Source organism: Octodon degus, unplaced genomic scaffold (assembly GCF_000260255.1).
Source record: "Octodon degus isolate 3935 unplaced genomic scaffold, OctDeg1.0 scaffold00056, whole genome shotgun sequence".
Lineage (NCBI taxonomy): Eukaryota > Metazoa > Chordata > Mammalia > Rodentia > Octodontidae > Octodon > Octodon degus.
In genome coordinates, this window is record NW_004524632.1 from 9,498,761 (window position 1) to 9,566,652 (window position 67,892).

General features: G+C 57.8%; 2 protein-coding genes across 6 annotated transcripts; one reads left to right on the forward strand and one right to left on the reverse strand.

The window, feature by feature from the left end:
* Positions 1–5,393: 5,393 nt before the first annotated feature.
* Tns4 (tensin 4) lies at positions 5,394–38,227 on the reverse strand. 5 transcript variants are annotated; one of them, XR_002821589.1, is made up of 14 exons: positions 38,213–38,227; positions 34,944–35,432; positions 30,862–31,237; positions 29,805–30,217; positions 28,142–28,228; positions 27,772–27,897; positions 26,414–26,506; positions 26,232–26,309; positions 25,238–25,306; positions 24,611–24,779; positions 24,400–24,468; positions 24,193–24,219; positions 22,821–23,526; positions 5,394–5,403 (listed from the first exon to the last, which is right to left on the reverse strand). XR_002821589.1 is itself a non-coding variant. In XM_023718190.1 (14 exons), exons 2-14 carry the CDS (start codon positions 35,341–35,343, stop codon positions 23,385–23,387), a joined length of 1,962 nt encoding a protein of 653 aa, XP_023573958.1. In that variant the 5' UTR covers positions 35,344–35,432; positions 38,213–38,227; the 3' UTR covers positions 22,396–23,384. The 5 variants fall into 5 exon arrangements, 4 of the variants coding, with proteins under 4 accessions (XP_023573957.1, XP_023573958.1, XP_004633787.1 ...); XM_023718190.1 differs by lacking the exon at positions 5,394–5,403 and having other exon boundaries at positions 22,396–23,526; positions 30,862–31,113; positions 31,201–31,237; XM_004633730.2 differs by lacking the exon at positions 5,394–5,403 and having other exon boundaries at positions 22,396–23,526.
* Positions 7,625–15,265, forward strand: Igfbp4 (insulin like growth factor binding protein 4). Its single transcript, XM_004633729.2, has 4 exons — positions 7,625–8,001; positions 13,103–13,260; positions 13,586–13,720; positions 14,771–15,265. Exons 1-4 carry the CDS (start codon positions 7,653–7,655, stop codon positions 14,903–14,905), a joined length of 777 nt encoding a protein of 258 aa, XP_004633786.1. The 5' UTR covers positions 7,625–7,652; the 3' UTR covers positions 14,906–15,265.
* Positions 38,228–67,892: the final 29,665 nt, after the last annotated feature.

Genomic DNA, 67,892 nt, shown 5'->3' on the forward strand with positions numbered 1-67,892 from the left:
CTCTGGGGGCATGTGGCCTTGAGTATCTTTATGTCAAAGCCTGGTTCTCCCTGTCACCTCCTATTCCTTGGGCCGCAGGCAGTACACCTTGTGCACTCCGCACACTTGGTGTGAATGCAGGTGTCGCGGGTGAGTATGGGGAGACACTGCCCTTGCGCCGAGGTTGAGGTGGGGTGGGAGGTGCAGTGAGGAGCCCCAGCCCGCCTCCTTAGCTGTGGGACTGGCTCGTCCTCTCCACGAGGGCAGCCGATTCCCATCTGTAAAGGACGGTGAGGTAGCTCAGCCAAGGGACAAGTTGCCCCAGGCTTGCCATAGCTTAGGAAAGTTATTTTTACGCCTTGTTTCTAAGGTAACATTGGAGACCAAAGTCTGCTGTGTAGGTTTTTTTTTTTAAGTGAGACAGGGTTACCCTCAAACTCGCAGTCCTCCTGCCTCAGCCCCCCAAGTGCTGGGATTACAGGCGTGTGTCCATGCTAGCTTTAGGTGTTTTGTTATATCCTTGGACATGCGGTTGCTAAGGGCCTGCTAGTCCTAACATATTCCAAATAGGACTTCAGGGGCCTTGAATTGGTTGAAATGGGCTTAGCTTCTGTCTCCTCCCCTTTCCGTGGTGTTGCAGAAGAGCATAGCCCAGCAGGCCTCCAGTGTGCTTTGCGTGTGGTTGCCGGGTGTCCCCAGAACTCACATGCCAGAAGCCAGGGGCCCAGTGCATTCTGTGAGAGTGTGGCTGTCCCGGGAGACCGCTCCACATGCTTAGCCTCTGTGGCTGGGTCCTGTCTCCATTTTACCCCGTAGCGTTGCAGCCCCGGGATCCTCAACTGACTCTGAGAGCCTCTGATGTTGCTGGCTGCTATGTACTGCCCCCACCCACCCAGGCCAAGGGGTGTGACTGATCTGGTCTTAGGTTTCTGCCTGGTTCCTGAGGTGCCCCAAACCCCCTTTCTGGCACCAGTGGCCATGAAGGTCTGCTGCTGGAGCTGGCACTTGGCCATGGCCCTGCCCCTGAAGGCTTGGTCAGCAAGAGCTCAGCAAGCACAAGGAGGGGGCCTCAGCTCCCCACATCCTTCCTCCACCCAGAGTGGAAGTGATAGGGGTGGGGCGGGGCAGGGTCATGGCCCTCCCATGTGGCAGTAGCCAGCACAGGGCTGCAGAAAAGGGGGCAGGAGTGGCTCTTGGTGGCCTCAGTACCTGAGCCCACACCCAAGGTGTTCTATGTGGGGTCCCATGGAAGGCGGCCATTTATCCCAATCCTCCACTTCAGGGACGCTGAAGAATCTACCTCAGAGGCATCCGTCTGATGCCTGCTGATGCCACCATGGCTCTAGGGCTAGCTTAGGGCTTCAGTGTCCCTGTACAGGGAGCTGAGGTCCCTGGAGGTTGGAGGTTGGAGCCTGGCTACTCCCCTGTGGGACACTAAAGCCTTCTCCCGCATCCATCTGGCTCATGTGGGCAGGAGCCAGGAGCCCAGCTGTGTCAAAAGAGCATGGAACCCTATTCACAGAGCAAGGGGCCAGCATTCCGGGCAGTTGCCGCCCTCAGACATTGGACTCTGGACTCAGGTCTGTCTGGGGATGAGGAAGGAAGCCCCTTCTGCAGTCTCCTGCCTGGCTGGGCCCATAGAGGACACTTGGGGCTGCCGGGAGCAGGCCTGCCTGCCAGGTGGGGCTCAGAGCTTTGAGCTTGATGGCTACTTCCTCGATCCTTCCTGTGAAGGATGGGTGGTGGGTAGTAGCCAGCACAGGGATGGATGGATGGATGGGTGAAGGGTGAGTTGAAGGGGTATGTGGAAAGGTGGGTGGAAGGGTGGGTGGGGGGATGGGTGGGGCGATGAGCGGGGACATGGACCAGTGGGTGGGTGGCACCAGGGAGGCTGTCCTGGCAATGCCATGAGTGTATGGCCTGCTTTCTGGGCCGCACGGCCCTTCACTTACGTATGTCACCTCATCTCATCCCCTCCGCCACCCTGTGTAGAGAGGCAGGCATCAGCACCCCCTATTGTACAGAAGGCCCTGGGGTGCATGCATAGGACTATGATCCTGGCTCTGATTGTCACATCTGGGCACATCAAGACCTTCCTCATGCCGCAAGTCGGGGAGCCTGCCACAGGAAGACGAGCATCTGATGGGGGGTCTGGAGCCACCAGGTTTGCGAGAGCTGGACTTCAGGGAAAACCGGGGAGCCCCGGGATGCAGCTGGTGTGGCTCTGCTCACACTCCAAGGCCTGCCACCCGAGGTGTGCATGGGCATCCCTGGACTGTGGGACGCTGGTGTGAGTGAGACACGTGCCCTGTTGCCTTCCAGATGCGTCCAAGCCACAGTTGCTGGGGCCCTATCCTTGGCCAATCTTTTGCCACCTGGAGCCCCACATATAAAATGATGCCATGGCTGGGCATGTAGGCACACGCCAGCCATCCTAGCACTTGGGAGGCTAGGGCCGGAGAAGCACTGAGAGTGTGAGACCAGGGGCTGGGGAGATGGCTCAGTGGTCTAAAGCACCTGCTTAGAACAAGCTCAGCAAAGCACAGGGACCGCGGTTCAATCCCCAGCACCACATGCCAGCCAGCCCCGCCCCCTGGTGGACTGAGCTGCCCCCCCACACACACACAAATAAATAAAATTTTTAAAAAAAGGTTAGAAAAAAGAGAGTGTGAGACCAACCTGGGCTACAGGTGAGCTCAAGGCCAGCCTGAGCTGCATAGTGAGACCCTGTCTCAATAAACAAACAAACAAACAAACAAATAAATGAAATGATACCCTGGTGACCCATGATCCTAAAGGTTGATGTGCACTGGGATTTTCCCAGGTCACCTTGGTGTTCAAGGCCTTGTTCGTACACTTTATCCTGGTCACAACAGAGGGCATCCTCAGGAGGGAGGATGGCACCTTGGCAGAGTGGCAGAGCTTTTTAGTTGCAAATCCAGGTGAAGGCACCAGCGCTTTGGCCCTGGCCTCCTCGTCTTGCTTCCTTGGCTGCCCACGGCTAGCACGTCCCCTCCTGGGCAGTACCAGGTGGCGGGCATCCTCTGAAGCGTTTTACACAGATTCACTGCTCAATCCCCGTGCCACTCCGCAGGCTATTCACGTGCGAGACAGGGCGCTGCGAGGCAAGGCTAACATCTGGAACCCATTAGCGGGAATCCAGCCCAGGTAGGCTGCCTTCAAAGTCAGCACTGTTAAAAAAAAAAAGCAAAAAAAAAAGCTAGGAGTTTTTTCTTCAAAAAATTGAAATATAACACTCATGACATGCAGAAATGAGAAAATCTTAGCTCCAGGAATACTAACAGAGCGAGTGCCACTGAGGTCGTACATAGGCGCTACTGGGACTCCACCGTGTCTCTCACCCTTCTCCCCAAGGTGGCCTTTATCTTGATTTCCTTTTCAGTACTGAGGACTGAACTTAGGGCCTCCGAACTGCATCCTCAACCCCTCCCCGCTTTTTAAAAATTTGAGACAGTGTCTCTAAACTGCCTAGGATGGCTTCAAACTTTCAATCCTTCTGCCTCTGCTCCTTAGCAGCTGGGCTTACAGGCCTGCACCTACACCAGCGTCTCTATCCTGATTTTTAAATTGTTGGGCTAATTTTGCATAGTTTTGAATTTTATATAGAGTTGTTCAGTAGTAGTCCTTTGATCAACATATGATTTATCATCTGGGTGTGGTGGTGTACACCTGTAATCCCAGCATTCCGGAGGCTGAGACAGGAGGATCATTGTGAGTTTGAGACCAGCCTGCGCTACAAAGCTCAAGGCCAGCCTGAGCTGCATAGCGAGACCCTGTCTCAAAGAGACATGAAATGTAATTTATATTATGTGAACTATTTTATTATAGATTCTATCACTGGTTTTTCTGAAGAGTGCTTTTTTTTCTTTTCAAAGTTTTATTGATAAACATATAGCAATGAGACAGTTTCAAATCAAATCGAAAGTACAGTTTCAACAAATAATACACTGCATATATTCTTCTGAAGAGTGCTTTTAGGAACCTTCTTAAACATCTATTTTGGAATGTGTCTTACTGCTTGTATATTCAGCGGTGGAACTGTTTGCTCCCAAGTGGTCATACAAACTTGTTTTCCTCCTAGCACTGTATGAAAGCCCTCTTACTTCACACCCTGGTGTTGTTAGGCTTTAAAATTTTACCTGTCTAGTGGATAAGTAGAGGTACCATTCCAGCTTTTCTATGTGTCTTTATTAAAGCATAACTGAAAGCAAAGTTTTTTTGTTTTTGTAGTCCAGACTGGTCTTGGACTCTCTATGTAGCTCAGGCTGGCCTTGAACTGGAGATCCTCCTGTCTCAGCCCCTGAGTGCTGGGATTACAGATGTGTGAGCAAAAACAAGCACTCAACACCCCTGTCCCGCTTCTCGTGGCAGTCCTGTGAGCTCGGAGCTCTGCAGGTCAGTGAGTGCAGGTAGATGGTGGCTTTCTCTGCTCTTCTGCAACGATTGTCACCTTCTCTGTCCCTCCCTACTTTCCCAGTGGTATTAGGGTGCCTGGACACCACCAGGCTTGGGTGTCCCCTCTGGCCAGGGAGGAGAGAGGTGAAGCCGGATGGGGCAGGAGTGGGAAGGTGAAGTGTAGAGGCTGGGGTGGGGGCTCTGCTCAGGAGTGATGGCCACAGAGGGGGAATGAGGTGAGCAGGGGCTGGTGGAGGGAGGGCCCCGTGTGCATGGGTGACAGGGGCCTCTCTGGAGCCCAGGCCCTCTCCCCGGTGACCCCTCTGCGGGGTCTCTGTGAGCCTCAAGGCCTCTGGAGGCTCTCTGGGTTCAGCAGTCTGTTGGCAGTGTCTCCCAGGGGTCCTTTGGGGGTGAACGGTGCCTTATTCCCAGAGCTGACAGAGCAGGAAGCAGAGCCTCAGAGAGTGCAGGGAAGGGATAGGGGTCTCCTCATCTGCTAGGCCAAGGCCACCGGGAGCAGCCAGCCTGTGCCCCATGACAGATGGCAGCTCTCCTGTCCCAGGCTCTCTGCCATCTTTTCTCCTGCAGGTGCCCTGGGTCCCCAGGATGTACCTTCCCTGCCGGGGCCCCAGCCCACAGCTCCTTGGCAATGGTCCTGGCCGCAGAGGCCGGGTGGTGCCATGGGCAGTTCGTATACTTAGTACATGTCTCGCGGCATCTGTTTCTGGCTGTGTGCTCTCTGGGTAGTGACAGAGTGTCCCAGGCTGCGGCCCCATTCACTCTCCTAGTGTCCCACACAGGTGGCAGCCAATGAGAAAGAGAGGCCATGGGTGACATCTGGAACCACACAAAAGAAAGCCAGAGCTCTCAGGCTATGACACTGCTAGGGCTGGAGGGTGTCCTAGCTCTCTGACTTCTTCCCACTGTGCAGGTGGCAAAACTGAGGCTGAGGTCATGAGCCAGCTGGTGGGCATAGGAACCTGGCCTGCACGGCCCCATGGCAAAGCACTGTCCCCACCACACCAGCTCCTCCTATCCTGGGCAAGGACCAGGCCTCCCGGTGCATGTGGGGTTGCTATGGCTTCGCAGATGGCGTCTCTGCCCCTGTGGGGGCCCAGAGGGCAGCTGTGCTGATCAGCCCTGTGGACCTGTGCCCCCTACTTGGTGTGGACACAGCAGACCATCGAGGACAGTCAGGAGGGGACTGCACCTGACCCATACCAATGTCCCCATGGTAAGGAAGGCCCTGACAGCTACTCCGGAAGGCATTGTGGTGTGGGGTTAGACAAGCAGGCCTTGCAGCCAGACTGAGGCAGCCCAGCAGGTCCAGGCATCCCGAGGGCAGCGCTCTGTCTCTCAGGGCTTGGCTCTCGTGGGTTCTATCTCTGCCGGGCAGAGGTTTGAAGTGTCCCAATGTGTGCCAGCGAGACCTGAGCCGCTCTGTGTGTTGGAACCTGGCCTCTCCCGCTGCAGGCAGAGGCTGACCCAACACCTAGCCCTGGGGGAGGGCATGGAGAGACCAAGCCTTGCCGCGGACCTCCAGCCGGCGGGAAGCTGTTTTCCAGCATGGGAGGAAGAAGCAGGAGAAAACCCTGGGTGTCTGCTACAAGTGACCTCTGCCCAGCCCTTTGTCTCTCTGCAGACCAGGTCCTGCTTTGCAGACCAGGTAGGAAGCCAGAGATCTTAAGTAACGCGTTTCGGGGTCCCTAGTGAGTCCAATGGCAGAGCTGGAGTGTGAATCCAGCCCAGCTGGACAAAGGTGACCCCTGTACTCTCGCTCTACCGTGGAAGCTGTGGCCCAAGGGTCACCCCAGTGAAGGAGTGTCTCGTGCCCTGTGTCTCTGGGACCCACAGGGTCCCGTTGTAAACTCCTCCTAGGGCACCTGCGCACTACCAGGATGGGTTTTATTTATACCCTCTTTCCTCTGTGAACCCGGAGCCGTGGCTCTCATTTCCCGCCCTTCCGCAGTCTTCACAGTGGCCAGTAGGTGGCGTATGCTCGCAACTTTTTGGTCTGTCCTGGGTCCGACGGGCCCCTTTCTTCCTCCCTCACCCCTGCAGGATGCACTTGCACCAAGTGGGAGGCCACCATCCCCTGCGGGGCATGGGGACGCAGGAAGCGGGTTTGTGAGCTGCGCGCGCTCGGTCTGACTGCTCGGAAGCCTTCTGGAGCCCTCTGTGGCGGTCACCCTGACGCCGCCCGCAGACTAGCAGAACCCTTGGGAGTGGGGGGCGAGAATCATGGTTCCCGCGACGGAAGCTAGGAGTTGGGGCTCTGCTCCAGATGTCCTCCAGGCCCCCTCCCGGGGCACTCAGGTCTGCAGCAAGGGCGGCGGACGGCCACAGTCAGGCTCTCACCGGGCAGCTCGCTCCCGGCGAGAGGTCCTGGGACAGTGGGAAAAGCCACCTTTTCCTCCAAGGCCTCGACTGCCATCTTAGGGGAAGTGGCCGCGAGGATACGCGAACGTGCTTTAGCTGCCAGCGGTGGGGCCCCTGGAGTTGCTCCCCGGGCAGCGCGCACGGGTGTATGGCCATGCTCCGGGCTCGGCGCCTCTGGGAGCGGCCCGGGCAGCGGATGCAAAGACCCAGGGAGGAGGATGGGGCTGGGCGCCCTACTTCCCCGAAGCCCAGTTCACTAAATCTTGGGGGGAGGGCAGGGTGACCCAGGGCACAGAGGACTCCGGAGAGGTTAAGGGGCGGAGGCTGGGGGTAATGGGGCTCCCGCCTCATGGCCTCTTGAGGGGGGACTTCTCGATGGGTGCCTGCAGCCCTCGCCCACCTCGCCGGGGAGAGGCAGAAGGGAAGGACCGGCCGGGGAGACCGAATCCGCAGGTCGGGCTCCACGGAGGGCGCCGGGCTCTGGTGGGGGCTTATGGGTCACCTGCGGGGTCGGGGGGGCCCTCGCTCCTTTGCCCAGCTCCCGGTCTGGGGCGCCTCGGGACAGCACCCCCTCCCCCTGACGGCGTCTCGCCCGCCCCGCGCGCCCGCCCGCCTGCCCGCCAGCTCCTGCTCCTGCTCCCCCACCTCGGGCCGGCGCTGGGGGTGTGGCCAGGCCGGCTATAAAGTCCGGGGCGCGGGCTGGGAGCCGCGCAGCCCCCTGCCCCGCCGCCTGCTGGGCCGCGCGAGGATGCGGCGCTGCACCCTGGCCGCCAGGCTTGCTGGACTCAGGCGCGCTCGCTGACCGCGCCGCGTTCCCGCTGGGCGACCCCCGCTCGAATCCTCCGCTCCCGCCTAGTCCGCACCCGCCTCGCCCGGCCATGCTGTCCCTCGGCCTCGTGGCCGCCTTGCTGCTGGCCGCAGGGCCCGCGCCGAGCCTGGGCGACGAGGCCATCCACTGCCCGCCCTGCACTGAGGAGAAGCTGGCGCGCTGCCGCCCCCCCGTGGGCTGCGAGGAGCTAGTGCGCGAGCCGGGCTGCGGCTGTTGCGCCACTTGTGCCCTGGGCTTGGGGATGCCCTGCGGGGTGTACACCCCGCGCTGCGGCTCGGGCCTGCGCTGCTACCCGCCGCGCGGGGTGGAGAGGCCCCTGCGCACGCTGATGCACGGGCAGGGCGTGTGCATGGAGCCCGCGGAGATTGAGGCCATTCAGGACAGCCTGCAGCCCTCCGGTAAGGTGCCCGGCCCTCCCCGGGGGCGACCCCCGCCCTTTCGCCCGGCTGGCGGGGCCCTGAAACTCCCTGTGAGCTGGGGAAGAGCAGGGACGTGGCGATGTCCGCCTGGCGTGGACGGCTCAGCCGTGGAATCCGCGGCTGCTAGTTGCCACCGGCAGGGGAACTTCGTCCCGGCCATCTCCGACCTCCCTTGCAGGCACCGCTTGGAAAGTGCGATGGGCTGGGTGGTCGGGCTGCTGGTGCTAAGGCCGAGCCTCGAACAGCTGAGTCCGCATCCGGGGCCGGAAATCTGGAGGGCGGGGGGTTGGGTGCTTTCTGTTCCTGCCCCCCATTCTGGCTGGAGGTGAAACGCAGGAGTCTGAGGAGCCAGGCTCTGGATTCACCCGTCCTCCATGGATAGGGCTGGGACTCACAGATTGGAGGTGCGCTGGGTGAGGGGTCAGGTTGCCCCTCTGTGCGCATGGCCGCTTCCTCCTCCTTTCAGGTGCAGGACAGATGTCCCATCACCCACCCCGTGCTGCAGAAACCACAGGGGTGTGGAGAGGCGACAGGGACAGGAGAAGGCCTGCACCTTCCCTCCGTGCACTTCACTCTCCCGCAGCACATGTCTCTGTCCCCTTTGTCCTGCGGTTTCCTGCGAGCTGCTCAGCTTTGGATCCCACCCTGACTCTCCCACACCTTCTCCTTTGCTTACTGTCTCTACCTGAGCCCCTCCCACTTCTTCACCCTCAGTTTCTGTCTTTCCCGGCTTTGCCTTTCTGTGTCTCTGGCTCCGTTCTCCTTCTTGTTCCCTGCCTGCTGTGCTCTCTGGGTCTCTCTCCTTCCCTGCTGCCCGAAGCTTCCATTGTTGCTGTCCCAGTGCCCGACTCAGCGGAGCTTCCTGTCCCGGCTGGGACAGAAGGCTGCACTTCCTCAATCTTCTGCAGCCTGTTAGCTGGGGAGAGCAGGATGCTGGAAAACAGGAAGGAGTGGACCCCAGGGGTCTGGGCCCCCGGCCTCTGCCCTTCCTGCCCCTGGGCAGCAGGGATGGCTCAGCAGAAAGCTTTCTAGGAGAGATGCCAGCCTGGCACCGGAAGAGGGCCTAAGGGGAGCGAGACACAGATCCTGGGGCACAGACGCCAGTGGCAGGGAGATGAGCCTTGAGAAGCGAGCCCCTGAGCTCCAGGGGGACAGTGGGGCCACCTCCCCCAAGCAAGGGTTAGGCAGCAGACAGGGTGGCTGCTAGTCTTTTTTGCCACCAACCTCAACAGAAGCAGAAAAACTCTGCCATGTCTTCTCTGCTCAGGCAGGAGCCCAGTATCCCCCAGGAGCTCTGAGACCCTGCCCTGTGGATACAGTACAGACTGGCTACAAAAGGGATCTTGGAATGGTGGGCATTTGATGCCCCACGGGTGACAGAGCCCCTCCGTGTCCCCTCCCCTATCCTCTTTCACCTGGGCCGTGGTGCAGGCATCTGGAAAGGGGAAGCCAGGAGGACTTCCCATGAAGCTCTGCCCATGCCTTCTTCCTTGATAGGCGCTAGAGGCTTCCTCATGCATGGGCCGGCTACACTGCATCATGGGAAAGGCGCCCCTAGAATTGTGCAGTGGCCCTGCAGCATGTCTGGTGGGATAACAGAAGTAGGGCTCAGGTCCCATCCTTACTGACCCTTGTCTGCTTGTCTATCTCTGTAGCACTGCAGATTGGACCCAGGGCTTTCACACTGAACTACATCTCCAGCCCTTTTTCTTTCTTAATTTTTTATTTTGAGGTAGGGTTTTACTAAGCCTCTACATTCAGGCTGGGCTTGAACTTGTGATCCTCCTGCTTCAGTCTTGAAGAGTGGTGGGATTACTGGGCCCACCCTGTGCGCCTCTCACTGTCCTCTTCAACCTTCCACTTTCGGCAGGCCTCCTTTCCTCCCTGTCCCTGGGCTCGATCCGCTGTCCTGGTATAGCTTGGTAGAGTTCAAGCTATTCTTCTGCCTGTCCCTCCAGGGCTGACCCTGAGTGGGTGGCCAGGGCGGAGTGGTCACCTGGCACGTGCCCTCTTTGACCGTTTGCCCTGGGGTGGGCACCCCCTCTCATCTCCACTGTTGGCTGCTCCAGCTGGGGGTGGACCCGTGCGTCAGAGGCGCATGATTGGCAGCGTGGCACTGACCCTCAACTCGGTGGGAACACAGGCTGGGGACAGGGAGTTCCCAAACTGGGTTCGGGGTCTCTCTGGGACAGCATGAGGGAACAGGCAGGCTGGGTTAATTTTTAGTCAATGCAGCAAATATTATCCTCCCGACTTCAGTGCTGGGAATCCAGTCGGGTCCTGGGAACAGGCCCTTCCCAGAAAGCCTGTGCCTTGGGGGAGGGGAGGAGGGGCGTGCACTCAGCATTGTTTCTTCAGTGTGGGCAGAGCCTGGGCTGTCCAAGTCCTTCCGTTTACAGACAAAGGAGCTGGGGGTGCAGTGCAGGGCTGGAGTCGTGGTCAGCGTGCACGAGGCCCTGGGCCGGGCAGTGCAGAGGGTTGCCTGGTCCTGGTACCTTGCTGCTGCCCTCAAGGGATGGATGGGGCCACCTGCCTTAGCAGCAATAGGAGGGGACACCCCTGGAGCAGACTCCTGAGACAGGGCCTTGTACCCCGTGGGAGAGGACCTGGAAGGAGGCAAGGAAAGGCCTTCCTGGCAGGGGGAGTGGGTGACCCTCTGGGGAATGGCAGGCCACCCCGCTCCCAGTCTGTGTGACCATGGGAATCTAAGCTAGAAGGAAGGAGAAGTCTGAGGGGGGAGGCAGGCAGCAGGAACGCTGTACGCTGTGGCCTGATGCCTGCGCCACGCAGCCTCTCCCACTCTGGGTTCCTTGCTGCCTTTATGCCTGGTCGAGCACAGAGCCTGGTCCCCTGGGCAGATGACAGTTGGCCTGGCTCCCAGCTGGGCCACCCTGGAAGCCCTGCCTCCCACTGCAGCTTCCTGGGCTCAGACCTCCCCAGGTGTCTCACTCGAGGTCCTGCTCAGAGGGGATGAGGCACTGGGATGTTGGCAGGGGGCATGGCCCGGGGAACCACCTGGGAGTGTCATGTTTTCAAGAGACCGAGGACTCCAACCTTTACCCTGAACCCACTGCCCCGGGTGGGTCCTGCCAATGAGCCAGGTTGTTGAGGGGAAGTCACAGATTACATGGAAAGTCAGCATAAGTGTCGAGAGCCTGGTGGGCCAGTATGCTGCGCCTTGGGTCAGGGTCGAGTCCGAGTGGGCCATCAGGGGTCAGAGGGTGGGGTGTGCATGTGCCAGTGGCCAGACATCTGCACACCTGTTTATAATTCCTGAGTCCCAGCTGTCTATGGAGGTGGGCAGGCAAGGACTTGGTTCCCTGTGCCTTCAGGTGAGGACAAGGAGCCGCTTTCCAATCTGCTAAATTCAGACATCAGCTAGGGATGGGTGGGCTGCAGGCTCTAGGGCTAGGGAGGCCAGGCAAGCTGTCCGCGTGTGCTGGGCAGCTCTCGGCCTCAGGGACCCCTCGCGCTCAGCAGGCTCCCTCCATTATGGCGAATGTCTCAATATCCTCGAATGACCCTGAGGGTTCATCTTTGTGAGCTTCCCCTTATAGTGAGGTGGGGCTCCCCCTGGACAGCGGGGCTGGGGTTGAGCCTCTGCCCCATCTCTTGCTCACTTCTGTTTTCTTTGGAGATGCGGTCCCACTGTGTGGTCAGGGCTGGCCTTGAGCTTACTGTGGAGCCCAGGCTGGCCTCGAGCTTTGGGCATTGTCCCGTCTCAGCCTCCCGGGTGCCTGTCTACAGCATGTGCTGAGACCCTGCCCTTCCAGGGTGAAAGGCTTCTGACCTCACCTCTTTCCTTAGAGAACTCCGTGATTCTGAGCTCCAGCCTGAACTCCTCTGTGTATCAACAGGAAGTGACAGCGCAGTGGTGGTTTCCTTCATGGTGGTGAACTGAAAGCAGACTCAGGCAGGGGGAAGGCTTTCTAGGTGGGACGGGGCCTTTGGGCTCGTACTCATGTCCTGGTGCCCTCCAGCCTCGTCCAGGTGCAGTAGGGTGGGAAGTATCTGTTCCTCTATGTTCTAACCCAGCACTGCACTGTGACAAAACCTCCCCTCCCCAGGGAATTGCTCATTCCCACTGTTCGCTGTGGGCTGAGTCTGGGAAGATCTAGACCCTGCTCACCTGGCTGCCCTTTATTTCTGTGCCTCATCCACCCCTCCTGAAAGAGAAGAGCCAAGAGGGAACCAACCCCCAGCTTTGGCTTAGCAGAAAAATGCCGTTTGACCCAGAGGCAGCTCTGGGAGCCCTGCCATGTGTGGAGGGACCTGCTAACTCCCCAGGAAAAAAAAAGTCCTGACGCAAAACAGATGTAACCTCCTGTCCGGCTGCCAACATCTGGAATGCTGCTGGCAGGGGCTCTGCGCTCAGGCCTGCAGCGAGTGCCAAGCTGCGCATTTCAGAGGTGGCTCTGATGTCCCCGGCTTAGCCCTGTGTCCATGCTGGCTGTGGAGGGAGGAACAGGGACTTGTGGAGGTCCCTGGAGAGGATGGGGGCCAGCTGCCACTCTGTCGCCAGATGCCTGTAGGGGCTGAGGTCTGCGAGGGGAGTCAGAGGTCCAGGGCTGGGGGATGTGCGTGGCTCTTTGAGTCCCGGGGCCACGCCGCGTGCCATACTCACACGCATGCGCGTGCATCTGCTTCCCAGTTCCAGCGTGTGCACTAAATCCCACCCGGGCTGCGGGGAGAGCCCGTCCCGAGGCAGGACAGGAAGGTCAAGCAGATGTCAAGAAGGATGGGGAGAGGCAGTGAAAGGGGACAAGATCCAGGGGGGCCCGCCCCACCCATGGGCCTCAGACCTCCCTGCAGGGCCCAGGGGACCCTCCTGCAGCCGGTGACTCATTGGAGGGCTGGGTAGGGCGAGGGACAAGCCGAGGACTGCAAGAGGAATGTTCTCCGGAGGAGCTTGGGGCAGTGGGGCGGAGCCAGGCTGCTTTCCCATCGTCCTCCTGTCCCGGGCTCCCTGCTGTGCCTGGTGCCAAGCCGCAGGACCCCTAAAGTGGGAGGTGTCAAGGGTGGGGCGCAAAACCCCCATCCTTCCCAGCCACTGACCTCTCCCCTTCTCTGCCTGCCGCAGACAAGGACGAGGGTGAGCACCCCAACAACAGCTTCAGCCCCTGTGCCGCCCAGGACCGCAGGTGCCTGCAGAAGCACCTGGCTAAGATGCGGGACCGGGCCATCAGCGGGGGCAAGATGAAGGCCGGCGGGGCGCCCCGAGAGGACGCGAGGCCCGTGGTGAGGATGGGGGCGGCGTACACGCATGCGCGCAGACACACACTGCTATGCCTGCATACATGAGCACACACGCAGCCAGCGGGCTCAGTGCTGCTGTGCCGGTGTCCTGGTGGGGGTATATCCGGGAACTAAGGCCTGGGGCTCATAGGTCAGTCACACAGTCCTGTCTCCCTCCCGCCTGGCAGCCCCTGGCCCAGCCTGCGGTTCCCACTGCCCCTCCCCATGCCCTGACTTCACACCCTTTATATCCCCCAAGCCCAAGCCGGCGTCCTCATCCCTGGGCCTAGCCCCTCTGTCCCCACTGAACAGCTGTTCCCCGCCCCAGCCGCAGGGTTCCTGTCAGAGCGAGCTGCACCGGGCCCTGGAGCGGCTGGCTGCCTCACAGGGCCGCACTCATGAGGACCTCTTTGTCATCCCCATCCCCAACTGTGACCGCAATGGCAACTTCCACCCCAAGCAGGTGAGTCCTGCTCCGCGCTGGTCTCTGCTGGATGGTCGGGGGGAGGAGACTTTAGGAAGAGGGGTGTCTCCAACCCTGATCTGACCCCATCTGGTGGAAATGAGGACACGGAGGTCCAGGAAGACCCCAGCTTGCTGAGGGAATTTGTGGCAGTCCCTGCCTCCTGGCCAGGGCAATCTTACTGAATGCATAGATTTATTATTATTATTATTATTATTTATTATTATTATTATTATTATTATTATTATTATTTATTATTATTATTATTATTGAGACAGGGTCTCGCCATGAAGTTCAGGCTGGCTTTGAGCTCATTTTGTAGCCCAGGCTGGTCTCAAACTTGCAATGATCCTTCTGCCTCAGCCTCCCAAGTGCTGGGATTACAGGACTGCGTCACCACACTTGGACACATTATTGGAAAAAAAATTATTAGCAATTGAACTCAGGGCCTTAAGCACTGTCACTAGGCTACACCCTCAGGCTGGCTGTATTTTCTCTTTCTGGAGACTCTGAATTGCTCCAGCTGGCCCTGATCTTGGGATCGTCCTGCTCGGCCTACTGGGAAGCTGCGATTGCAGGCATGCGCCACAAGGCCCGACTCGGCTCTCCCTGTTACCGGCATTGACATCAGTGCGGTACATGGGATGCAGTTGATGAGCCAATACTGATTATTCACCGAAGTCCAGAATGTACACCAGGGTCACTTGTTCCCGTGTTACCTGATCTACGTGGTTCTTATCCCAGTGAAAGTTGTGGTGTTTGGTCCTTTTTGCCCTGACTGAGGCTGGCTCTTGAGCCAGGTTCATTCCTGCTCAAATCCTGGCTCTGAAGATGCACTTGGGCGCTCATGCCAGCTGTCCTCACCTGGTCTTCTGTCTTCTCCCACTGTGAGCCTTGCCCGAGCCAAGGACTCCTGTGCCCCTGCAACACCTGTGGTGTCTGAGTCCAGCTGCATCCTGCTCGTGGCCCTACTTCCCACCCCATTAGGCAGCACCCCACTCCAGCTGGGCTCCCCCCAACCCTTCTGACCCCATGCCCTTGTCCTGGCAGTGTCACCCAGCTCTGGACGGGCAACGTGGCAAGTGCTGGTGCGTGGACCGCAAGACGGGCGTGAAGCTCCCAGGGGGCCTGGAGGCCAAGGGGGAGCTGGACTGCCACCAGCTGGCCGACAGCTTCCGCAAGTGAGCCCAGCCCGGCAGGGGCTCTGTGCCCACTGCCCCAAGCACTGGGGCTGGAGAGTCAGCCCAGAAGTCTCTCTTGGGTGTGCGTGTGTACGTGCGTGCATGTGTGTGTGGACATGAGCGTGCCCAGCGTCCTTTGGGGCTTAGATAGTCCAAGAGGTTCAGGCATGGCAAGGGGATCCCTGAGGTGTTTCCCGCATTGATCTCGGATTCATTCATGTATTCGTTCCCCCACCCCTTCACCTGGAAGCATGTATTGATCACATTCTAGCGCCGGTTCTTGGCTCTGGAAGCTCTTGCCGGCCCCTCTGCTGGTGGCTTGGGAGGCATCGTTGGAGGGCGCAAGAAGGTCTGGCTGAGTGAGAGGAGGAGTGGTCCTCTGGTCGGGCCGGGAGTCGGGGGAGGTGCAAGTGGACAGGGCCTGGCTTCCCCAGCAGACGCCCACCTTCCGGCTGGACTGCCTGGCACCGGGGAGGGTGAGAGGCCAAGGAAGCCTGCAGCACGGGGAGGGGGGGAGGGGCCAGTGGGGAGTCTAGGTTGGCTCTTGTGTGGGCCCTGGGGGCACTGTTTCACTGGGATCCCCCACCCTACTTGTGGCAATCAGAGGAACCCCAACTTCTTAGGGGGCCCCTGCTGTAGCTCTGCCTCCCTCCCCGCTCCTCCCTCCCTTCCATCCCCTGGGCATTTCAGGCTTGGCTGAATGGCAGGTGACTGGGGACCTGCTGGCTGCCTGTGATGTCTTTCTTTCTTTCTTTCTTTCTTTCTTTCTTTCTTTCTTTCTTTCTTTCTTTTTTTAACAAAACAGAACAAAACCAGAAATGTCCAGATCATGTGTTTGTCTGATTTATTTACAGAGGCGCCACAGGGGTGGAGAGAGGTGGGCACTGCGTGGGGCCCAGCTTGGCTGCAGGCAGAGGCTGCAGGCACTAGGCCCCTCGCCTCGCTGTCCACAGAGTCAGGGTTGCTCAGAACCCCTGTGGGGGGTAGGACCAGGCTCTGCTGGGCATTGTACAGCATGCCGGGCAGCTGGCTCCGCATCTGGATTTGGTTTAGTGGAGCTTGGATGGTGGGGGGAGCAGCTGCCTACCTCACGGCAGGGCTGCCAGGATTCCTGACAGGGGTGGGGAGGGGGGGTGCTGCTGTTCTGTGACCCTGAGGCTTTGGGTTGGAGGTGTCATCTCTTTCATGTGGGCTTCGCCTCTGTGTCCCCCTGGCTCCTCTGCCACCAAGCCACATCCTAGCCCTTGTCATTTTTTATTTTGATAGAGTCTCACTGGGTTGCCCAGACTTCGCAATCTCCCTGCCTCAGGCTCCCGAGTAGTTGGAGTTTCAGGCCACTGTGCCTGGCCAGGCTTTGTGCCCCCAGTGATACTCCCCGTGCCACTCCTCCACAGCCTCCAGAGGGGCTGGCAGGCTTTGGTTTCACCGCCCCCAGCACCCCCAGTGCTTGAGCCACCTGTACATTGGGGGTCTGGTCCTGGGGATGCCTTTGGCTCGGTTGGGGCTTTGGGTGGTGGTAACGCAGGGGCCAACTAGGCCCCAGGCCCCAGGGCAGTGCTGGAAGTGTCCCGAAGCCCCTCATGCTGTGCCCGTAGGCCCTCGAGGGAAGCTGTTTCCTCCCACGTGAGCTTGGTGTGTGCCAGGCCCAGAGTTCAGCCCCACCACACGCTTGTACACATATATGCACACACACATCTGCCTGGACCTAGACATGAGTGCCCTACGTGTGCCTCTGTGACCCACGGTGTGCCTGTGTGGTGTGTGCGTGCACACCAGTGTGTGTGTGTGTGTGTGAATGTGCCACAGCGATGCCAGAAGTGCAAGCAGAGGTCGGGGCAACCAGGGGCGCCCACCACCACGTGCGAGCGCAGTCTGGGCACCTGCCCTGGTGCTGTGCACCCCCAGCACGGGAGCCCGCCCGAGTGCGTGTCTGGGAGTGTGTGATGGGAGCCGAGAGCGGTCAAAAGGAGGACATGTGGGTCCAGGCGTGGTGGCGCGGGACTGCAATCCTGGCACTTAGGTGCCTGAGGCAGGAGGATCAGCATGAGTTTGAGGCCAGCCTGGGCTACATAAAGAGTTCAGTGCCAGCCTGAACTGCATAGTGAGACCCCGTGTAAACAAAAAAACAAAAAACGAAACAAAACAAAAAGGGAAAAACTGCACCTAGTCTTCCCTCAGCCGCGAGATGCCGGTGAATGGCTCCTCCAGTTGCTGTTGGGAAGTGGGCACCACCAGCAGCGTGGGAGGAGGTGGCTGGGCCGGACTCCCCTGCCCTGCTGGGTGAGCTCCAAAGAGGGCTGGGGCGGGGGGCTCGCCCTCTGCCGGCTGTGGGTCTGCGTACATTTGGTTTCCATTTGTCTTGCGTTGCTGCCGCTGGGGGCCTGGGCTTCCACGACAGGGTGTGGGTGGGGGAGGCATGGGGGCTCAGGGACGTGGACACACTGCTGGATTAGGTGTCCCCTCACTGAGTTGTTGCTGCTCAGCTGCAGCCAACCTGTGAGAAGCCCGTGTCCCAAGCCCTCTGCCCAGGGGACAGATTCTGCCACCAACTGCTCTGCAAATGTGGGGGAAGAAGGGGCTGCTCACCACCATTCTGGGGGACACACAGCTATGCGGTGGTCTGTGAGATGGCTGGTCCAAAACATCCCCAGCAAGAGGCTCTGGCTTTCTGGACCTGTGATCTGGGTGGGTGGGGCAGTGGTTGGACAGAAGCCGGGAGAAGATGGGGGTCTTCAGGGAGGAGAGCAAGGGATGGGGCCACAGCCGTGGCCAGCAGAGCTTGCTCTGGCTGACCAGGGTCTGAGGAGGTCCTCGCTATCAGAGTAACCTGTCCCCTCTTTGTCCCCTCTAAGCTGGAGGGTCCCCAGAGCTGGGGCAGCTTAAGGTCAGAGAGCAGGAGGGGGGCTGCACCACTGATAATCAGAGCCACAGTGTGCTCTGGGAGCAGGCACCCCGGACCCCAGCGCTCCCTGGGTCAGCCCAGGCTGGGCCGGACCAGACTGGACAAGGATCTGGACAACTTCAGCTGGCCAGGGGAGGGGCGGAGGCCAGGCGTGTGACAGGAGTGGCTTCCTAGGCTGTACACAGCTCTAAAGTGCAAACAACATATTTTCACCATGCAGTGGTATTTAATTACACATAAAAACAGAGCCATTAAACTGAAATTAAACCCTTGTTGGAATCACTTAATTCAAGGCATGACAAATTGCTTTCAGTAGAGGCGGCCTCTGTCCCCAGGGGTGGGGTGTGGAGAAGACAGAGATTAGTGGCTTCCATGGCTGGCTGGCCGGGTCTCCTCTTTCAGCCTTCTTTGTGAACCCTAAGTTCTCTAATGGAGGCCAGAACCCTCTTCCTGGGGACCACCAGGGCCAGAGACACCACCAGGCAGCAGAAGCATGGAATTGGTATTACCCAGGCCATTTTCTTGATGGGGACGTTGAGGCCCGGATGCCAGGGTGGTCCCTGACAGGATGAGGGTGGAGGGAAGCAGCCTGCTCTTCCGCCTTCCTTTTCCTCTTGTCCTGGCCAGGCCTGGGTCAGAGCCCCTGTCACCCCAGGGGCTGGCAGCTCCTAGAGCAGATGGTTCCCCGGCCAGCCTAGCAGCTGCTCAAACACCACACAGCTGAGTCGCTATCTGTACCCCAAGAGCCCTGAGACACCCCCAGAGGCCAGATGGGCAGCCCCAGGCCACGGCAGCTGCCCGTGCACCATGGTCGCCAAGGGAGGGGGGTGACTTGGAACATGATGCTCTGGAAACAGGTGTCACCATTCCTGGGAGACAGGGCTGCCAGAGGGAGGCCAGCCGGGGCCAGCTGGGGAGCAGCGCTGACCCAGGGCTCAGGGTCTCCACCTCCCTTCCGGCTCTTGATGGGGGGCGGAATGAGAGCCAACCGCTCAGGAAATCGGCACAATTTCCAGCTTCATCGAAGGTCAGTTGGACAATAGAGCCACCCCCAAGCAAAACCAACAAGAAGGAGTTCCACTGCCTGTGGCCAAGCTGTTTCCCAACTTTGTCTCTCAGCTGTGGTTCAAGGCTGCTCGTTCAAAGTGACATGTGACTGTGCAGTGACTCAGGCCTGGACATGGTGGCATGAGGGGACAGGCCAGGCCAGCATGCAGCCTGTGCATCTACTGCTCAATGCCCCCGGGGTCGTTTCTGGGGACCACCGAGGCCTGAGGAACACCTCTGGGCAGTCCCAGTCACCAGTGTCAAAGCCAGTGTGAGATTAGATTCCAGTTCCTAAACCCCAAGCAGCAGGTCCCCCGGGCTGTGCTTGCCTGGCAAGTGCAAGGCCCTGAGTTCAATCCCCGGTTCCACCAAAAAAAAAAAAAAAAAAAAAAAAAAAGGGAACCTTTTGAAAATGTAACCAGGTGTGGTGGTACATGCCTATAATCTCAGCACTCAGGAAGTTGAGGCAGGAGGATCACTGCGAGTTCAAGACCAGCCTGGGGGGTATAGAAGTGAGCACAAGGCCATCCCAAACTGCATGGGGAGACACTGTCTAGAAAGAAAGAAAGAAAGAAAGAAAGAAAGAAAGAAAGAAAGAAAGAAAGAAAGAGAGACAGAGAGAGAGAAAGAAAATCTGCCTTCTTTTTTTAGTGGGAAAATTTTTGTGTGTGTGTCACCTCTGAGTGGGGACAGTCCTGGGGCTGTGAGAAGGGAGAAGGCCCCACAGGCTGGAGAAGTGCCTGTCTGTGCAGGTGGTGGCCTGGAAGGGGACCTGGGCATCTCCTCTGCCTGAGCCCCCAGTGAGGACCCAGCCTTAGGCGGCCTGGGATTTGTCCGTCTTGAGGGCAGAGCCGAGCTGGGCATGGGGCCAGGTCAGAGGCTGGGGCAGCATTGTCACCCAACATCTCTCAGGAGGCTGGGCTGGGGGGTCGTGGACTCTCACAGAAGGGTCACTTGGCAGCGGAGAGATGGGGTTTGTTAGGGCCTGGAAGAAGGATGAGCCATGGCCCTTGGGGAGGGCCACTGAGGGACCACTGAGGCTTGGGGGACCCCTCTGGGCAGTCCCAGCCACCAGTGTCAAAGCCAGTGTGAGATTAGAGATTGCAATTCTTTTTTTTTTTTTTTAATTTTTTTTCCATTTATTTATTTATTGTGTGTGTGTGTGTGCGTGTGTGCGTGTGTGTGGCCAGCTCAGCCCACCAGGGGGCGGGGCTGGCTGGCATGTGGTGCTGGGGGATCGAACCGTGGTTCCTGTGCTTTGCCAAGCTTGTTCCAAGTAGGTGCTTTAGACCACTGAGCCATCTCGCCAGCCCCGAGATTGCAATTCTTAAACCCCAGGCAGCAGGGTATACCAGGGGCCACAAACCCAGGTGCTGAGCAAGATTTGTATGCCAGCTCCAGGGGCACAGAAAGGCAGTGGAAAGGGTCTTGCCGTGAGCCTGCATTTCCTGTAAATTTCCTTCAGCTCTTTGATTATGACTCATGCCAACCCCAGGGCCTTTGCACATGCAGGTCCCCCGAATCACTCTTGCCCCTACCCCGATGTCAGCTCCTTCGAGGGCTCCCCGCTGGCCCTCCCAGGTAGAATGTCTCCCTCCATGTTGCTCCCTTCCACACTTGTTTCTTGCATCATGTGATTAGGCTTACCTATTATTTTCTCTGTTTTCATTTAATGCGCGTGCACCTCCTAAGCTGGCACATGCATGGGTGAATGAATGAGGACAGTGGCCTCTCCCCACAGGCCCGTGTCCTTTCCCTGCTCCTGGCCGTAGCCACTCACCTCCTCTCTTCCTGTCCTGCCCCTGCTTTCCTAAGGACAGCTCTGGTGGCAGGAAGAGCCTCTGGAGACAGGAAGTCTTAGGGAGACAAGAGGTCGGTGGTTGGCCACTCTGGGGGACAGGAGACTGCAGGGCGCATGTGCTCACTTCCAGGTAGAAAGGGGGATGAGGGAGTGACTTTTCCAGGGTCCTGGGCAGCCCAGGATTAGGGACTGAGTGGGGGAGGGGACTTAGTCCCTACTGGGGCAAGAGGCAGGGGAAGTAGACAACCCCACTCCTATTCCCAATTCCCCGGATGCTGGGACTGGTCCTGTGGCCTCAGCCCTCCTCCTGATTGGGCGCATGCCATGTGGGTGCAAATCCTACTGTGACATTCATGATGTCGCTTGCAGAAAGCTCACTAAGGTTTGACTCCACGGTCCACTGAAGTCCCAGGGACTTGAGGAGCACAGCCCAGGTGTGGAAAGCAACATGGTGAAGCTTCTAGCAGAGACGACTGGGCGCTGTGTGTAGAGGGGACCATAGAAGCCTAGCCATTGTGGGTACAGCATGTGACAGGTCCCGCCGGCTGGCTGGGTGCCAGGCGGGGAGCCATGCCTGCTGTCACCCCATTCTTCTGCCTACTGGGTGGCAGGGTTGGGCAGAAGATGAGGCTCTGTTCCCTGAGGCCCCAGGACAGGGTAGCAAGGTGGGGATCTCCCTGGTGCAGGCCCTATGCAGAGGGGGCTATGGATCTAGGAACTATGTCTCCAAACTTCACTGAGCCCCCATGTGACTGTGTTTACGAGACAAGGAGTTTTACAGGTAACTGAGGTTAAGTTAGGCCCTAAAGGTGGAGTCCTAACACAATTGGATTGCTGGCTTTAAAGGAGAGGAGAGTGGCTTCAGGGATGCTGAGGCAGGAGGGTCTTGAGTGCAAGGCTGGCCGGGGACTTATGAGTTCAAACCAGGCACACATACACACTGAGGCTCCCATGTAAGAAGGGATGTGGGTCCAGAGCACGCAGGCTCCTCACAGCCCGCAAGAAGCCAGCATCCCCCTCCTGTGCCTCGACTTCCTGTTCACACACCGTGTCCTTTCCAACTCCCCATCCCACCCCTCTCCCCCAGCCCAGGCCTCAGATCCCTGCTCCCTCCCGCTGAGAAGTGCTGCTCTTGGCCTCTGGTTTCTCTTCCTGCTCAGCCTGACTGCATGAACAGGGGCATCAGGTGCTGATTGGAACCTGGAGCCTCCGCCCCCTGCCCTGGCACTGAGCCCGAAGCTGGGTGGGTGGCACAGGGTGAAGGCCCAGAGGAGGACACAGGTGCAGAACTAGATGTGGGTGGGTGGGGCTGATGCCATGGGACAGAGTCCAGTCAGAGGGCACGGAGTGAGAGGTCACTGTCCCCCCGCTGGACGAGGCAGGGTGAGGGGTGCGGCAGCAGGTTCCCCAGGACCAGTGGGAGGGAATCGGGTGGCGACGTGGATTCTGCAGCCCAGCACCACTCGGTGACCTTCTTGTGCATGTCCCGCAGCCGCAGGGCCCAGAAGGGGCATGGCCTGGGACAGGTGAGGGGCGGGAGCACAGCCAGCTGGCAGGAGCGGGAGAACCAGAGGCCCAGGGTACCTTCTCTGTAGCAGGCCGGGGCCAGTGGCTCGGGTTACCAGGGTTCAGGGAATCTTCATACGCCGCCGCCGAGCAGCTCTGGCAACCCCGGCCTGTCCTGACCCCTCAGGGAGACACGACGGAGGCACTGCTCCTGCTGCTGGGTGACACACACTCCCCCTGGGCTGGAAGCTCAGCCCTTTCCTTGGCAGAGGCAGGGCTTGGGGACGGCATAGTATAAGTGGCTTGACACAGGATCCAGGTACTGCCTTCTTGGAGACAGGTCACCCCTAAAGTAGGTCCTCTCTTGGGTCTGGGGACATAGTCCTGTGGGCCTTGGGGTGAGCCACTGTGCCATGACAGACACTTTATTCTGGTGAAGGGAGTGACAGGCACATACGGGACAGCAGATGGTGCCAGCCCCACCTCTGGGCCAGTGCCGGGAGGCCCCGATAGCCCGGGCTCGAACTGTTCTGCAGACTCCAGCCCCGCATTCTCGTCTCACGTGTGGGCTGAAATCACAGCTACCAGGCCCGACGGCGGCCAAAGAGGCTCACAGGCGCACACCTCCCCGCCGACCCCTGTGCCGCTTTCTCAGGAGCCCACGTCTGCGGCCTCTCAGGCTTCCTTCTCCCGCCGGGAAGGGGCAGAAAAACCGAACCTCTTCCAAGTCCCAGGCAAGCGGCCTCTTTGCATTCTTGACTCTCTGCTGCCTCCTGGTGGCTGTGAGGCCGGCGCGGGCCGCCGGGCTAGAGGGGGTGGTGGGAAGAGTCCACCCCTGGGTGTGTGGGTGTTGGGGAGGGGACACAGCCGGGCCAAATTGCATTTCAACTGTAGCCAGACCCCTCAGAGCTGTCCTAGATCCCCAGGGTCTCCGCCGCCCCTCCTCCTTGGGGACAGTGACAACAGCTGCATAGGTGGATCCAGAAGGCCACTGTTCACATCAGGAAGGCAGGATGGGGACAGACACAGAGGCAAACGCAGTCTGCACCCGGGCCTCGCTCACGCCTCACCAGCCTCAGGGCGGGAGCCCAGGCCGCACACTACTGCCCCTGCCCGACTGTGGCACAGGTGCTGGGTGCTGCCGCCCGCAGGAGCTTCGAGGCTTCGGCCTGCTGGGGTCCAGGCACCTGGGACAGGGCAGGGCACAGCCCGGCCTGCCCAACACATCTACATCCGCTCGGCCTCCCGCAGCAGTGCGGTCACCAGGCCTATGACCTGCGAGGCCGGCTGCACCGCATCATACTCCGCGAAGAGGTGACACACATTCTCTGGCGGCTCTGTCTGGTTCTTGGCAACAAAACCAAAGATCCTGGAGAGGGAAAGGGCAGGTGTGGGTGGGGCAGGGGACTTGGGGTGCCAGGCCCGCCCCTGCCACGGGCACTGACAGACACCTTCCTATGACCGAGCTTCCCATGCACAGGCACGAAGGAGCCACCTCCCCACCAGACCCGTGAGCCCCAAGTCCAAGCTCTGGGTCTCCTCTGTTTCGCATGGGAATCAATCCTGACGACAGAGGTGGACCCTGAAAAGGAGGCTGCCGACTCTCGAGGCCAAGATTCCCCAGTAGAGCCCGTGTCTCGCAGGAGCCTGAGGGTTTCCCCTCAGACAGGGCGCTCCCTGAGGACAGAGCCTGTGTTTCCATCGGCGCCTTGGCCTCAGATACTGCAGTCCTGGGGATTAAAATCAGGGCCTTCTCCCTGAATTATCTCGCCACTCCTCTTTTTATTGCTTATTTTGGTTCAAGGTCTCACTATATTGCCCAGGCAGGGCTCCAACTTGGAATCCCCCTGCCTCAGCCTCCCAGAGTGCTGGGAGGACAGGTGTGCACTGGACACCCTGACTCAACCTCCCCAGTGTGTCACACTCTTGGGGCAGGGCGGTGCCGCCTTCTGTAGGGTCTGGTGCCTCACCCCAAGGACTACTCCTAGCGTGGTAGACAGGGGTGTAGACAGGGGTGTGGGGGGACGGGCCTTACCGGGAAGGCTTACAGTATTTCTGCCACCTGTGGAAGGAACGTGCATATCCTGAATAACAGAACTCCTCTCCACCCTGCAGAACCCTGCCTGAGGTGCCCCACCAGCCCTCCTCTTTCCCTGGGTCTGCCTGCCATCTAGGTCCCAGAACCCAGGGCGCTGTGGAGAGTACTGAAGCTGCCGGGGTCTCCCTCCTTGCTTGCACTTACTTCCGCTGCTCCGGATCTGGGCCGCAGAAACGCAGGGTGCTGAGTGGGTAGTGGCGCCGGAAGAAGACCCTGGTGGAGGCAGGGAGAGCAGGGCATGGTGAGCTCTTTCTGCAGCCAGTGTCTCCAGGTCCCTAAAGCCCAAATGGCCTGTCCTCTGTGGGACCCTCGTGGCCTCTGGGCCACTATCTGCCTCCCCATGTGCGGCCCTTACTTCCTCTGGACATCGGTCAGCGTGATGCCCTGCTCGGTGACTCCGAAGTGGACCACAGTGGGTGTGGGGAGGACGTCCTGCTCCAAGGTGGCCGAGAGGGCCTTCTGCACAGCCAGAGCCCCGCTCAGGGTCTCCACGCTCACGGAGCTCAGGTACAGGGTGCGGCAGCCTGTGGGCCCAGGTGTTATGCTGGGGCACTGGAGGGGCTGACCGACCCCGCCCTGCCAGGGACCGCCGGACACCTTCTTCAGGGTCTGAGGGGGGTGGAGAGGGGTGCGGGCGACGCCCCCTTGGCACCCTCCTGGCCTCCAGGGTAGGACAGCCCGGGGGTGACAGTGCTTTGAGTGGATGGACGTCTTCAGTAGGGGCTGTGGCTGTCCCCACTCTCACCTCCACCCTTGGTGATACGGGACAAAAGACAGGATGGAGGCGTGCTGACCTCTGCCTGGCTTTTGAGCTCTAGCCCTCTAAGGAGCCTTCCTGCAAGCAGGCAGGTAGGAGGGGCGGGGATCCCCAAGCCTGGGGTAGGGTGGGGCGAGAGGCACACACACTGTCAAGCCACGAGGAAACTGCGGGGCCTGTGTGTGCATGTGCCGGCGCAGCGCTGGGCACCCCCTTAATACTCACCTGCAGATTTCTTCAGGCAGCCTGGGCTGTCTGTGGGGAGCTCTGTGGTCCCGTCTGCTGCTCCCAGCTCTGAACCAAGGGGAAGGAACAGGCCCCCAAGGGGTGGGCAGGGTGAGGGGAGCCCTCAGGGCCCCTGAACCATCTCCCAATACCTGCCCCCAGAAAGTGAGAAGACAGGTGTGGGGAGTGGGGGGGGAGGTGGGGGAAAGGGACTGTGATTATGTAAATGAGGGACACTCAGGGGGTCCCCAAGGGTCAGGCCTGCAGGCCTTGGGTCCCATGCTCCTCCCTGCCCTCCAGGTCCCACTTGGAATGTGGCCTTGACCTTGACCTCTCAGACTCTTGACCCTCCCACTTCCTTCTGACTCCATCCCAACTCCTGTTTCCTCTTTTGTTTTTTATTTTTAGTACCGGGGATCAAACTCAGGACCTTGCGCTTGCCAGGTAGGCTCTTACACTGCTGAGCCATCTCCCCAAGAGGCTCCTCTTTGCAGGAGGTGGGGACCCTCTCACTATGTCTTACCTGGGGCTCTCTGGCCCTGAGTCCTCTTCCAGCAACCCCTCTTTTCTAGTTGTCTTATGCCATCCTAAAATGACCCTTCCCTCTGGGCTGTGCACGGGGTGAGCTTGCTAACCCCAGCCCAGTCTCACTCTTTGCGCCCCTGGGGTGGGGGTGAGGCGTGAATACAGGGAGTGCACAAGAAGTGTGGGACCTGGCTAGCTGGGCACAGCTGTGTAATCCTTGCACTTGGGAGGCTGAGGCAGGAGGACTGCTGGGAGTTGCGGCAGTGAGTTTGAGACCAGGTGCTTTCTTAAAAATTTATTTTTATTTTATTGAGACAGGGTCTCCCTATGTAGTCCAGGCTGGCCTCAACCTCACATCCACCCTCCTGCCTCAGCCTCCTGAGTGCTGAGGTTACAGTCGTGCACTCCAAGGGGCGCGTCTAACTGAAATCCTAAAATAATCCACAGACTGACCAGGCAGAAGACCTACCTCGCTGCGGGATGGTGAGGGCGCAGGGCAGTGCCAGGGCCATGACGGAGTGCTGACACACGAAAGCAGAGAGGCTTCCTGCGAGGGAACACGCACTTGTGTGAGGAGGGCCTTCCCAGCAGCCCGCACCCCAGAAGGTGCAGGGCCCCATCTCAAGGACCTGGAGGCTGGGGGATGCTCACCAAAGTAGGGCTCCTCATCTGCTCCTTTGAGGTGCACCCCTTTGGCAGAAGACTCGATAAGGAAGTGGCGTATGAGGTCACTGCTGTCCTCGCCTGCAGAAGACAAAATGCACATGCTGTTGGGGAGAAATAGTGCATGCGTGCAAGGGGGACCAAGCTTACACTCAGAGAAAGCGCAGTACCGAGGAGACTGCGCATGCGTGCAGAGGACATCTCGCAAGCAAGCGCGCAGAAGGGAACGAATGCAGGGGTGCCGAGGAGACGGCGCGCGTGCAGGGAGGGGAAGGGTCGCGTGCGCTCTGGCTGGCTCCTCCCTGCTCTCCATCCTCTGCCGAGTGCTTCACAGGGCTTGAGCCACCTGTGCACATCCTGCGGCCACTCGAGGCACCAGCGAATTTGCCCAAGGGCTTCTGGGTCCCTTTACCCCCTTAGGAAAACTTTCTTCTGGTGTGAGTTATCAGGGATTGTTTGTAATTACCCTGCAGACCAAATACCAGCTCTTCCAATGGCACCTATCTCCTCCCACCTCTTCCTTGGCGCTGGTGTTTTCCACCAGCTCGGAAACAAGCTGGCCCTGCCCCCTCCCCTGCCGTCCGTCCACATCCTCTTCCTTGGACTCCCTCATGGCCCACCCCAGGCCGCTCCCTCATCTCTGCCTCTGGGGGCAGAGCACAGGCTGGGGATGCACCCACGCTTGCTCCCTTATGCAGACACTCTGAGGGCCAGTGCCACCGTCGGTTATAGGAGAAGCGCAGTCCTAGGACGTCTGGGGGGCACCAGGTGCTTGTGCTGAGTATCGCTTTCCATCTACCTCCCCAGAGGGGTGCTGCCCGGGTGCAGCCCTGATTCCTTAGTTTCTTACCCAGAGCTCAGGACAGGGAGAGACCCGTAGACATGTGTGGAGTGTGTGTAAAATATCACACACGTGTGCTAAGCGATTAAGCACATGCTACAATGCACAGGACATGCTATGGCATACACCTGATAAGCTGTCAGTGCAATGGGCGGGCTCTCTTGCACGCTAAAAGCCATCGTGTAATGGCTGAGTTATCACAGCTACTTACTAGATAAACTGCCCCATAGGTGATAAGGAGTGCGCACCCTCATTACTACATCGGGCGGCCCCGAGATGAGCGATGAGCATAGTGTGCACAGAGGGGGGGGTACAAGGAGAGAGCGGCCTGAACAGGGGTCAGGACCTGCAGGGAAAGGTGCCTTCCACGGTGTCTCAGAGCTGCTGGGGGCTGCCCAGGAGGGGACCGTCCTCCCAGGAGTGGCCACAGGACTGGCGTGGGGACGTCCTCTGCGCCAACACCTGCAGTCTGCAGGAGCCCAGGAGGGACAAGACTGGTGTGTACCTGATCGGTGCTGGGCGGATGCAGGGGCTTCCTGGACCTTCAGGGCCAGGCCGAAGGAGCCTCGGTAGGAGGAACTGTCCCTGATGACAAAGGCCCCCGGCTCCTCCTTCCTCAGCAGCTCGATTGCTGGAATGATCCTTGGGTCAGACGCAGATCCCACTTCACAGGGGCTCTCCCTCCCTGGCCCTACATGGGGTCTCCATGAAGCAGCATCATAGCACGACCTTTCAAGCCAGGAGGTCTTTCTAGTGTCTTTATCTGCCATTTTTGCTGTGTTTGTTTCCTGGAGAGGCAGGTAGGCCAATCCCTTCCCTGGGCCACTTGCCACCTCCGCCCTCTCTGGCCATGACCTAACATAGGCTCTCTTTACCTTGCTCTCGAGTGATGCTCGGCTTAAACCAGTATTTCGATGTATCCATCACAAACTTCATGGTGGGTTGTGTGTCCCTGCTAGGACCTACAGACAGACAGACAAGGGGAACAGAGTAGGCTGAACTGGAGTTTGCTGGAAGGTGACCACTAGAGAAGGCTGGGGACCCCACCCTGTTCCTCTGCCCAGAGGCCCCGGTCCACCCAGTGTCCCTGATCAGAAGCCAGTGTTAGCTCTAGACTGCCCGAAGAGACAAAGCCAGACAGGACTCCAAGACTTGGCACATCTGGGACCCAGAAGTCTCCTAGTATCCCTGGTAATGAATCGAAAACAGATAACAAACCTACTGTCACCGGGCGGAGGGACTGGAATGGGGATGGAGGATTCCCTGCACCTGTAAGGCCTCACACTCTCCTCCCCCTTAAGCCTAAGAGTTCCGTAGGGGGCATGTCTGCTCGCAAAAGAAAACAAGACAAAAGGTGAAGGGGGGAAGACAGAGGTTGGAAGAGCTGCACTAAGAAACCAGGCGCCTAGATTCCTGATTTCGTCACAGATATTCAGCACCTAAAGCCCAGAGGGCACCAAGCAGGCTCCACAATCCCAAGGGTCTTTAATGCCCCAGATCGTAGGAAATGAAAAGGAAATTTGCAGAATGTGCTAAGCTCCTGGGGCACAATTAGTGATATCCGGAAGCATCCACAAAGCAGGCTGGCAGTATCACCTGAGAAGCCACAGCCCCCGTGGTCCCATGTCCCTAAGGCAGTGAGCAGTGGTTCTCAATTTTGACATCACAGGAAGGTGTCTGTGGCCCTTCACTAGAAAGAACACTGCACCTCAGCCTGCAAACAGCTGGCAGGTGGGAGCAGACAGGAAGGAGTCCCCAGCGCCCTGCTCTCCTGCGTGCCTTGACCCGCATCTCTGGCCCCAAGTCACCCTGGAGTCCCCAAGAAGCGGCCGGCCTGGGGAGGGGCCGAGTCCCGGCCTCTGCTGTGGGAGGCATGCATTGGCGATGGTGTTTACTGTTGTGGGGTCCGTGAACTGTGTGCTTTTGCGCGTCTGCAGCCCCAGGCTCCGGGAAGGGGAGTGTTTGCCACTTTGTGGTTTGGGGCTCTCTGGCTTGGAACACACTGCCTCCCTTCCCCTGCGCACCCCCTCTGTGTTCTCGTCATCCTCGGACGTCAGAGCGAGGACCCAGGCTCCCCTGGGCCGTCCTCGGGTTCGTCACAGAGCCTACCGCTTCCTCATCTGGAGGGCGCCTGGCTCCTTCCACCCTGCCCCTCTCAGCCTGTAATGGCCTCCTCCCTGGCTGGGGCCTCTGATCCCTTTTGCCCCAAGGGTGAAATCCACTTTTTGGCTTGGCGCTCAAGGCCTTTTATTGTCTGGATCCAGATTACTTCTCAGGGACCTTTTCTTACACCCAGTATTTTGGGAGCATTTCCTAAATACGCTGAAACTTGTACCCAGGCATGACTGTGGGGTCCTGCACCTCCACCTCTGAGCTTTTCCTGCCCTGTGTGGGTCTCGGTTTTGGCCCATCTGTGTCCTGACAACCTGGCACAGTGCCCAGCACACAGTAGGTGCCCAACACGTGTCGGCTGGCTGCTGCTGAGTCTCCTTCCCTTACCCAAATCTTCCATTGCTTGATGATCGGTTTACAACGTACCTTCTGGGGCCACGCCTGGGATGGTGTCCGGCAGGGTCTGGCTGCGGTTTTTGGTGGTCAGGCAGGGGTGCCTGGGAGAAGCTGCTCCAGCCTGGTGTCCTGGTGTCTGCTGGGGTGGGGGAGACTGAGATTCGGGGCAGCCATTGATCAGCACGATGGGGATGTCCACCATGGAGTTGGCGATGGATGGGGGACAACTGCTGGCATGCTCCATGGCCAGCAGAGGGGAGTGGGCCATGCTGGGCTGCACCACACTTGGGGCAGGGTAGCTGGGGCCCTGGACATCACCAGGTCTCGTGCACGGGGACACGGGCCCAAGGCTGTGGAGGCTGGAGGAAGAGCTGGCGGGGCTTTCGGAGGACCGTGATGACAGCTGGTGGCTGGAGCTGCTGGAGTGGAGGAGAGACTGGCCGCTGTCGGGGAGAGAGGAGGGACGTGGCTTAGGGTCCGGGGGCCCCGGGGCTGGAGCCAGGGGCAGGCCCCGTGGATACTCAAGGATGGAGAAATGTCCCTGGCCTGCAAGGTCTTTGGTCGTTTAGAGAGGTCAGGGGTGCCGACCTGCGGGATTCCCTCTGCCTTTCTGGCCAGAGCAGGGGCTCTGTCTGTCCTGCTTCTTGCTGCCAAGAGCCCTGTGGGCAGGTGGACCTGGATGGACAATGGGCCCAAGGCGGGAGCCTGGCAGGAAATGAGGAGGAAGGGAAGAGGCAGGCTGTGCGCAGGACTGGGGCCTGGCTGGGGATGCCCATGCTTTGCTCTCATGCATGGTGCCCGTGTGAGGGTGTCCTGGGGCAGGGCAGGTGGGGTGCAATCCAGTTGTGGAATGGTGGTGAGTGGTGAGCAATGGTTTATGCCAGGGCCGAAGGGAGACAGGTGAGCCTCGCAAACGTGGCAGCTCTGTTGCCTGGGAAAACGTGGGCCAAGACTCTGTCCTTACGTCCTAGACGCTCATGTTCACATCTGTTAGCTTCCTGCATTCTCTGACTCTACTCAGGCAGAATGGGTGCCCACTGTGATGCTAAGGGTACTGTGGAGGCAGGGTCACAGTGACGGAACGCACCTTCCAAACATGTAGCTGACATCGGAAGCCGGGCTGCCTGACAGCACAGAGACCCTGCTGCCCCGCTGGGGGGTGAGGGCCCTCGGCCCCTTCTCCAGGCCCGGCGTGGCAGGCAGTGGGGAGCCAAAGCCCTGTGGGCCCGAGGCTCTGACCCCTGCACAGGGGATGGCGATGCTGGGTGAGGAACCCCTCCCCTGGCTGCCGGAGAAGATGAGGCTCTCAGAACTGCTGCGTGTCTCCCGGGGGACATCCCTGCAGAAGAGGAGGCCGCCCCTGCGTGGGGAGCCAAAGGGTGGGGTGACAGATGGGCTGGAGCAGCGTGGGACACCCTCTCGGCACCTCGGTCTGGAAGACGTCACTTCGATATACTTGATGTCTTTGGGGAGAGAGGCAGAGTGCTGGTTAGCCCGGGAGGGACACTCGGAGAAAGACCCTCGAGAACAGAGGCCTCCCCTTTTATACAGACAAGGTCCGGGCAGGAGACCAGCATCCAGTGCCATCTTCAGGGCCTGGCTCTAAAGGCAACATGTCAGGGACATCATTCCTGGATGCGGGATGTCCTTGGCTCAGGGATGTGGCTGTGCCACACATGATCTGGGAACTTGGCCAGGTGCCTCGGTCACTTGGAGCCTCAGTGTCCACCCCTTGGCGTCACAGGAAGGTGAGATGGGATTGCTCGGGGGGCAGTGCTGCGCCTGGCACACAGAGGTGCTTAACAACTGGAGGGTCCTCTGTCTTTCCACCATGCCTGTCACCCAGGACGCCCCAAGACTGCCTCCCATCTGCACCCCCAGTGAGATGGGCCTTGCACGCCTAGAACCTCACAATGGGCCTCTAAAAGTCTCAGTGCCCCAGCTGCACCCCATGCTGGCTGGATCAGAACCCACAGGGACCCCTGGCTTCCATTTGGATAGATCGTTGGCGTGTTTCTTTGGTTTCACAGGTAATGTCTATGCACAGGAGTCTCCACGCTCCAGCCGATGTTCTCACTATGTCATGGTCCCTGGGACGGGTCCCCAGGACGGGGAGCGCCAGGCTGCACCCCAGGCCGAGGGCCCTGTGCGGGCAGTAGTTGGAACATCTGAGGGTCCCCTGAGCTCTTCGGAGCAGACAGTGAGCAACCAGCCTCCGCAGCTGCTGTGGCCTGCTGGGCCCTTGCAGTCACAGCCCCCACCCCCACCCCACCCCACCTAGAAGCCACGCATCCCCAGCCTGCCCGGCCGCCTGGGCTGGGCTCCTGGCCAGCTTGCCAAGTGGCTGCCTCTGTCTGGGCCTGTTGGGCCGGCGAAAGTGGGGAGGGCATGGGGTGAGCCGGCTCTGGCCTGGGCTTGCTGCCCCTGGGGCTGGAGGGAGGAGGACCCGGGTCCAAGTCCCAGCTTTGCCACCTTTCCTTCCCTGCCAGGAAGCAGGGGGTAAATGTCTCAACCTCAGGTGAGCCTCAGTTTCTGCAAAGTGCAGCTCTCAATCCCAACTCAGAACAACAAGGCACTCAGTGGCGGAGGCTGGGGCACAGAACCTGGAGCTGGGCCCCTGGCGGGGCTCAAGAGAGGAGCCTGCTTTGGTGCCACCCTGGGCACGGTGGTGGATGCCCTCCTGCCCCACAGGATGCAGCCACAGAGTGCTGGGAGAGTGCTCAGAGCAGGTGGCTCTCCGCAAGGCTGGCAGGCGCCACTGCCACTTTTATGGGACTTGGTAATGTTTATTCCACTTCTACCTTTGGACCTCGGAGAGCCCTGGAGCAGGACAGGCATTTGTATTTACAGGGGAGGAAACTGAGGCTGGGAAGGAAGGGGAGGCGGAGTGAGACCATACAATGACTGTCAGTGAAGGTGGTATTTGGGTGCCACAAGCCAGTGGGGCTGCGGACAGGGGAGTGTGGGTCTCACCCACCCCTTAGAGCCCTGCTCCAGTAGGAAACGGTGTTTATGCTCCAGACCAAAGGGAGCCGGGACTCAGGAAGGTGAAGCGAGTCCTCCAGTGCCACACAGCCAGAGTCAGTGGTTTAGCCCCATTTAGGGACCTCTTTGGGGAGGAAGAGGGGACCTTTTGGGGTCCTGTTCCAAGGCCTTGTCCTGGGAGAAGGTGCCAAACTGCTCTGAGAGGGGTCCCTCTTGGTCTGGTGAGGCTCTGGCCCCCCACTTCCTGGGCCACCCCAACACCCCAGCTAAGTGCCTACCCCAGGGCTGAGTGGGAAGGGAGGAGGAGCCTGGTGTTAATGAGTCACCTAGGTGGACCGTGGGCCCTGGGGTGCAGCCGCTGTTTATGGGCAGGCGGGAAGGCAAGTCTGGGCAGGGAAGGGTGGCTGCGGCAGGAGGCACGTGGGTGGGGCGGACTGCCGGTTTCTAAACACCCTGCCCTTGGGGCTGGCGGGCAGGCTGGCCTGGCAGCAAGGCTGCAGAATGAATCTGGGCCTGTGCTGAAGATGGGCCGGGAGGTCTGGGAGAGCAGAGTGGGGATGCCAAGTTTGTTCCCTGGGGCCAGGGACTCTACCCGGCAGGCCTAAGGGAATCAGGGACTCGCCAGCCACTGGGAGGCTGAGGCTCAGGATGGCACTCCGGGGCCTCCAAAGATCCACCATGTGAACCCCAGGGGGCAGAAGACAAGCTCCACTGAAGAGAGATGGGACAGGAGCTGTGGAGCCCAGAAACAGGGCTTCGAGGCCCGACCCACCTTGCTCACGGGGGCCGTGTGGCTGTGGGCTCTGCTTCCCTCCCATAGCCTCAGTTTCCTTACTGTATGACGTTTAGCCCTTAAACTTGGCCAAGTTAGGAAGAGAACAGTGACCATCTGTCCCCTTCAGACTGGCCTGGGGACTGTGTCACCAGTAAGGCAGTGGTCTGCTACTCTGAGTGGTGGCGGAGAAATCTCTCCAGGGAGGCCGACTTGGCTGGGCCAGCTTGGTAGGTAGTGAGCTCCGGGGCAGGAGAGGTATCTAAGCAGGGCAGGAGGAAGGTGTTTCCCCTCATCATCAGGAGTGTGGCAGCTTCGTCAGGACCTTCTGGCCACTGCCAGCCTGCCAGCCCTGCCGGGCTCACAACGGCATCTGAGGCTGTGCTCATCAACAGCCCTTCCAGGGAAGGCAGGGGTGTTGCCGCCACCCCACCCTTGCACGTGGATGCCCGCAGAGCTGGGTCATGCCCCAGCCGGCCCTGCCTAGGGGCAGGAGCATTAGCACCTGGGCTCCTCCTGCCAGCGCTAATTAGGCACAAGAGGACTTCAAGTCCCTGTAAGCAAGCGGGAGTCCAGGGCGCTGCCTCCTTCCCAGAGCCTGGCCTGCGCCCTGAAGTCAATCAGCCACCACTTGTGATTCGCAGGGGACCAGGCTTGGTGATAAGGGTTTGTGATAAGTGTTATTTCTTTTAATCCTGGCAGCACCTTTTGAAGTCAGGGCTCTAACTCCATTTTGTAGATGAGACATCGAAAATACTAAGAAAGAAGTAGTCAGCGAGGCTGTCAGGCTAGGCTGCCTGCTCCCACCTCAGTTTCTTCCTCCATAAAATGGGGGTGAAATATTTCATATTGGAAACTGGGTGTAGTTGTGCATGCCTGTAATCTCAATATTCAGGAAGCTGAGGCAGGAGGATCACCATGTGTTTGAGGCCATCCTGGGCTACACAGTGAGTTCAAGGTCAGCTTGGACTACATAGTGAGACACTGTCTCAAAAAATAAGTCTGTGCTGCACTGGGAGGCTAGAGTGGTCGGCACAGACCCTGGTTCTTTATATAGTAGGCGCTCTGTTAATGGAAATCACTCTAGATGCTGACAGCAAGTACTCATTGCTGCTGAGGATTTAAAAAAAAAAATTCCTGGTGGCCTCAGTTTTCCCATTTGTTTAATGGGGTTCTGTCACCCTCATGCTCAGAGTAGGCCTGAAACTGAATCCAGCAGCAGGGATTCCCCAAGGCCCTTGGACTTGGAGCACCAGTGTACTTGTCTTGCTTGTACTAGCTTGTTTAGAGCTGATTGCTAAACTTTCAAGATTTTGTCCAGCTGGTTGCTAAGCTCCGTCATTATTAACAATCACATTATAGAGCCAGGCATGATGATGCATGCCTGGGAGGTTGAGGCAGGCGCTCCTTACCTATGGCTTCCGGCTCCTGCTTCTTGCTCCTGGAGTCCTGGCTTGGGGCAACCCCTGCCGGGGAGTCCCTGTTCCCCGGAGGAAGCAGCTGGAAAGTAGGGTCCAGTTCCAGAATCATCTGGTTGAGGGTCTCCAGGGAGAAGTCAATGTAGGAGTCCAGGTCCTGCGGGGCCCCCGAGGCCTTGGTGTGCAGCTGTGGGGCCTGCGGGACTGGGCTTGGGGGACCCTTGCTGGGTGTGGGGGCCATCAGTGCCTGGGCCCCCCAACCTCCTGTGGTGTAGTAAGGACACGGGGCTGGCAGGTTGGGTGCTGTGTGCAGGGTTGTTCTGGGCTCTGTGCAGGGTGCCAAGGGGCCAGTGTGGCCTCCTGCCAGCAGGGAGCCGGGCATCACCCGTGACATGGGGGGCGCTGTCCCCAGCGGCTCGCTTCTGGCTTCTGACCAGCTGCACTTACATCTGAGCTGTTGGGTTTCAGTGGGTGCTCCAGGACCTGGAAGAGCCAAGCGGGGGACCTGAGCACTTCTGTTACCCCAAACATGGGCACAGTGATCCCTAATTTAAAAGTACAGGAGCCGCTACCTGGCCCATCATCTCAGCTACTCTGGAGGCTGAGGTGGGAGGATCGGAAGTTCAAGACCAGTCTGTATTAGTAAGATCCTGTCTCAAAAATTTTTAGGGCCAGGGAGATAGCTCAGTGGCATAAGCACCTGCACAGCAAGGACAAGGTTCTGAGTTCAATCCCTGGTACAACAACAACAACAAAAAAAAGTGCAAATTTTTTTTAAAAGGGCCAGGATGTGGCTCAGTAGAGCACTTGCCTCTTGTGCGTAAGCCCCAGGACGCAGTCCCCACCACCATGGAACTAGGGAATGAATGCCTGCGAGTGGTTAACGCCACCCTGCCTGGCTCTGCACCCTGGTTCCCCCACTCGCAAGCTGTATGCGTTTGGGGGCAGTTATTTAACTTTTTTCTTTGCCCGGGGTTCCTTCTCTGTGAAACAAGCTGACGCTGGTGAGATGCTTGCGACCCTGCTGGCTTGGTGTAAGTGTTAAGTGGCTTCCCCGACATTTACTGACTGCCTGCGCCAGGCGTATTTATTATAGGAATGGGGCCAGCGTTTACCGAGTGCTTCTGTGCACACACACAACGCCTTTCCTGTCATCACCCCATTTGTGACGAGGCCAGGGGCGCACAGAGGGGAGAAGTCACTTGCCGGTGGCCCTGCTGCCAGCAGTGCCCGGGCTGGGTTGGGCCTTGGCTGCGCGGTGAAGGACAAGCGGTGGACAGCTGTAAGCCAAAACGGAGTCACCAAGGAGCAGAGGGAGCCCTAGGGGGGGGTGGGGACTTCCTGGAGGAGAAGAGGCACCAAGCCCAGCGGGCAGACGAGGGCATCGCTGGACGCCCAGGGAACGGAGCAGTGGCTGGGTGGAGGGCCTTGCAGGCTCTGGGCTGCTGCCAGCCCAGATCCAGGGAGCGTGGGGAGCCGTGGAGGAGCGCTGAGCGGGGTGGGCAGTGGTGTGGCACCATCAGATGCCGTTGGCTCCCTGGGGTTCATCCCTCACTGAGAGCTCCCAACTTCCGCCTTTCCTTTACTGTGGAAGTTCCTTCTGTTGTCTAACCTCCATGCCATGTGCTGTCCTCCCGGAGATGGGGATGAGGAGGAGGTAAGAGGTGGCTGAGAAAATGGTACGGAGGCCCTACCACCTGCCCCCCACCCCTCAACGCACCCCTTTTCCCACTTGCTTCCTTTTCGGTCTATTTGGGAACAGCTAGGGCCAACAGAAGAAGACGGACAGGAGTCTTTATATTCAGATTTAAGCTGAGCCTGGCCCATAAGTGAGATTCCAACCCTCAGTGTCCTCCTCTGTGATATGAGGAGGGACGTCCTGCCTGCATCCTGGAAGAGGTTTGCAGCTCGGCACAGGAGTGCAGGGCACTCATCCCAGGCAGGAGGCTTGCCAATTTGGGCCCAGCCTGGGCAACTTAGTGAGACCCTGTCTCAAAATAAAAAAATAAAGGAGGCTGAGGACCTGGCTTGGTGATAGAACACCCCTCGACATAAAAATAATAAATAAATAAATAAATATTACTCAAAAGAGTAGTTACTGAGGTTCAGAGAGGTATGGTGTGCCTGAGGTCCCACAGTCAGTGATGACAGATGCCAGGCCAACTCTCCCAGTCCTCCCGGGCTTGGCTCTCGGCTGGCTCTGGAGGGGACAAATGCCTATAAATGGAGTGGATGGAGCCCACCTCAGGTCCTCTCCGGGGGCAGCAGTGGACGTGGAGTCAGTTGGCCTCAGCTGGTCCTGGGTCTACTGAGACAGGACCAGGAAGCACCCCGCAGGGCTCTGGCTTTGAGGAGTGTGTGACCAGGATGTGGCTCTGTGCCAACCCCCCAGGTTCTGCCAGGCACGATGGCACAAGCCTGCCATGCCCTACCTTGGGAGGATGAGGCAGGAGCATCACAAGTTCAAGTTCTGCCTGGGCACCTTTGTTAGACTCTGTCTCCAAATAGAAAATAAAGAAAAGGCTGGGAATGGTGCTCAATGCCTGCCCCTGGGTTTAACAACCCAGTACTAAAAAACAAACTATAACTCACTTGAGGCGCTCGGCGGTTCTGGGAGGAGGGGCTCCGTGAGAGGCTGAGGATTTCCCCTGGGTGGGGCAACCAGGGGCTGCCCTGGTACCCCACGGCTGGAGATAAACCCCAACCCTCCCAGGGTCACCCGGTCCCAGGCGGTGGCTGGGCCTTGGATTCCTGGAGACCATTCCTTTCCCTGTCACCCTGGCTCTAAGCTGTCCAGGGCAGGAGGTCTTGGGTTTGGCTGGGCATCTGTCTGTGTCCATTTAGGGTCCCTCTCCCCGTTCGCATTCCTCCTCCTTGTCCCCAACGCTCCAAGGTGAAGGCAGAGGGTAAAGCGGGGTTCCCCCATCAAGCACATAGCCTCCAGAGCCCCTTCCCCACTCCTCAGATCCTGCTTGGAACCAGCCCATTCCGGTGCCCCCAAAGGACCAGCTCGCTGCCTGGACGGCCCAGGAGGCCCCGGAGCGACGTGCAGGGCCCTCCCAAGGGTCTGTGACCTCTGCTCCCCTCTCCGTGCAGATTTAGTTCCCTAAGGAGCTGGACCGGGCGGAGGCCCCGACCCTCTCTCTCCTCCCCCTTCTTTGCGCGTCCCTCTGAGCCCAGCCAGGTGGGGAGCCGACCTGGGCCAAGGCGTCGGGGAAGGGGCTGCGCGCCCCCAGCTTTCCGTGCAGGGCGGAGGACCCTACCTGTGAGACCGGCGGCCGGGCAGCTGCTGCGGGGCGGGGGAGGCTGCTGGGCGCCAGGTGAGGAGCGAGGCCCCGCCCCGGCCCGCCCCCTTCCCCGGCCTACACGTGGCTTTGACCAGGGCGCCCCGCCCCTCTGGGGGTCCCCTGATGCCCTGTGGCACCGCTTGGCTCTGAGGAGCCGGCTTAGGTGGGCGCGGCCGCCCCCTTGCGGGTGTGCCGGTGGGTGGGGGTGCATCTCGGCAAAGCAGGACCCCCGGGGTGGGTGGGGCCCTGGGAATCAGGCGGCACCGGGCTTCTTCCCTTTCTCACTGGACGCTGCAGCCCGAGGAGAGGCCGCAGCTGGAGCAGAAGGAGCTTGGAGCGCACTGACGGCTCGGGACGCCAGGACTGGAAGCTCCCGGCGGTGGAGGTGCAGGCCGGAAGCCCAGCCCTCCCTTTCCACGCTCCTGATGACCCTTGGGGGTCCCAGTGGAGGGGCACTCAGCCACGAGACGGGGTTACTGGGCAGGCTGGTGGTCCACAGAGAGGGCATCAGCTGTGTCCCATGCAGATCCCCACAGGCTGACGGACCTGGCTGGTGTCCCTATGCAGGATTTGACGAGCTGGGGCCTTGGGAGGGTGGTGGGCAAGGCCGTGTGAAGGCGCTGCAGTGCGCTACGGAGGGTGGCAGCTGTGTCCCCTGAGCTGCAGGGGACGGACGCCTGAGTGGAGGCTGAGGCCAGCGCAAGAGACTTCCTTGGTGCAGAGGAGGGGAGTTCACCCCCGGCTGGGCTGGAGCTCGCTATTGTCCTGCCTTGGCCTCCCCGGGTCCTGAGATCACAGGCACGGCCGCCATGCCCTGCTGGACCTTTGACTTCTTACCTATAGAATACACATGACACATGTTCCAGTCCGTGCAGGCTGGGTGAAGCCCAGTCCAGGAATAACTCTTATAAACAGGGTGGATGCCATGCGGTGGCCAGAGCAGAGCTGCAGGGCCCTTAGGCTCTGCCAACGTCCTTAGGCTCAAACGTTGTCACCCACATACCCTTCAAGAGAAGTGTTGAGCCACCATCCCAAGAGCTATTTGTTTATACACCATGCCCATGGAACCTTAGAAATCACATACGTGGGCCAGAGAGATGGCTCAGTGGAATAAGCACTTCCCTAGCAAGTGCAAGGGCCTGAGTTCAATCCCGGGTTCCGCCAAAAAAAAAAAAAAAAAAAAAAAAAAAAAAAAAAAAAAAGAAATCACATACGTGAGCCGCACATGCAAATATGCAGGGTGTTCACATGATAAAAAGGTTCGCACACCGTGAAATACATTGTGCACATTCTACACAGAGTCATCAGCTACACAGATTAGGTACGTTAGGAAACTACTATTAGAAGGGCTACAAGGTGAACAGTAATTGGAAGTAATTTTTAGGGTGTTCCATTAGTGAGCTCTGCTTCGCTTTCATACCGAGAGCAGCAGTGACTCAACGTGCTCGCTCAGCTTTGAAAATTCTGCTTTTCCACTTGGCGGGGCGGTGCGGTGCTGCGCTGGTGTTTATCCTGAGCCTGGTGCAGGTCACTGTTCTGGTTTAATGGCCCTCACAGCTGAAGATACCTAGATACAGACGGACAAGATGTGTCGCGGGCTGAGCTCAGGAAACTGTGACATGAACTTTCAGTTCTGTCCACCAATTATGCAAAGATTTTATTCACAATCGGTGTGCAAATTTCCATTTTCCCTCATGTCAATCAGTTGTTCTTGCGAAGAAATTGGAATATGTTGCATTTTAATACCTTCAGCAAATGGATTTTAAACCCACTCAAACTCTTCATTTAGAAGATTTTTAAGCAAGTTAAAATGTTCTTTTTTTGGCCTGTTGTTTGAAGGACAGAGTAGAAAGAATCTTGGCAGCACACAATTTTTTTTTAGCAACCAAATCATATAACAATGGGAACACTTTCAGGCTTTATCTCAGATGCTCTCTCCTGTGATTTTCCTTCCCAAGGAGCTGCTTTCTTCAACTTTCACTTGATCCCAGTGAAGAGAAGCCTCGGTTTTGGAAATGTTTATGGTAGAATTCAACATATAGGATTTATGAGTCTGTTTTTCCTTTATTGTACACCAAGTGAAACTGAATTCAGATTGGGGGAAACTGCCATTTTTTCTACTGTTTCATTGTTTATTTAAGCAAATTGTCCTTTTGTCCCCTTCCTGCCTGCCTATCTGCCTCTTTTGTGGTACCTGGGTGAGAATCCAGGGCCTCACCTTGAGTTATATCCCAAGCCCTTTTTACTCATGTATTTTTAAAATTTGTCTTTTTTAAGGCAGGCTCTCACAGTTCAGGCTGGTCTTGAAATCACTTTGTAGACCAAGCTGGCCTCAAGCTCACAGAAATCCTCCTGCCTCAGCCTCCCGAGTGCTGGGATTACTGGCAAGCATCACCACCTCTGGCTTTATTTTTAAAAATTTCACACAGGGCCTCACCTACCCAGGCTGGCTTCGAACTTGTGACCCGCCTGCCTCATTTTCCTGGGTTAGCTTGGGGCTACAGATATGCACCATTTGGCAAGTTGTCCTTTTTAAAAGAAGGCTAATTTCATTTGACTCATTCAGTATAAACTGCAGTGTCTGTGGCTGAGGGTACGTAGGTGTCACTCTTGTCACATTCTCTGGCTCAGGTAGCACCCTTATCCCTTCCGGAAACTGACTGACTCACACAAAGGCTGTGACTGGCCAACAGTGAGAGCCAGTGAGGGAGTCTAGATCGGTCTGGGTACATTTAGATACTTTTAGTTTGAAATACATATGTGCCAGCACGGTGGCACATGCCTGTCACCCCAGCACTTGGGAGGCTGAGGCAGGAAGATCCCAGTGTGTTTGAGACCAGCCTGGGTTACGCAGCCAGCCTACACTACATAGCAAGATCTTGTCCCAACAAATAAAGAAAAACAAACAGAAGACAAGAAATGCATAGGTATTATGTTCCAGAATTTTCTTCTCCGTTCCATGCAACCTTACTTGGAGGTCGAATCTCGCTGGACAGACCCCATTAAACCTGAAACACAGGTCCTCACATGGCTGAGTGTGGGGGTGGTACGGGGTGACTGTCGGTCCCCTAGTCCAGCTCCATGCATGGCCTCAGCAGCCCTGAAAATATCTGTATTGCGGTGGCTGTCTCTGGGCCAAAGTGGTTTTTTTTTTTTTTTGTTTGTTTGCTTGTTTATTCATTTGTTTTTGAGACAGGGTCTCACTCCACAGTTCAGGCTGGCTTTCAGCTCACTTTGTAGCCCAGGCTGGCCTCAAATTGGCAACGATCCTCCTGTCTCAGCCTCCCCAGTGCTGAGATTACAGGGATGCACCACCACACCCAACATTTATTTATTTATTTATTTATTTAGTACCAGGGATTGAACTCAGGACCCTGCACTTGCCAGGCAAGTGCTTATTCTACTGAGCTATCTCTTTTTTGGACCCAAAAGTTCAGAAGGATTTTTTTTTTTTTTTGGTTTGGCTGGCTCAGGATGCCTCAAGGGCAGGTCTGGTAAGGCATGAGGATCTGGGGATCGAACCCCAGCATCCTGAGCCTGACTGCCTTGCTTAAGCAGGCAGTTAAACAACTGAGCTAATGGGCAGGCCCCCACACCAGCTTTTAGGGCCAAAGTTTGCATGGTTATGGGTCCTCATCTGCTGATTCTTACACCACCAGGTAGATCTGAAAGGAAGTCAGCCCTCTGTGTTCCAAGAGCCCCCTGGGATGTGGCACTGTCCCTCGGAGCCCCGTGCTGCGTGACTTCTTCCCTAAAGGAGAAGTGTGGCTGCTCGTGGGGGCATCAGTGCCCATTCCCCCAGCCAGCAGTGATGGAGCTGACCAGGGGAAGTGGACTGGCCAGCTGTGTGCCCAGGGCATGGCCCTGCGCCAAGATGAGCTATCACAGGAGACAGGAGAGAGGCCACCCTGCTCCTCCCTGACTGCCCAAACGCCCCCTCTTGTCAGTCTTCCTGGAGCTCTGCTCTGTTGTCCCCAACTGCCCTTTGTCTTCAGTGCCCACAGGTGGTCTTGGCAGCCATGCTGTGTGATCCCCATGGGACTACATTTCCCAGCGTCCCCTGAAGCCAGCCTGGCTATGGTGCGGGTGTACGCACCAGGCTACCTCCCGGTCCTGCTCTGGAGAACCAGTCCCACCCTCTTGATTCCCTGTTTGCTGGCTGGGTGAGAAAGACCCAGGAGTGGAAGTCGAGGCCCTCACTGCAGTGGGCAGAAGGGGCTGGGTCCCTGGGACTCCAGACCTGCTGACCACTGGCATATGAGAAGCCCCAGACCTTGATTCCTTAGGATTTTGCAAGGCAATCTGATGTAGGAATAAGTTTTTCCCCAGTGTTCTCCAAACCGGGGAAAGGATTCACACCTGAAAGCCCCAGTTTTCTCCTGTGATTCAGCGAGGGCTGGGACTCACCACAGTTAAGGCAGTCAGCAAAGCACTCAAGGTGAAGTCCTGGGAGAGGAGAAAGGGGGGGGTCAACCTGGACCACTTCAGGGCCTGGGGAAAGGCCATGGGGGAGGGGCGTGGTCTCAGAACTTTAAAGATGCTCCCCGCTCCTGTACCCCAAGAACAGTTACCTGGTCAGGTAACTAATGGTTATTAATTCGAGTGCTGGTACAGCAGGATTTTGAAGAGGTAGTTAAGTCTTAAGCCAGGGGTCTCAGAATACAGAGGTGACCTGGTGGGCCTCGCCCAATCAGGTGAGCTCTTTGTAAGACGTCTTCTTCCACCTGGTAGCAGAAAAGGCAGGTGAGAGATTAGCAGCATAAGAAGGGTCTGATTTAAGATCACCAGCCAGGCGATAGAGACCTGGGTCCTGCGACTGCGGGAACTGAATTCTACCTACAGCGTGAAAAGGACTGGAGGAGCGGATTCTGATATGGCTTATAAAAGGGTTCAGTATGGTTCCACTTTACTAGACCTGTGATTCTTTGCTGTACAGCAGCGTAAGAGCAATACACACAAGTGTGAAGAATCATGTGTCTTAGGCCACACTCACAAATGCGATGAACCGGGTTCCGTCCATCAGCGCAGAAACACATCTTCCTGATGCCCGCGGGAGCCCAGGTCACGTTCCTGGTTCTCTGACCAGGCCGAGTTCTGTCCTGGGGGGAAGGTGCCCTGGAGGCAGCACTGGCTCTGTGCCCCAGGCCCTGCCTGTGACCTGACCCCTCCTGTCTCATGCCTGGCTGCATCCCGCACCAGCAGAGGAGGCCAGCCCAGCTCGGGGGAGCCAAGTTCCAGCTCCTCCCCCTTCCCTTGGGCCGGGCATTGGTTGCCCCTGGGGAAAGGGACCCAGAGGAGCCTTGGGCCACCTGGGGAGGACTTCCTGGTCCTCTTCGTGCAAGTGGACACCTGCGCAGGACGGCCTGGCTGTGGTGTGCACCTCCGCGAAAGCCCACAGGCGTCTCACCCCTGCACAGCCGAGGACACAGGGCAGAGACCTTTCATTTTTTCCTTTTACTGTCAAATACAAATGAAGGAACTCTTACCACTGGTGACATCTGGTGCTTTCGCAGCATTGTGCAGCCGCTGACTCTGTAGCTCAGAACATTTTTATCACCCAGAGGAAACTCAATACCCATCACAGGCCTGGCACCACAAATATGTGCCCCATCTTCATGGCTTTGCCTATTCTGGATATTGCACATAAAGGAGATCATATAGTAAATGACCTCTGGTGTGTCTGGCTTTTTTCACGAGCATAGTGACTCCGGGCTCCTCTATGCCGTGGTCTTCTTTCTTTCTTTCTTTCTTTCTTTCTTTCTTTCTTTCTTTCTTTCTTTTTTTGGCAGAACCGGGGGTTGAACTCAGGACCCTGCGCTTGTCAGGCAAGTGCTTATTCCACGGAGCCATCTCTCCGGCCCCTGGTCTGAGTTTTTCAGTCCTTGTGGCAGGTACCTGCCCACTGGAGAGCACAAGTGCAGGGGTCTTTTTGTTGTTGCTGCTGATCTTTTTGAGACAGGGCAGTGCTATGTAGCTCAAGCTGCCCTTGAATTTACCATGTAGTCCAGGCTGGCCTTGAGCTTGCAACGATCCTCCTGCCTCAGGCTTCCGAGCGCAAGGATGACACAGGTGCGCCACCAAGTGCAGCTTTGCAGGGGCCTTTACTGCTGGGAGAGCTTGTGCCAGGGCTGAGGGAGGTTAGCTTATGCTTCTGCCTCTTTGCCCTCCCCCACAACACTCTGTCAGCAGTGAACACTAGGTCAGAGTGTTGTGGGTCGCTCTAGACTCTGCTGCGAGGAGACAGCTAGATGAATCACACCCCTTGGTCTTTGCAACCCGGATCCTGAATCACGCCGGCTGGTGGTGGCAACGTCAGACCCAGCTGCTGTGGACCCACCCCTGGAGGGTGAGTTCCCCCTGTCTCTGGGTCCTTGGATGGGGGCTGGTGGAGGGACTCAGGGCCCTGGAAATGGGGCTGCTTCACTGCTGACGAAGAAGGTGAGGTGCGGGGTGGGGAGGTACAGCCTGGCCCCAAAAGATGTTTAGATCCTCGCTGGTGGGGCTCGGTTCCAGAGAAACTGGATCCCACGTTGTTTGTTCTCCACTCCCCAGCCACCTCAGTAGAGGCGACCACGGGAATCTCATTGGAGGAGGAACTGGGCCCCTGAGCCCCCTCCCCACTCTCTGGAGGGATGGAGCCAAGACTGCAGTCACTAGGCCACAGCAGCAAGCCCCAAGCCACAGGAATGCGGCAGGGTCACCTGGGGACGTGGAGAGCTCTGCGGTCCTGTGAGGACAGCACTGGACTTGGACACCCAGACCTCAGGGTACACCCGGCCTCACCCTCTGCTCAGGGGATCGTGGGGGTCACGTGTGTGCCTGCCCACGCCAGCCTCGGCTTGGCGAAGGCATCCAGGCCAGCGACGGCCTGGTTGCGGCCCCAGCGCTTTGAGGAACTGCTTGCTTTCTCCTTACAGTCTCCCACACAGGGGAAGAGTTGCAGGTGCTAAGGGCAGATGCTGGCGGAGGACGCTGTGCCCACATGTGTGTGCTTTCTCCACTGTCCACTGGTCCCTGGGCTGGCGCCAGACGTGTCCTTGGTGGAATTGTGGCCAGAATTACAGTAGCTTCGAGCTGGCGTGGACCTGCTGCTAGTTGCAAGCTCCAGATGGAGAAAAGGAGGCATGGAGGGGCAGCGGTTCACCCTGGGTCACCCAGGCAGATAGCGGATGGATATCTGGTCCTCGGGGTTAGAGCCCAGTGTCACCCCTGCCTAGCCACTTCCTTTGGGGGAGCTCCCAGAAGCAGTCCAGGTGGCAGAGAGGCAAAGAGGAAGCCAAGTTCCCCACTGTAAATGCAGGAGATGGAGCTGCGCTTGGACAGAGGCTCTGCTGGGCAGGAGAACGGGGCAGTGCCATGGGGGGCAATCAGGTTGGGCTTTCTGGAGGAGGAGGGCTGAGCGGGGCAGGAAGGGCATTTGCTAGGTGAACAAAAGCAGAGGTCGTGGGTTAGTTGGGGGTGAGCCAGTATGCCAGTCTGTGCTACACAAAAGGCTTCCACCTAGACCTCTGGGGAGTGGGGTGGCGGAAGGACTTCAGGCTCCTCCGGGTGGCCACTAAGAGCTGGTGTGGGGATGGGGCAAGGGGGGTCAGGGCAGGAAGGGTCCCTCTAGAGGACATGGACTGAGGGTTGTGGCCGGCGGGGGCTGCCTTCTGTGAGCAGTGTGACCGGGATGCTGCTCCCACAGGGAAGCCAGGGGCGCAGGTCTGATGCCGACCGGAAGTGCTTGAGGCAAAGCAGGGCGAGAGGGTGGGGTGGCAGCTGACACAGCGTGGGAGGTAAGAGGGCTGGAGTTAGGGATTTGAGGGTCATGTCCCTAAATCAGATGCAGAGGCCATAAGGGACCTAGAGTGCTCTGGAGACTGCAGAGGGTGACCATGGCAGAGAGGGCCAACGCATGTCCCCTGCCCGGGTCCTGTCTCCCACCGGGACCCCTGTCCCTACGCCAAGTGCAGCTGTGCCAGCTGCCAGCATGATCCAGAGCCTTGGGTGAAGGCCATGTATTCTGCCACCAGCACCCTCTAGGCTCCCCCACCTCGCTTACCTCTGGGTCACTTGCCCATTCTCCTCGGGGGCCGCCTGCAGCCAGTGACCCTGCTCATCCTGGTCACAGTAGCGGGGCCTGGGAGCTGCCCTGAGGCTCCAGGTCACTGGGCAGGTGGCAGCCCGTGAGAACTACTTCCTATCTGGACTGCGCTGGGCTTTCACAGTGCCCTGACCCTAGTGTGGCCTGCAGGCACCTCAGCAAGCTCTTGCTGGGTCCACAAGCGAAGGAACCCCCAGCTGCTCCTGGCTTTGGGGTGGCCCGAGCTCTCTGCCAGGTCCCAGGCTCCACCCCCACACATTATGTGCTCCCCTCTGCCTTCCCCTCTACACCCACCCTGTCTGCTCTTCCAACCCTGAAATTTCCCACGCCATGATCCTCTACCACCACTGTTCCTGTGACAGGCTCATGTCACCATGTCCCCAACAGTCCTCTACCTCTCCTCCCTCTTGGTCATCTTCCTCCTCTCCTGCTCTGCCCAATTCTCCTTTGCGCCTCCTGTCCCAAGCATCCTGCGCCCAAGGAGGACTTCCTGCCCCCAGCCCAGTGGGTCCGACCTTTCACTTGTCTCACGGGATTCTGAATTTTCTTCATGCTCGCTATCCTTGGCTCTGCTTAGAGGCTTATGGAAATATAATTATTTAAATAATGCTTAAGTCTGGTGTTTTCCAAGCTTTCTGTTGATTGTGACCCACAGCTAAGAAGGGCCTCTTCAGGGAGACCCAGGTCTCCCCACACACATGACCACATGTGCCTCCCGCCTGTGTGGGGTCTGCTGACATTTTTTGTTCCATTCTGTTTGCATTTTAAAAACGGCTGCCTGTGACTCATTACCTGGACAGCATCGGAATGGAAAGCCATCTAGGCGGGAGGCTGGACACCCACAAACTGAGGGGAGGGAGGGGTATGACCCACTTCTACCCTGCCCGGGACCCCAGAGCATAGCATAGCGCCGGGCACACAGATGGGTGCTCCGTGATTGATGAAGGATTGCCTCATTCGCCCACGACTTGAATGAATAAGTGAACCAATTGCCTGCCCCACCCAGACGGGAAAGTGTGGCTTTGATCAGATTCTTCCGCTATGGAAGAAACCAGCCCACTTCCTGTGCCTTTGATCAGCAGCTTCAGCTCTCAACTCCCCGGCAACTCATTTCCTGCCCCCGGACCACCTTATCTCTCTCCCAAATACTCCGCAGCTTTCTCTTTCCAGGTGCAGACGCTCCACGCCCAGAGCGCTTAGGGCATAGGGTGGGGCTGACTGTTGCTCAAGGGCTTCCCAGATCCCAGCCCTGGAGCAGCCAGAAGGAAGCGAGAAAGTGGAAGGTAGTGTGTCCTTCCTGGGAAATCTGGAGTCAGAAAGCCTTCACAGGGAACAAACCTGACCAAAATAGGAGCCAGCCAGGCAAAGGGAATGAGGGGAGAGGAGAGTTTCCAGGCAGAAGCAACTGCAAGGGCAAAGGTACTGAGGTAGGCGCAGCAGCGATCCATCGAGCTGAGGAAACCTCCGGGCAGCTGGTGCAATGAGAACGCAGGGCTCCTGCCCGTGAGGCCTCGGGGCGCCAGGCAGACTCGATCCCTGGGGAACAGCAGCACACTTGCAGTAGCCTGGGGACAATATATTGGGAAAGATCAGAGGGAGTAGCTCTAGGTGGAGAAGGAGGCGCAAGACTGGCTCGGAAATGCACACGTGCAGCGGGGGTTTGCACGGGACAAAACACGCGGGCATAGTAGGGTTTGGCGTCTCCTGTGAGCCTGCTCTGCCCTGTGTCCCAGGAGCCTGCTGAATTCTGCCTGGTGTGTGTGTGTGGGCAGCTCAGTGTCCCCCTGGGGGGACATGGTGTAGGCCACCAGACAAGTTGAAGGTGTGACCCCTTGGGGAACTTCATGGCCATGCCCAGGCTAAAAGGAAAAGCGGTGTGGGAGGGGAAGGCCCCACAGGAGTCCCCCAGTGCTTGCAGGTCTCTTGACCCCAGGGATGTCCCCTGTACCTCCAAGCCTGTCCCTGCTCCTGGGGGTCTGGGCCTGGCGCTCTCTCCCCTCCTGCCTCTATCCCACTGGCCCTGGAAGGGCTTCCTGGGCAGCGCTCACCTCTGAGGCTTCATCCCCCACTTGCTGCAGGCCTGCCCTGCCTGAGGAGGGGGGAGCTGTGTGTGGGGTCCCTGGGTCTCTCGAGGGAGAGCACGCTTCCTGCCCTGGGCCTCGTTCTCAGTACCTCTCCCCCACTTCCAGGGAACCCCATGTACAGATGGTGGTGGGCGTACAGGGCTCCAGCTCCCCCTTTACCAGTTTTTCCCATGCTGAGCTCTGTGCCGATTTGGGGTACTCCCCACCAGCACCTTGTCTGCCCGTTTCACCCACACAGCCCTGGAGCCCACTCCTGCTGTAACTGTGATTGGGACCAGGGTTGGGGATGGATGAGGGTCCGAGAACTTGGTCATCTGGTTGAGGACTGCCACACCTGTGGTGCAGAGGGACCTGGCCCACCCATGCCGCACAGATGGACTGAGGAGGTCAGCAAGGGCCTTCTAGGCCCAGAAGATTCCACTGAGCAGCATGGGGACATGCTTAGATAGGGCCACCTGTCTCCACGCTGCAGCTGGAGGTCATCCTGGCCTCCCCTACCCCCAGCCCCCGTCAGGACCTGCTCGGTCCAGTGCAAGCTGTGAGCCCACGCCAATACCCTTCCTTGGGCTGGGCTGACTACGTTGTGGTGACCACCCAGCCCTGTAGATCCCTGAGAGGGTGAGATCCCTGTCAGTCTCGACTTCAGGACTTGAATGAAGGCAGTGGGGGCCTGGCAGCTTGATGGGGCAGCCAAGGGAAGAGAGAAGGGTGTCCACTGTAGTCATCCTTCCAAGTGGGGGGGCCGGCCAGGGCAGATGGGGGAGGGAGGGGGTACCCCCGTCTTTGAGGGCCTTGAGAAGGATGGAGGACAGCAAGCCTCCAAATTGGGTCAGGCAGACCCAAGATAAGATGGAGAAAGGTTGGAGGCTCAGGTGTTTGGGGGGTGGGGAGGGTAAGGGGGCCTCGGGAGGAGCTTGTGCTTGAGTTCACAGCGTGGCTTAGTAACTTCCCACCCCACACCCCAAGGAGCCCAGATCCAGAGGCCAGAGTCCCTTGGTGGCCCCAGAAAAGCAAGGAGTGTCAAAGCCCATCTGTGGCACTGCTCGGGGTGAGCTGGGGAGCACCATGGGGTGGGGGGTTGTGCCCAGGGCCCTGGAAGCCTGGCTGGAGGGCTCAGTGTTGGCCTGACCTGGGTCGCTCTGCGGCCTCAGTGTGCTCACTGGGGAGAAGGGCCACGGTGTTGCGCTGGTGTTGGGGGCTCCCAGCCAACAGAGCCTTCAGGCCCCAGAACAGCACCTCAGCTGGGTCCCCACCTTCTGTTTGCAGAGCCCCCTGGCCACTCCGACCCTCAGCGGGGCTCCTGGACGCCCTCCTTGGGTTGGGGTGACCTCCGGTTTCCCCTAGGCTCCCTCCACAGGGAGAGGAGAGACTGCAGAAGGGAGCTCTGTGCGGTCACCGCGCCCCTCCCACAGAGGCATAGACACATGCGTGTCCTGGGGCGTGGAGAAGAAGTCACCACACCCAAGGAGGCATCTGCAGAGCCTCCAGCCCTGCCCTGAGTCACTCTGTGCCTGCACAAGGACACCCAAGGGGGCCAGGGATATTCGGGCCCGGCTGTTTCCAGGCGAGGTGTGGTGGAAGGCCTAAGGTTCTCCTTCCTAGAGTGGGGATAGCAGTGCTGCAGGGGCCGTGTCAGTCGATGAGGTAACGTGAGTAGAGCGGAGGGACACAGAGAATGTGTGGGGTCGTCCCACCCTGCCGCTCCCTGGGAGAGGCCCAGCACGGGGCACTCCATCTTTCCGGAGTCGTCCTGAGGGGTCTGTGATGCAGAACTCAGATGAAAGACCGGGAAGGAAGCAGGATCGGGAAAGAGCCGCAGGAGGGAGAGGAAAATCCTTGAGGCCAGTGGCAGGGACAGCCCATCTCTCTGGGTGAAGCAACTGGAATGAAGGAGCAGGGCTGCTCGGAAACAGTCGCCTTAGGGCCGTACCCTGGACCGCAGCTCAGCTTTGCGCTGCATCCTCGGCTGTGCTTTCTGAGCGGCGATCCAGTGTGACAAGAGATTGCGGCTGTGTCCCCTGTCCCCTCCGTCAGGGGGACGCTGTCTCTCTCAAGGGCTGCCACGAGAGGGGGGCTCCTTGTGCTTCGTTAGGGCAAGGCTTGCCCTGTGCTCTGTTTCTTTTCTCTCCCCTGCCCAGGCTCTGCTGTCCTCATTCTGCTTTTGCCTGAGTAATAGCCTGGTAGAGATGCAGTTGGGGCGGGTAGAGCAGGAGGCCACTCCTCCTGTCCTGTGCCACTGAGAAGCAGAGAGATTGGCCGGGAGCCTGCGCCCCAAGCTGAAAGCCTGGAAGCGTCATCCCTGAGTGGCAGGCTCCTGTCCTGCCCTGGTGCTTCGCAGAGGTCCAGGTGCCCTCCATCCTGTCCAACGGCCTTTTTCTCCTCCAACATGGTCTCCAGGGGTCAGGGCCCAGCCAAACGGAAGCTCTTCCGGGGAGATGAACGTGTTTACTCAGGTTCGGCAAAGTGTCGGGCTCAGGCTTGGGCTCGGGGATGGAGGTCATGACAGCAGCTCGGAAGTTCCCGCAGGAAAGGAACAAAGTGTTTGCATGGGACAAGCTGGGATCTGTCCGCCTGGGTCATGCTTTGGGTTTCCTGTCTCCGCCTGGCTGTGGGGGAAGGCTGCTGGACTCCAGTGCCCATTTGTTGCAATTCAAGTCAATTCTAATGCTACTTCATTGCTGTACCAGGAGACAAGGTCTTAGTATCTAGCCCAGGCTGGCCCACGGGACTCACAGAGGTCCTCCTGCCTCAGCCTCCCGAGTGGTGCTGGGATACAGGTGGGCTCCACTATGCCCGGTTTTTATTGAGCACCCAGCCAGGAGTGCTGGGAGCCATCTGGGGAGGGGCAGCTGCTGGGGCGGGAAAACACGTGGAGGAAGCAGAGGGTTGATTGAGGGTTTCAGTCAGGTTTGTTTACATCCAAATTCCATGTGCAGTTTTTTATTCACATGCCAGCAGTTCCCTGAGTGTATTCTCTAAAATTCTTAGGATTCTGAGGCGGTGACTTAAGATCATGGTTAATTTTAGTCCCGTATTTAAAATATGATCCGTGGACACTGAAGCCTGTGTTGCGGAACCAAAAAGCGTTCTTCCCTCCGCGCACACCTTTGGATTTCATGTGTCTCATAGATAAAAGACTACACAGCCTGCTCCTGTCTATCCATATGCAAGGGCTGATCAAATATAGGGAGTGGGCCGGCGGGGCAGCTCAGCAGACTAAAGCGCCTGCTTAGGCAGGCACAGGGACCGAAGTTCTAACCCCCACCTCGCCGTGAATGCCCTGACAGTGCTCCCCAGCTTCTGATGCTCGAGGCCGTCTCTCTTTCCGCAGCAGGTCTGTAAGATCTCTTCTGTGTCTTTAGGAGCTATGATCAGAAGTACAGCAGATAATGCCGCTGAGCGCCATCCGACAGCAAAGCGGGCTTATACAAGTCACCAAGCTGTATCCTGATTCACCTTATTCCCCGGGTCTGGTGCTGTGTGACTTCTAGCTCCTCCCCAGAGTCGAAATGACCATGAAAGGGAAAGGTTTTGAATCAGCTTGCGCTGTGCAGGCAGCCGCAGCAGCACAACCAAAGCCATATGTGAAAGAGGACTTCCAGGCCTGCTTTGGAAAGTGGCGAGACCGATAAGATGAATGTGTGGCAAAGCTAGGAATGTCTTCATGGGGGGTTAACCGCCATGTGTCTTTTAGTGTAATAAATTAAAAAAAAATCTAAACATGCCCCATGTTTATCAGCCACACGTCGTAAAACTGTAAAGCCGCGTCCCGTGTCCGGCCTTCTCTTGCGGGGAGGTAGGAATTCCACTCCAAGGAGACTGACTGAAGGCACCCGGGCCTATTTCCTTTCTCCAGAAATGCACTCCTCCTACGTCATCAGCATAAAGTCTCCGAGGGAGCTGCACTGTGGGCAGCTGACCTCCCGACTCGTTTCCGGCTGGCTGCTTGGGTGAGGCTGGCGCCCTAGCTGGAGCTGCGGGCCTTGCAGCCCGCGGGAGCCTGGAGAAGCTCGAAACTTGGACGGGACGGGCTCCGTGGCGCCTGGATTCCTCTGCGAGTCTGCGTGTGACAGGGCAGCGTGCTTCCCGGACCTGGACCGCACATGGCCCCCTGAGACAGGTGTCACCCTGCCCCCGTTTTGCCTCTTCCTTGCAAATTTAGGGTCTTCGTTAAAGACATTAAATAGTCTGCAGGAGACGGGCCCGGCTGGATTCTAAGGAGGCCTCATACTCTTGTATGCACGTGCAGGCCGGCATCTGGGAGCCTCAAGGCACAAGGGGCAGCTCGCTCGCTGGCTAACAAAGCCCCCCATTCACCTCTCCTGATCCAGGCCTGCAGAACGTCCAGGAAACTTTCTACCGCTTCATTCTTCAATATGAATGGGCAGCCGAAAGCCAGAGCTATTTGAGGAAGCCTGAAGTATGAAAGAGAAAGACCAAGATAAACAAATGGGAAGTGAGACCTCTGAGGAAGCCACAGTTCCCAGCCAGAGGAGAGCTGTACAGCAGGGCTCAGGAAGATGCCATGTCGGTGGTCTGAGAAGGGAATGATCAGAGGCACAAAGACCCTTGGAACACGGAGGTGTTACGTGGATTCACACAGTATTGTAGAAGTGCTGACCGTGAAGGTCGGGCTGCGGAGATGGTTCGGCAGTCTAGGCACCTGCCCGACAACCGCAAGGACCCGGCCGATCCCCAGTACCACATGCTGTGCCAGCCCTGGAATCCCGGGTGCATGTGCTGACCACGAAAACTGGGCATGGTGGTGCACACCTATAATTCCACCACTAGGGAGGCTGAGACAGGAGGTTCACTCTGAACCCAAGCTGCGTAGCAAGATCTGTAACAACCAAATACATTAAAAAAAAAAATTTTTTTTTAAATTCAGTCACTTTCCCTCAGAACTTTGAAAACACTGCCACATTGGAATCCAAAAGTCAAGTGTGTTTGTCACTTTTTATTTTTTTACTACTTTTGTGTGTGTGTGTGTGTGTGTGTGTGTGTGGAACTGGGGATTGAACTCAAGCCCTTGCGCTCAGGGAAGTACTTATTCCACTGAGCCATCTCCCCGGCCCTTTTTATTTTTTTTATTTATGACTATTTTTCCTCTCTGGAATTTCAGGTTCTTATTTTCTCAGTCATGTATATTGTTTATGCTAGGGGCTTGAAGAGCTCCTCCAGCTTTCAGCCTCCCCGGTGCTGGGATTATAGACATGCATCGCCACGCCTGGACTCCGGCGGGCGGGCTCAGCCTGCCCTGGGGGCGAGGCTGTCAAGGCATGTGGAACTGGGGATCGAACCGTGGTCCCTGCACTTGCCTAAGCTTGCCTGAGCAGGCGCTTTAGTGTACGGAGCTATCTCACTGGCCCCTGAATTTTAAATTTGATGCCCCACTAAATTGTCTTTTCGGCTATGAAGGCAGCTCAAAGATGCCAACACACATACTAAGAAACTTTACTTCTCCAGACTCCTTAGGAAGTTACTGGAACACACATTGCAGTAAGACAAAGGAGAAACCAAGAAAGGGAAAGATAAAAGATTTTGTACAGCTTGTACAATAGCTTCAACTAATTAATTTAACCTGTGTTTTCTCTTTTTTTTCAGAGCCAGGGATGGAACTCAGGCCCTTGCGCTTACCAGGCAAGCGCTTAGTCTACTGAGCCATCTTCCCGGCCCTGTGTTTTCTCTTTATTAGGGCTAGGTCTCGGGTTATGCTGGCCTACTGCATATCTGGCTGTTTCCTCTCTTTTTATGCTCTAAAATGTACTGCCCAGGGGTAATCTCTTTTTGAAATGTTTGAAAAAAATCTAAATTTTTTTTAAAGTAATTTTTTGACAAGATGTTCTGTTTTTTCATCATTATTCTGTGACTTTTTAGTAGGCCATTCTCTAGCCAGTATTTATTCTTCCTTTTCCTTTATTTAAAAGAATCCACTGTTTCCTAGTTGCAAAATACATTTTACAAGTTTCCCTTTCAGAGAGCTGGGGCAAATGACGCAATCCTACACTGACTGAGTGGGTTTTCCAGGAAAGCTATCATTTTCTTCCTGATAAAAAAGGGCAGCGTTAACCATGTCCTGGTCCCTGTCCTCTGCCGGGAGCATGGACAGAACCTAGAGGTGGCGCCCACTCCTTCAGGTGCAGACAAAGCCATTTCCAAAGGAAGGTGAACCAGGAAGGCTGCAGAGCCCGGGGCCCTTGAGGCGTCACACCCTTGACACCGACCTGACCTGCCTAGGGCAGGAGTTCTTGTCACATGAGGGAAACAGACCCGTTTGTAGTTTTGGATGTTGATTGTTCAAGTTTTGTCCTGTGCAGCAGGTTCACTCTCAGTGGACACGACCTTAAGCTTGAGCGCTGCTTGGTGGAATACGGAGGGCTTAAATAGCACGTGAGGGTGCTGGAGAATCGAAGGCTCCTACGAAGGGGACAGCTTCCAGCTCTCCCTTCTCCCACCAGCCTAAGGAACAGGCACTGACATCCTCCTGGATGTATCAGGGAGAACCTTGGAACCCCTGGCAGTGGCCCTGTACCAGGAGAGGAGATGGGGCATCTCGGGTTGGTGCCAAGGGCAGAGGGCACTGGGTGCATGTTGCTAGTCTGTTCCTGGAGCTCTGTCTGGGACCAGCCCGGCTCTGCAGCCTGCTCTGTGTCTGCTCCTACCTCTGCCTGCTGACAGCACCAGGACTGGCCCGGCCCCCGCCAGGAGGACTTCAATAGCCCAGCTGCTCCACCGAGAGTGGGTGGGTGAGTTCAAGCCAGGGGAGGAGGATCAGAAGCCCATTTGGGCCTTGGGGCTCGGCCCATCTGGAATAAGCAAGAAAGCTGACATTTCAATCTCCGCTCTTCTCCTGTGACTATTGCTCAACTGGATCAGAACTCGGAGAAGCGAGGCGTGTGATTAACCAGCACCCACAAAACCCAACATCTGTGGAATATTTTAGCTCCAGTGGGAAAAGCCAAGGCTGGAAGGAAGAACAGCTTTAAGCTGTTTGATGGTGGTTAGGCAACGTCTCTATAAATTGTTCACGTCTTTGGGTATTGTGCTGTGTGTGTATGTGTTGTGTGTTGTGTGTATTGGGCATCAAACCAGGGCCTCACACAGGCTACGCAAGGGCTCTGTCACCGAGCTGCACCCAGATTCACACAATGTCTTTTGATTTTACTATAGAATAAATATTACTTCTTTATTTTTTTGTGGTGCCAGGGATTGAACTCAGGACCTTGCACTTGCCAGGCAGGTGCTCATGCTGCTGAGCTATATTCCCAGCCTTGTTGTTTTGTTTTTGAGACAGTCTCACAGTTGCCCATTTTGGACTCCAACTTGCAGACCTCCTGCCTCAGCCTTGCAGAGGGCTGAGATTAGAGGAGTGCTGCCACACCTGGCATTGGCTTCACCCCAGATGGGTGGAGGGAGGTGGGTCTCATCTTGTGCTGGCTGCCACTGTGGCGTAGCTGGGCTTGCCTGAACTTGTCTTCCTGGTTCTAAGTCGAGGAGCTAGTTCAGACCACCGAAGTGCCAAGGCTCTCCCTTGACTTCCCTTCGTGTATCCAGTGCTTTGTTCTTGAGTACCTGTGCTGCCAGGTGCTGGGCCAGAGGCTGGTTACACGATGCTGTCCAAAAGAAACACAGAACCATCATCCTGGCATTTAGGGTCCTGTAGGAAGGACAGTCACCACCCGCCCTCGAACACATGAGTCATTACAGGTATCTCATTGTCTGAATCACTATAAGTTTGAATACGTGAGCCATCAGGGTGGACCCGCATTCCCGCTGGGCCTCTCCCAGCCACCCTCAGGCAGCATGTTGCCGGCTGTCCCACAGCCACCTGCGCCGATGCCATCACTCACAGCTGTGGTCCCCCTCCCCCTGCACTCTGGAAAACAGAGCCGAGAGCCAAAGGGCTGGACTTTTGGATTTAAAAAAAGGTTAAGCATTTTTTTTTAAAGTAACTTGCAAATTAATAACATGCTTGCTATAAAAATCTAAGCGATGCAGAAAAAATTAAAAAAAAAAATCTTTCCCCTTTCTTCCTGCTGACTTCCCTAGAAACCAGTGTAACAGGGAGGTGCAGGTCCTTGCTTTGGCTAAGGGACATTGACTGTGGGCCCTGGGTTGGCACCAGCAGGCCCTGTTGTATCCCAGTGGTGCCTGGTGAATGTTTGCTGATCGAGTCAATGACTAGGTAGCAGTCACATGTAAAGGCTCATTTTATAGTTTTTTTCTTTTCTTTTAAGATGAAAAAGAGATCAGGCCACGTACTTCTTTTTTTGGGGGGGGCATGTTACTGCTTTTTCTTTCCCCCGAAAGTCTGTTGTGGACATTCTTCCGGATCTCTCCATTTCCCTTGCTATGGGTTGAGTTGTGTCCCCAGGAAGGCACTTGGCAGCCTGCAGCCCTGTGAATGTGACCTTATTTGGGGTTTCAGTAGATGTAGGTGGGGGAGGGTGAAGTCAGACTGCAGCCAGGTAAGAAGAAAAGGGACAGAGATGCGGCACAGTGCCACACAATGACAGAGAAGGTGGGCCTGCCAGGGCAGCCAGCCGAAGACCTGAGGGGCACGGCCACCCCACGGCCAGGGACGACCCGGGTTCCTCACCGAGTCTCAGAGGCAGCACAGCTCTGCCATGCCCTGCCGTGCTTTGAACCTGAGGGTTCCAGAGTTATGAGGCAATAAATCCCTAGTTTAAGCGAGCTAGTACATGACGGTACCGGGACACGAATATATGCCTCCAGAAGCCCATTTAAGTTGCTGAGGAGAATGGTGGCCGCTGCTGTTCCCTGGGCTGCATGGCCTTGTTGGAGCAGGGGGTCGGGGTGCTCTTTTCCCCAGGGACCCCGTCCTGGGGACATCAGCCTCACCTCATGACCTTGGCTGGGTTGCCAGCTAAAATACTGGGCACTTGGGTCACATGGGGGACAGATCTAGACTAAAGAAGTCTTTGTTGCTTATTCGAAATGCAAATTTAATGAGGCTTCTGTTTTTTCCTTTGCTAAATCTGGCATCTCTAATCCTCCGACCATGGGCAACCCACACGGTCCCGGAAGGAGCCTGGATCCTGGTTACTGCTTCGTGACTGCAGGAGCCCCAGAGCCTTCTGGCGTTCGGTCCTCGCGTCTCCTCGAGGAGCTTGAGGGCTCCCATGGGAACTGAATGCCTTGCAGCGTGTGTCTCCCGCTCTGGTCAGGAGGACCCTGCTTGCGGGCAGGTCCAGCCTGCCCCTCCATCTCTTCTCACCTCACTGGAGTGTATGGCTCAGAGGTGGCCCGGACAGTAGGGACCCGCAGGAAAGACCTAGCCAGTGAGTCCCAGGCGTGCTCGTGGGATATGCAAGAGAAGAGCCTCCAGAGTCTGTGACAGCAGAGGGCAGTAACTTCCCATCTGCCCTATTTTGACTCTTATGGAGTGAGAGGGGGGTGTTGAAAAAACGCCACTCCAGCTGAATGAGGTGGCACTCACCTGTAATTTTGGCACTTGGGAAGCTGAAGCAGGAGGATCGCCACAAGTTTGAGATCAGCCTAGGCTATGTAGTCAGTTCAGGTTCAGCCTGAATTACACAAAGAGATCCATCTCAGGAAAAAAAGAAAAAAGAAAGAAAAAAGAAAAGCCAGGCAGGGGTTTCATCCTTCCTCTGAGACTCAGCATCTGGAAGCCACCACACGCCCTCACCCTGAATCCCAAGCCCCAGCATCTGGCCAAGGCCCACCCACTCGCCTGAACTGGGCATGGAATGGGGTGGGCAGGGGCTGTGGCCCAAGAAAACGGAAGCGGGCATTGAAGGCGGGCCGAGCCACTGCCCACACAGGCGCAAATACTGGCTTTGTTATGGAGACAGCGCTGTAAGTGTGGAGTCTGCGGTAGGCTCACCACGCGTCCTCGTGTGATCTCCGCACCCCGTGTGGGCTGGACGCGGCCACGGCATCTAATAAGGAAAGCATGACAAGGGAGGGATGTCCCTGGTGAGGCCAGGCCGTGAAACCCCTCCCTCCCTCCCTCCCTCCCTCCCTCCCTCCCTCCCTCCCTCCCTCCCTCCCTCCCTCCCTCCCTCCCTCCCTCCCTCCCTCCCTCCTTAGCTCTACAGCGGCAGTACCACCACCACGGCCCTGCCCCGTGAAGCCGAGGTGTCAGGCCCCTGAGGGAACCAGTCGGGAGGAATCGGGGCCTGTAGCCCAGTCTGCAGCCCGGCAGCCCGCAAGGAGTTCAGTCTTGCCAACGGCCACACACGGCTGGAAGCAGATCCACCCTCCTGGCCTTGGCCAGCCTCGGCCCGTCTGGCACCAGGATACGGCTACACCAACCCCTGTACCATTTCAGTACGCGGGGTCACGGCGGGCTTAATAATTCCCAAGTCTTTTCTTATCACTTAGGAGACCTGGTAAAAATATATGTCGAATGTTAGGTTTTTCTGCAATACAGCAGAGAAAAATAAAAGAAAGAAGACGGGGTTTAATATCTCCAAGGACACAGAGAGAATCCAGAGGAGATGGGGGGAATCCTCTGACCTAAGACAAAGGGTCATTGGGGTTATGGATTTTTGCCAGGGGTGGAGTTTGAGGGGTAGGTTCAGTGACACACAAGGAACTGATTGGGGTCTCCCTTGTGGCACAGGAAAGGTAAAAGGAAGCTGTATTTAGGGCTGGCGTGGGGGTGGAGGAGGAGGAGGTGATCCCTGGGAAGATAAGCTATTGTTTCAGGGCTTCTGCCATGTTAGACGACCACCATAATAATTAAGCGATTCATACTCGGGCCGGAACCTATCAGTGAATGTTGGAGTAAAAAAAAGTTTTGTAGGGGCTGTGGAGATAGCTCAGTGATCCAAGGCCTGCCTAAGCAAGTACAAGGACCCAGGTTCGATCCCTGGCACCGTACACTGTACCAGCCCTGCCCCAAGTGTGCGGAGCGGGCCACTGAGACTGGTCTCGGTGGCACCTGCCTGTAATCTCAGTGCTGGGAAGGCTGAGACACGAGGATCATTACAGATCTGAGCTGCACAGCAAGACCCTGTACCAAGTAAATAAATAAAAGATTAGAAAAAAAGAACCTCAAAAAAACTCACTGTTTTTTAATCCTAGCTGGCTCATTCCTGGGAGCAAGAGCAGATGTTGGGGGTCTGTGTGTGGATGTCTAGGCCCCAGGCCAGGAGCAGAACCCACATGGTTATCTTCATGGAGTGTATGCAAAGAATTACGCTGTTTACTAACAAGCACAGTGCAAAAGGTGAAAATCGTCAAGAACCGACAATCAAAACAACTCTCAGAAAAATCCCATCTGTAGTCAGACTGAGAGTCTTGGGTAGTAAAAGTCAAGAATGGGTCAGGGATTTAGCTCAGTGGCACAGCACCTGCCCAGCAAGGGCCAGGTCACAAATTCGATTTCCAGTACCACACACACACACACACACACACACACACACACACACACACACACAGCAATATGTGGACACAGTTACCAGGAAATGTGGAGAGTGATGTGGGCTGTTATCACAGTTGAATTCCAGTTTCTCTTTGATGTCTTTAGAGCCTCACAGTGAAAATCTATTCTGGACATGAGCGGATCTCTTTCCATCTCTGTCCCTTTGCCTGACCGTCTGTCCGTCTCCTGGTTGCACAAACTGGTGGGGTGGGGGAGTGCCAGTGCTGCGCTGGGTGGGAAACGTCTTCCACATTCCGCACAGCAGCCAGGCAGCTGCGGCTCTCCGGGCCTGATTGCCCATTGTGCGAATGTCCCAGTTGACTAAAGCGTTTCCCTATTTTGGTTCCCAGCTTCTGACCTTTAAATAAAGACTTTGGTGCCCGTGTGAGGCAGACAATGCTTGGCTCCCCTCTGAGCTGTTTCGCTGGACTGGGTTCCCGGGAGTGAGAAGGCTGGCCCAAGAGAGAGGAAGAGCTTTTGCTGTTTGCTGGGAATTGCTCTGCTGCTTTCTAGAGGCACAGACCTGCGATTCAGAGCCGTTCACACCCAGGATCAGCTGGGGCGGCTTGGAAAGCCACTCCAAGGGACCTGGAGGAGCAGCGGGATGCTGGGAATCGGAGCTCCAGGAAGCAGAGGGGATGGTGGGTCGCCTGAACAGGTCCAGAGTTCGAATACTAACTGTTGTTCCCTGAGGCACCCCGGGCAAGTTACTTAATCCTGTGCAGACGTTAGTTGCATTATCTATCTAGAATCAGGAATTAGGGTACTGGGGGCCCCACAGCAGTGACGGGACCACCAAATGAGTTCTTATTCTCGGGTACGTGTGGTCAGGCCAGGGGCCAGCACATGATGAGCACTTAGTAGGTCTAAGGCGCAATGACTGCAATCATTTTGCCTTCTTGTCATCTCTCGGCCTATTTCCATCTCCACCTCTGGATTTCCATAAGAGACCCCCTCCACCCCCACCCCCTGCCCAGGCCTCCAGGTTTCCCTGGGGAGCTCTTTGTCTCCACCGTCAAAGGGCAGCCTTGGAGGAGAGAGATCCAGTCTGCTGGTCTTCGGACGCCCTCTTGTGGAAGTGGGGTCTTCCCACTCGCAGCTGGGGAAAAACTGCATGCGTGTGTGTGTGTGTGTGTGTGTGTGTGTGTGTGTGTGTGTGTCTGTGGGTGGGTGTGCGCTTGTCTGTCTGTCTGTCTGTCTGTCTGTCTGTCTGGGGTGAGGAAAAAGGTGGGGGAGGCCCCAGTCGCCGCAGATAAGACAGGAAGCAGTGTGTCACGGCGCCTTCCTCTCCGCCGCTGGGAAAGGCTGGGCGGCAGGCTCCACTGGGGTGCAGACCTCCAGGACGCTGCCGGAGTGCGCACCCGTGTCCGGCAGGCACTTGAAGCCACCTCTTGTCACATTGAGGTCCCAGGTCCTTACAGGTGCCCGGGTCCACAGGTCTGGCGAGGGAACAGTGACCAAGGCAGAAGTGTCCCCAGAGCAGTGGACAGACAGAAGGCAGAGGGGACACTGGAGCTGAGGGGACTCGGCTGGCCCAGGTCAGCCCCAGCTTCAGGGTGAGCGAGGGCCACAGAGACCTCCTCAAGTGGGACCTTGTCTCAGGGCTCCAGTTTCCTCAGTGTCGTGGCGGGGGTGGGGGCTTGGCCGCTGCGCCCACACTTTCTGAAGAAAGCTTTCTGGTGTTTTCTGAGCTCTCCTGCCTGCAGCTTGAGGCACGCTTGTTCTGCTGGTCTTCTGCCTTGTTCTACCCCTTCCCTGAAGAAATGAGGAGCCCGCCCCGCCCCCCAGGAGCCCCCAGATGCCTCCTGTCCCTGCCAACCCAAGCAGGCCAGGGTGGCTGACACCCTGCAGAGCCTGTCCCTCCGAGCTGGCCTCTCCACAGACAGGCATGCAAGTGTGGTCACGCACTGTTTTGCTGGGAGAAGGCACCGCTATAATGCTACTCTGCCTGTGCCGGTGACAGTGGTCTTGGGGAGGCTATGACAGCGTCCACGTCTGTGCTTATTTCCTGGGTAGCTCGGTGGGTTACCTCCCCTTCCTGCGCTCTTATGTGTAAAAGGGGACCCAACTGGGATAAGCGATAAGGGAATTTGAATGAATTGCATGTTCCCTGGCAGTCAGGCAGTGCTCCACGCAGCTGTATGTGGGGGTCAGCGATGTGGACAGCGCGATGGACAGGCCGAGAGTGGGCAAGGCCAGGAGATGGCACAAGCATTTCTCATTCTTGTCTTGGTCCAGGGCAATGCCACGTGGGCACGGAGCTCTGCTGCTGAGGCCAGGGGGCCCACTGCCACTTGGCAGCCTCCTGCCTGCCTCCCGGTCTCTCACGCCGAGCAGCATGAGGCCTTATCATCCCTTCCTGCCTTGTTCCATGTCCAGGAAGGAAGCGGTGCGAGATGCTGCGGGTGGGACATTCATTCCTCGGCTCCTGGATCTCTCAGGGATCGTGGTGATGGAGGTGGCATCTGAGCCAGCTGGGCAGAGGCCAGGGCCCCACTCTGGAAAGCCGTGCCCTAGAGCAGGGATTGCAGCCGTTGCAGCCCTGGGGCTCAGGGACAACTCCGGTGGGGCTTAGGCAAGATGTATCCCTCACCTAGAGCCGCTATGTGCCTGGCATTGGGACAGGCCTGGGGGAGACTGCAGCGAAGGGATGTCACTGTGGGAGCTACTGGTGTGAGAAACACTGTGAACAACCGAGGCACAGACCTGGGTCTGGTGGAGGAGGAGGACAGGGCCTGCCCCCTGCAGGGTTTCTGGGCTGAGGAGGGTCTGCTGGGGTGTCTCCTTCCTGGGACTCACTTTCCCAGCTACCTCGGTCCTGCGGCACAACCCTATGCCTTGGGACACTGCTCATACACAGGACCCTTAAGGCTCTGTCCCCAGGTCACTTGGATGGCTGTGTCCTGGGGCGCATCAGCCAGAAGAACCCGAGAGACCTGGGCTGCCCTCAGCCCTGTCCCCTGCAGAATGACATAACCGCCTGGCCCATACATGGCTGGGCTTGCTAAGTGCGGGTTGGTTCCCTGGCTGGGCTGGGCACAAGTGGGAGGCAATGGGAGATTAGTGCTGTCCCCGGCCCAGCCCAGCAGGGGTAGGGGGGCCCTGTCTTCCTTCATCTGCTGCATGCCATGTTTTAGGAGGTCCTGGAGGGATGGTTGGGGTTTGGGGTCTGTGCCATTGTGGCTGCTGCTGGGTCACTGCCACCGTCCCTCCGTCCTCTCCTTCCTTTCTCCATTCCTCTTCCTGCTCCCTCCCTTCTTCCTACTGTCCCTGATTCCACTTCCTTCCTCCTTTCTCCCCTCCCTTGCCTTCCCCTCCCTCTCAGTTCCTCTTCCCCCCTTCCCTCCATACTCCATCCTCTCCCTCCCCTCCCCTTCTTCCCTCTGTCTTAGCATATTTACCTTGAGGACAGATTTGGACCACGTGACCTCTCTGCACTCAAGGAAGCGGGAAATGGGCACTGTGAGCCCCAGGTGCAGACCCTCGTGTGGTATGCCTGGGACCCTGGCTGGAGCTGGGAAGCCTGGAGATGAGCCGGCCCTGCAGGCCTGGTTGTCCCGGACCACTCCCTTCCAGCCAGCTTAGTAGCTAATTCACACTCGGATGCTCATGGCAGCTAAGGAAGAATGGCGGTTCACACCCAGGACCCTTTTAGCTGTTGGTGGCTTTCAGGTCCTGCCTGCTGCCTCTGCCTTGTCTGCCTTTCTGCTGGGCAAGATGCTCAGCTGCCTGGCTATGGACGAGGGGTACAACCAACTTGTTCCAGCCTGGCATAGGAAGCCAACCAAGGAACCCCAGCCAAGGCTAGGGACAGGGTCACTTTGGTGACCATATATCTCCAGATAGTGGTTGAGCTAGGTGGGCTTAAAACGTCAGGTCAGACAAGACACACCCACTTGCGGCCTGCGCCCCTGCTCCTCTGGCTCTGAGAAGGGCCAGGTCAGAAAGTGGTGGAGGTGGCCCTGGGAGGCAGGCACTGGGGAAAGCTGCACCCTGCTCTTCCATGTGGGCATGGGGGGCCGGGGCTTGGGGAGTTCAGACCTCATGCCTGGGCTCTTGGCTGGTGGGAGAAGACTGAGATCCTGAGCTTGGGCCCACCTGGCCGCCTCGCTGGGCCAAGCACTGCTCTTAGCTGCCTGGGCTGAGCCTGGCTCCCAGCTGCAGCTGTCCTGGTCCTGGGTGAAGAAGCAGCAGCTGCAGACTCTGTGGCCCTGTGGCCACTGCAGTTGCTGCGATTTTGAGGCCTGAGATGATGAGCCAGATCTCTTGTGGCTGTGCTCTGGATCTGGGCCTGTGCATTGCTTGGAGCCCAGTGGGGCAGGGGCTGGGGGTAGGGGACAGGGGCAGGCACTTCCCTTTGATGGGAACTAGAACAGGAGCAGTGGCCAACTGGTGGTCAGCTTCTCACAGCCAGGAGAACTGAGCTAGTGTGGTGCTGGGTGGGAAGGCCTGCCTGAGGGTGGTGGCTGAATATAAGAGGCAGAGCTGGAGGAGGAGAGGGGCTGTTGGGGGCTGGTAGAAGCTGTCTGGCAGCTGCTGGAAGCCGCTGGCTCTCTTGGGCTATTCCACTGAGGGACCCTGTCCTGGGGGCTTTCCTGGTGAATTTGGTTGTTCTCTTCAGAGGAGGAACTCAGGATCTCATTGCCCCTGAGGATGGCTGTGGTTGACTTTGGGGATCTCTGGTCCCCACCTTCTTGGCTCCAGAGGAGATTGTGCACAGCTCAGCCTCCTGGAGAAGCTTGTTGTGTTGGCTGTCCTGATGAGAGCTTAGCTTTCCTCCTCATTAGAAGAGCTCAGGGCCTCACTGTCGCTGGAGATGGCTGTGGGACTTTTCGGGGAGCTGTGGTGCTTCCTCTGAGCCTTGCCTCCTGGCTCCAGACGTTCTAGCTTCCACCACTGACCTGTGGGCCTTCCCAGCACAAAGCTGTGAAACAGGCCTGCAGGAAATGTCGTGGGCCCTCGGCCTCCACTGTACTCGTGCGAGGCAATGTCCTGGGCCCTAGGTCTCCAGCTGGACTGATGCAGGATGTTGCTGCGGGATCCAGGCCCTCAGCTGGATTCTTTGGTCTTTAGAGTGTGGACAGAGCTTTCCTACACTTATAAAATGTGCCCTGTATTGTATTGTTCCCTTTGAAAAACCCCAATTACAATTCCAACTCTCAAGGACTGATTTGTGAGCCCCTCATGTTCTATGGCAGAGGCAGCCCTAGCTCCAAGTGTGTTTGAAGCCCATGGGGAGCCCCAAGAGTGGAACAGGTTTGGGGCTGGAGGATGCTGACTGACAGCACCCCTCAAGACTATCTTGGGTGAGGGTCTTACGAATCCCTTTCCAGACCCCAGCCCACTGCTGGGGTCCGGGGAGAAAGCAGACGCCTCCTAGTGACTTAGGCACGCTGCAGGCGGTGGCCCTGGCAGGGGGACAGGGCGCACCTGTGGGTGGCTGCTACCAAGCCTCCGGGAACTCAGGCCTGCGACTGACCGCAGGTAAACACTGCACTTTGTATGGGAGGAAGCGCCCTCTCGGGGCTGGGTTCCTGTCAGGGAGGTAGTGAAAGTTTCCAACGTGCGTCTGTGCATTTGTGTGTGCGTGTGCTTGCGGAGGTGCCCCATTATCTTTTCCTCTTTACAGAAAATCAGGTCAGTGGTTTGACTGTTGTCACTGACCGCAAGGTGCAGTGGGAGGGAGCCCAGGGGTCCCCAGAGACCAGAGGAAAGAGTGGCCTGTCTGAGCAGGGGACAGAGCTGGCCACATCCGCCTCCCTGCCAGCATCCCTCTGTGTTCTCTCTGTCCCCTCTCCTCCCCTGCCCTGTAGCTCTGGCAGCATGGAGGGTTCCGGATTAACTTGGGGTGGCACTCTCCCCGTAGGTGACAACAACAACAGCCGGGGCAGGGTGCTGCCACCCCCAACACTTTCACACCACAGTCCTCACCTCGCCCACAGCACCAGGGAAGGACAGCAAATGCAGCGTTCCTGCCGCCGCCTGGGTCGCCCACAAAGGCACAGAGATCAAGGAGCAGCTTCAAAGGCAACCCAGTTTCCCCTCTGACCTCAGATTTACCTTGGGGTCCCTGGGCCGCTACCCTGAGGCCGAAGGGAAACAGTGGCTTGTTGGGGTACCCAGGGGTAGTCACCCACGGCCAGCGCTCTCCTTGGTCCCCCTGGCCCCGCCCACCTCCTGGGCACCCTCAAGCCCTGCCGAGGGGCCCAAGGGGCTGCCTGCCTATGGCCTCTGGAGGGACAGTGCAGGTGGCCTCGGAAGGTGCTGGTGCTGTGCAGCTGCGCTGGAATGATGGAGCTGGGGTTTCGGTTCCCATGGAGACAGCATCTGTTTGCAGGGGCACCTGTGCTGGGGGCGGGGTGGGGTGGGAGAAGGTGACAGGGTGGTGTCTCAGGTTTGCAGCCTGGGGCTCTTCCAGGACAGTGCCCCTGCCTGAGCCACAGCAAGGAGGTCACCCCAGCCACACATCTCAGGGAAGATCTGCCCCCGCCCCATGCATCCACTCCACAGACTGCTCCAGAGCTCTGATGCTCTGGGAACTGGGCGAGGCCAGCCCAGTGGGAAGCCGGAGCCTTAAGCCTCATTCTCAGAAGGAGCTGTGTTCATGTAGGGGCTGCATTGTGATCCCCGAGCATCTAACCTTGGCATGATGTAACTGAAGCTGGTGGCGCCTGCCCTCCTGGTCAAGAGGGGGGCCAACATTTGCATGCCCCCTTAAGGGCTGGGCAGGATACCCCAGGAAAGGGCTCTGTCCTGACTCTCCTTGTCCCTCTACTCAACACCAGGGGTTCTGTGGCCACTGCCTCGGGAAACAGAACTCCGCAGCACCACTCACGTTTTTAAATGGGGAAACTGAGGCTGGGGAGAAGACAAACGCTTGTCCGGGGGCTGCAGATGAGGAATGGTTCCCCACCTTGGGAACGGAGATCTGACTCTCTCTTTGCCCCTGATCTCTGCCCATGAGCACCTGGTGGTAACCAGACCTCCCTCCCTGCCTGGTCCCCAGCCTGCCTGGCCGCTGGCTGCCCTGAGGATGGGGCTGCTGTGAATGGGAGAGGAGCACACTGGCTCTGGTTTCCTAGAGGCTGTGTCTCAGAGAGATAGGCCAGACTCTACTGTCGGCCCCCGTGCCTCAGTTTCCTTTTGGTAAATGGACAGGGTGTATGTGTGGGCTCGGGGACCGGCACCCTTCGGAAGGACTCTGAAGAAATCAAGCACTGGGTTGGTGTCACTCTGGGGCCCTTCTTCTCTTTCGCGGGGACTGAAGGAGCAGGATAGATGGGCGCCCTCAGAGGCACCCTGTTTTCCTGCAGCATCTGGCATCGCCTAACAGTGTTCAGCGCAGGGACAGAGCCAGGAACAGCTTGCGTCGGGAGCGGGTGGAAAGTGGAGGAGAAAGAACAAGTCCCAGGCTGTGGGGCCTTGGCTCAGTTTGGGGCGGGGACTCAGGATGAGAAGGAGCCAAGGTCGCTAGACGGCCTGCACTTTGTGTTCGCTCTGCCTCCACCTCCAGGAAGCCAGGGTAAGAGAAGCTGAGGAAGAAGCAGCCTGGGAGCCTCCTCAGGGCGGTGGGGGCAGCAGGGACGTTCATGAGGGCTCTGGCAGCTGTGAGCCAAGCACAGGTTGCAAGTGTTCTGGGCGCACCCAGGAGGGCAGCTGCTGCCTGTGCACCCCTTGCCCCTACAACATCCCTGTTGTCCTCCTGGTCCCCAAGGTGCCACCTAACTGGGGGAGGGGAGTGCATCTTAAGCCTGCTGGGCTGCTTTGTGAGCTGAGGCCCAGGGAAGAAACCATAGCTGTTGCAGATGTTGGGGGCCCAGGAAGTGAACCCCTTTCCTATCCTCACTCTTCCCCTCCTTGGAGCCTCCATTGCTGCCCCCTGCAGTGTGCTCAAATCTGTGGCCCTCGGGTGAGGGCTGTCTGAGCTGACGAGGGTGTGCATGCCAGCCCTTGGGGCATGACGGATGTGTGGGAGGAGAACGTGGAGGGCAGCGCCGCGGGGTGTGTCTGTGGTGTGTGGCCCAGTGTGCTCGTACAGCGGGTTTGCCAGGTTCCTGGACACGCTGAAAGCGG

Excerpts from the sequence above, each read along its gene's own strand:
- Igfbp4 (XM_004633729.2), top strand. The coding sequence starts at position 7,653 with ATGCTGTCCCTCGGCCTCGTGGCCGCCTTGCTGCTGGCCGCAGGGCCC. Across the intron at positions 8,002-13,102 it reads GGACAGCCTGCAGCCCTCCG|ACAAGGACGAGGGTGAGCAC; the intron begins GTAAGGTGCCCG and ends TGCCTGCCGCAG. Across the intron at positions 13,721-14,770 it reads GCAACTTCCACCCCAAGCAG|TGTCACCCAGCTCTGGACGG; the intron begins GTGAGTCCTGCT and ends TTGTCCTGGCAG.
- Tns4 (XM_004633730.2), bottom strand. The coding sequence starts at position 35,343 with ATGTCACGGGTGATGCCCGGCTCCCTGCTGGCAGGAGGCCACACTGGC. Across the intron at positions 30,218-30,861 it reads GTCAGCTACATGTTTGGAAG|CGGCCAGTCTCTCCTCCACT; the intron begins GTGCGTTCCGTC and ends TCTCCCCGACAG. Across the intron at positions 26,310-26,413 it reads AGATGAGGAGCCCTACTTTG|GAAGCCTCTCTGCTTTCGTG; the intron begins GTGAGCATCCCC and ends GTTCCCTCGCAG.